Source organism: Ostrinia furnacalis, unplaced genomic scaffold, assembly GCF_004193835.3.
Source record: "Ostrinia furnacalis isolate ACB-3 unplaced genomic scaffold, ASM419383v2 OfSCF7680, whole genome shotgun sequence".
In the NCBI taxonomy this organism is placed as follows: domain Eukaryota; kingdom Metazoa; phylum Arthropoda; class Insecta; order Lepidoptera; family Crambidae; genus Ostrinia; species Ostrinia furnacalis.
Genome location: NW_021137919.1, coordinates 811469 through 883557, shown reverse-complemented (window position 1 = coordinate 883557; position 72089 = coordinate 811469). Strand labels below are relative to the sequence as shown.

General features: G+C 40.5%; 2 protein-coding genes across 2 annotated transcripts; both read right to left on the bottom strand.

Annotated features, from left to right (window-relative positions):
• Positions 1–14249: 14249 nt before the first annotated feature.
• Positions 14250–30388, bottom strand: LOC114365906 (fez family zinc finger protein erm). Its single transcript, XM_028322616.1, has 2 exons — positions 30215–30388; positions 14250–15637 (listed from the first exon to the last, which is right to left on the bottom strand). The coding sequence occupies exon 2, from the start codon at positions 15616–15618 to the stop codon at positions 14500–14502; it is 1119 nt and encodes a 372-aa protein (XP_028178417.1). The 5' UTR covers positions 15619–15637; positions 30215–30388; the 3' UTR covers positions 14250–14499.
• Positions 30389–33259: 2871 nt separating this feature from the next.
• Positions 33260–65178, bottom strand: Cals (calsyntenin 1). Its single transcript, XM_028322596.1, has 20 exons — positions 65098–65178; positions 63872–64099; positions 57757–57878; positions 57092–57303; positions 55741–55887; positions 55161–55361; positions 54792–54872; positions 53947–54126; positions 50542–50669; positions 49835–50009; positions 48151–48288; positions 47431–47563; positions 46152–46345; positions 44389–44570; positions 43365–43481; positions 42719–42823; positions 41860–41998; positions 39637–39818; positions 37223–37337; positions 33260–36108 (listed from the first exon to the last, which is right to left on the bottom strand). The coding sequence occupies exons 1-20, from the start codon at positions 65176–65178 to the stop codon at positions 36041–36043; spliced, it is 2928 nt and encodes a 975-aa protein (XP_028178397.1). The 3' UTR covers positions 33260–36040.
• Positions 65179–72089: the final 6911 nt, after the last annotated feature.

The window sequence follows — 72089 nt, the reverse complement described above, 5'->3', positions numbered from 1 at the left end:
AAGTTCCAAATACCAATATTTAAAAAATAAAATTAAAAATCTTTACTCAATATAGTCCAAACTAAATTGAGTAAAGATTTTTAATTTTCAATCACTATCGCAAATTGTCAGAACCTGTGCTAGTAGAGGAAATATTTTGGTAGAATAACCTAAGAACTCGTTTGTAGAGTCCGATTTAGCACAAGTCCAACAAACGATTTTTTTAAAGCTCTACTTATATATACCTTGAATTTGTGAAATTAGGGCATGTAGAGTTAGGGCGAGTAGGGTTAGAAGCTTGGCTCTTCAAGAGACTGCAACATTTTATATGAATAGTTAGTTAGTTAGTTTTGCAGGGCAATCGAATACCGCACTTAGCCTTATGATTGGGCCATTGTACGCGATTTGTGGTTTATCTTCCTACTCCAACCACCCCAGATCCCCCCAGAAGGCGAGCAGCCCGTCTAGGCTGCTACAGGCCTCCCGTAGCGACGATGGTGATCGAAGAAATTGAGCCCGTTGTTCTTCCACGCTACTGCACTCCATGAGCACATGCTGCGGTGTTTCCTCTGCCTCCATGCACCCCCTGCACAGTGGGCTGTCTGTAACACCTATGTTGTGTAGGTGCTTGTTTAGCATACAGTGTCCGGTTATGACACTTAGGACCTTGCGGATGCTGTCCCTGTTTAGTCTGGTGAGGCTGCGGGAGAACTTTTTCGATACGTCCGGAACCGCATCTTTTGATTTTACATGAATATAATATGATTATCATTTACTTCTATTGTTGCAGTAGATTTATGTGAGTTGTCTTGGGGTCTGAGCTGAGACGTCTAATCATAGGCCGTATGAACTATCTATCATCCATCCTGAATTTCATATTAATATAATTTTGTAATCTCTAAAGCCCACCATTACTCTGCTCAGCTCCATACAAAATGCGGCTGGCAAACGTCAGGCAAACACATCTCGCCGACTAACCTAATGAGAGCGAGCGAGACGCACTCACCTCCGCCCCGCGCGAGGGAGCGGGACGACCGTATGTGGCGGCCGAAAGCGCAACGCCCAGCAACTGCCTCGCTTGAGACAGAGTTATACAGAGGCATTGAGTTAGAGCGAGAGTGGTATGGGTGCTCAGTGCTTAGTGAATTATTTAGCAGCGACCGCCCTTTTGCGCGAACTCCTGAAGTTCGATACTGAAACAATGTTTGACCTTAGGTATCTCTGTGCAAGATTAATGGGAACTGGTTACGCAAAAATAGACCTTATTTTCAGGTGGTTGGGAATGAATGTACCTATGTATATTTTCGTTTTGTGTAAAGGTATAAGTGTGTATACGATATTTATTAAGTTGCTACGTTCCTGTCGCTTCCCGATTAAATGTAGAGAGGTATATTATAGGTAGGACTTTGTTGGGATTGAGAAGCTGTTCTATAATAAGACTTTTTCGAATTTCCGCCAGTTAAACAAGAGCTATCTTACTTATTATTTTCAAATCCAAGCATAGATGATGAATCCGGTAACTTGTAGGGCAGAAAAATGATTTTTAGGAGACGGTAGATAGAACGTACTTTCACATTCCTACTATACGTTGTTAGACCATGTAAACCACCATTAAGTTATTTTTGTCTATCAGACGATTTTTTTTTCGGAGTAAAGAAAAAGGACGAGAGTTTCCGCAACACCCTGACTAGGTAGGTGCCTATTACATGAATAAAGAGATAACATTTTTGCTTCACATTTCATAGGTACATACTTACCGTCTGTTTACTTAGTTTTATTTAGAATTCGCATAGTCTTTTGCCTGATAGGTTGGCAATATCTTTTCCTTTATCGGTAAAATTTCCTTTCCCAGTAAAAAATGCAACTAGATATAATTTAAGATATTTAGATACTTGCTTAAAAAAGGAGTATCTAAATTTTTCACAGCGTTACGTATAAGTACGCAATAGAATAATAGCAACCGGAAGCTCAAGCTGATAATTCTTTCCCTTAAACTTTAGTAAATCTTCACAATTCACACATCCGAATTGTATAAAATCGTTTAACAAGTATTAACCACCGGTAATACGCAATCCTTTGTGGCGTCCGCCCACAAAACATTCTTAGGAGTTAGGACGTCCTTAAAAAAAGTAAAACCATTTACAATCGAGCTGCGCCCGCGCCGGCCAGCGGGATGGGTGTGCGTTACAATGCGCCGGATACTATTCAGTTGTAATCAGCGAAAGTCCGTTTTCACTGACAAAATCATTTAAAGGGAAGGCTTCAGGTTTTTTGATGAATTTACTGGGCGTAATTATTATTTTAATGAAGGTAGTAATATTTTTACTAGACAAAAATTCGCAAAATATTTTAAAGTTACTGTTTAAACATTTAATTATAATAATTACAATTTTATAACGAATTTTGGTGCCCAACGTGGTGTAATTCTGTTCATTGCTTGACTTGAGTAATTATTCTAAAACGAAAAATAATTTGTCTTCTATTAAGAAGGTTTAGTTTCCATTCAAAATTGGTAAGTTTAGTATGAAATTTCATTTAACTACATAATAGTTACTTTCTTTAAAGTTTTGGTCTGCGCCTTAAATTAAAAAAAAAAATGTTGAAATCTCAACTAACACTTGTGGACAGACGCTAACGATTTGATTTGTGCCGACGCCCCCAAATATTGGCTTAATATGTCCCGACACTCCATACAATTGTAAATACGTCTTTATCACATAATAAAACATGCAATTATCAACCTTATTCCTTTAAAATTCGAACACTATTGTGTTGCGAGAAATTAAATTCCTGGCTCATGCAGGGTTCCAAACGAAATTCAATGAGCTTTATTTTTTTGAGACTTAGAGCTGGCAATTCTTTGCACAGTCATCTAGTCATGAGGATGTTAAGGCGCTCACAGACAGTGTGTCGCCTTCTTTAAGGTGACAATAGAACTCTATGAAGTAGGCTTACTCGGTACCTTTACAGAAAGATATACCATGGCTTGAATGGTATTTCTATTTCTATTTCTTGATGACAGTAGGTTAGAGCTATCTGCTATGTTCCATACAGCTCTTCAGGGGACAAAATATGCTGTTGAAAATATTGTAGAGTTCGACTGCCACAGGCTTGATATCATACATAAGGACCAGAACAGACGGTGAAACGCAACTGCAATGAAACTGCAACTTCTAGTTACTTTTGAGTTGCATCTAAGTTTCTGCCATAGCGTCCGTTGAGAACCACACATGACGCGACCAGTTTGAAAGTTTCAAACTGGTTTCAAACTGGTCGCGTTGCATTTGCGTTTCACCGTCTGTTCTAGGCCTAAGGCCACGCTTTCGGTACGAGTGAATGTTTTCCTTGACATTTTTATGGCCTTCCTTGGGATGGAAATCCTATATCTAACCATCAGTAAAAGTGCATAGGGATTGGTGCTACTGCCTATTTGCCCATTGTATTTCCAAGCAAGATTAAATCCGCATCATAAGCCGGTAATACAGTGCTGACTGCGAATAGTTCCGCGTCGGAACTGGCCATAGACACGATAGCTTCCGCCGCCATTGTCGACGAGGGCTTTGTGGAGCATGTGTTGGCGGCTTCATCATTGTCGACAAGGAATTCTTTGTTCACACTCACTGCAATCGAAAAATAGATATAATAGTAGATTACAAAAAATATGATAAAGCCTTGAACAGTAGGTACCTATCTACCTCATTTAAATCGTTGAGATCTCTTAACTCTACTTGGTGAAAAATGTTAGTTAATGAGCAATGTTTTGTTTTAAATTCTAACGTAAAATCCAATTAAATTAATGTGAGTATTCCTTGAAACCAAGGTTCCTTAAAATATTACGTTAGATACTTTACTTTTTAAACTTTGACGACGAATTTTGCAATTACTTTCACTAACATTTTTTACATTTATACGATACGAATAAGTGATACAATTCAAGCGTTAATGAGATCTAAATTTCCATTGCCACAAAAAGAAGATAATTTCAACACCATCATAATAAAAGCCGGCGACATCATAGAGTCGAGGCTGCCGAGGCAGGCCGCTAATCCGTTGTAAGCCGTCGCTTCCTACTTCCGAGATTCTTTGTGGAATTGCGTATGCCAAGCGCGGGTAATAAGAAGGTTTTTCTGGAGCAGTGAGTTCTTTCTATCAGAAGCTCAATACATGAAATGACTACGTAACTTATTTTTTCTGATTACTGATACTTTAACTAGCTTTCTGCCCGCGGCTTCGCCCGCGTGGAATTTTGTCTGTCACAGAAAAACTTTATCACGCGCTTCCCTGTTTCAAAAACCGGGATAAAAACTACCTATCCTATTTCCTTTCCCGGGACTCAAGCTAACTCTATGACAAATTTCATCAAAATCGGTTGAGTGGTTTAGGCGTGAAAGCAAGACCTTATTATTATTCTGTGGCAAGACAAATAGAGTTACTTTCACGTTTATATAGGTCTGTCTTTGTCTCTACATTTACATTTCATTCAAACCTCCTTTTCTTATTGTAATACTGTAACACCACTGGCCATTTTCCTCATTTTGCTTTTCCTTAGGACATGAACCTGAGCCTTTCTAAAAACTCCCAATTCTCTATCCACCAGACCTCATTTCAATTATTATATTAAGTAACTGGTTCCGTGATAAAAGTGCTTTAAGCTCGATTCCCACGCATAGCATTCGTGATCAGAGACAATACAATTTCCGCGCGCGCGCCGCTGATTGCCTCGTTATCAAGCAAGTGCCTTCCTGATAGTTTTGTTGCCATAAACGATTCCAATTTGAAGGGTACAATCGGTTACCTCCTCTTTTAATAATAGGCTATTTTAATGTAAAAAAGAATTACTGATTTCCACTAAGGCCCAGAACAGACGGTGAAACGCAACTGCAACGAAACTGCAACTGCTAGTTACTTTTGAGTTGCATCTAAGTTTCTGCCATAGCGTCCGTTGAGAGACCACACATGACGCGACCAGTTTGAAACTTTCAGTTTCAGTTTCATTCATCAGAATCATCAGAAAGTTGCAGTTTTGTTGCAGTAGCGTTTCACCGTCTGTTCTGGGCCTTAGGATACGAATCTATCTTACGTACCTACCTAGTTCATCATAGTGGGTGTGAAAAGGAATGTAACAATAACATAATTTATGTAAGTACATACCTAGTTACTTTTCCATTAAATACTTGTATTACATTAAGTAGTTACTTACTCATTATTTAAATACTGTCGTGATACTTAAAAGAGTTGGAAAGCTTTATCTAATAATCGCTCTGTCAAGTTTAAATGATAAATAAAAGCTTTTTGTAGCGTGTCATCGCGTGTCCTAGGCTTTAGATAACCTACATTTTTAGTTTCCTGTGGTGACGTTTATCGCTCAAAGCTTTCCTGTAAATAGCAGAGCGCTCGTTATGCAAGCTTTTGACCTTAATCACTGTGTGGGTAAGGAAGATATAATGTGCTAGGTACGGCGCTTCCAAGCATTATGGTATGACATCTTTTAATTTATTGTTGTTATGTATCTATGCAACAGACTGTGAAAACAAACTCAAATGAGTGAAAAATGTAATATTGTTACCATCCACGACCACCATCGAATCTTCTAAGGATTTACATTGCAGTTTTGATTGTGTTCCTTGCGGATGTTTTGTTTGTACAGAAAGAAAAGAAGTTGGTAGATCAGAGAGTAGATCATTATTCCGTAAAAGGAACTTTGATTGAAAGATTCTTAATAAGTATTCTTGCTACCGTTAATAAAATAGTAAACCAGCTCTACCTACCTCTCTCTAAGTTCTCAGACGTGTTGTGATCGTCAGCAATTTTCCGGCAATTGTAATTGTCCGGCAGAGGGCGTTGTCGGCCACGCGCGCGGCACGTGCGGCGCGATATAAACTAATTACGAGGGTAGTCGCCACTCGTTTGGCGGGTGCTTCGGTAGTTAGCGGCAAAATTAAGTTGTGAACGGTTTATTATCTCTGTCAGAACTAAGGCAGTGTTTTAACACTTTGATTTGATTTGGTCTGTGGCCACACCGGTGAAATTATCTTTCCAATTTGATTTGGGAATTAAAATCAGTGACAAATAGAAATTATGAAAGTTATTAATACTTTTCTATTATCTAAAACAATATTAACACCGTATTTTCTTATTAACGCTTCCAAAATCATTCAAAGGGTTACTTTTTTATGTCCTAAAATCCATTCATCTCCACAATTATGATGTAAATTAAGCACAAATGATATTTATGATTTATTTCCCAAAATCACAATCTGACCGTACCTAAAGTTATTCTGACTGATGTAGTAGGATATTTACTCTGATTTATTCGGCATTTGGCCGAATGAACCCTTAACCCTTAGATAGATTATGATCATCGTTTACCAAGCAAACAGCCCCGCGACAACTTATTAACACGGTGTAAACAGTGCAGCGTCAGGGGACGGGAGCGCCGCCGCCGCGGGGCGCGCCTACCTCGCTGTTTGTCCCTCAATCACTCGGGGAACTGCGATTTAGATACATTATATTACAATAAATATTATGTTGTTGTGTCTGTATCCCTAAATATTATAAAACAAAGTCGCTTTCCTGTCTGTCTGTCCCTATGTATGCTTAGATCTTCAAAACTATGCAACTGATTTTGATGCGTTTTTTTTATTATTAGTGTGATTTAATAGGAATATTTTATCTTAAATACTTAAATAAAACTTCTTCAGTAGAGCAGTTTGTAGTTGGGCAGTGGAGAATATAAACAGTTGAGCAGTCTAGTTGAGCAGTGGGAAAAAAAGGTTATAGAAAAGAAAAGCCGAGAAATTCCATTGCAACCGTGCGAAGCCGGGGCGGGTCACTAGTGTAAAAATAGGTCCCAAAAGCCTTTTTCTTCCGTATCGTTGCTAATTTTGCTTTCTCTTCTCTGGCATAAGCCTTCTCCATCTGTCTACTAAGCTTTATCCTCCGCTTCTCTGGTCCAGCTTGGTCCCAAGGTTAAGCGGATATTTCTTTCTATTTTGATGTTGGACGCCCCATTCTTCTACAGTCCCCTCTTTTTACCCGACTGTGCCAGAAGGAGGGTTATTACTCAATCATTTTAAGGTATTACTCAATCAGCGTTTAAAAAGGAAATGGCAATGGTGACTGTGTTTCTTGCACTGCTTCTTTTTCAGTACTAATATTATACCCTCGAAGTAGTGACATAGGTTAGGTGTAGGTTAATGGCTATTTGGATGTGCTAAAAGCTTTTGAAAAATAAAAATAAACGACTTTTACCCTATAGCTAGTGTCAGTTTATACATTGACCGAATTAGTTATTTAAATAAATCCTCGTATCCCTAAGGAGCTCGCAATTATAAAGGGAGAAATGTAACGCTGAAGGATGTAGAGCCATATGCTTGTGTTTGCTATCGTGATTTTTGCAAATATTTGCTTGCATACAATATTGAAGTGATTTCTTTGTTCAACGGAACATGAAGTAGATAGTGTTCTTCATTGGAAACGATTTCACGGAAGATTAAATACATCTACATACATAGGACGTACTTAAAAAATCGAAAGCATAAAGGTTTTCTTTTTTTATTGTTCTAGTCATTTCGTTTTAATACAAAGTAATATTATTTTAACGGTGTAAAATTGAATGACGATTTACGCTGTTCAAATCCGCATTAACAATGGAATAAACTTGCAGTAAGATAAACTTAGATTCAATAACTCATCAGACTGTCCCGTTCCAGTAAAAAGTATTTTGAACAAAACAAAACATTTCCGTATAAACAAAGATTTTGGGCTTTATTGCATGATCAAATGTCAGAATTTTCCATTTAAGCTTTCTTTTATAAACCGTTCTAATAACTCCCGAGGGCCGTCCGTCCACCAACCGTAAACAAACACGTCGAACCAAACAACGTGGAAATCGTTAATAGGCTTAAGGCAACCTCTCCCGGTGCCCGGATTAGCCTTTGTGCTACATTTTGGGCCAAAACCCGGGTTTTGTACAATTTCTGGGTTGCGAGGGCGTATTCTGTATAGATGCCTTTTAATCCAATAACATTGTTTTTTCTTGTTTTATGAACTGGCGTACAAGATTTCTGTAAAATTGTTAACTACATCATATTTTTTAATATAATATTATAGATCTTTTTATTAGATTACGTTTTTTTCAAATGTGATCATTTAGTACCAAATAAATATTTTCTTTCTTTCTTTCTTTCAAATGTAACCTGTCATTGGAGTACGAATTTTCATTTAATTAAGTAACTTTGTTTGTTCATAGTATATTCTTCAACTTTATTTATCTAGAAGGTAATAATTGAAAGATGTATGTAGATTTCACTATGGACTATATCCCTACTGACTCTTTTATTTGTAGTCAGAGTTTTTGGAACGTTTTCATCCAAATTCATATGGATTTGAGTTTTACTGTTTCTACGTATAAAATACTAAATCACTTTTTATGAAAATATGTAGAAGGTAGTCTTGGACAGTCAGCCAAAGCCAAATAATCTGCAAAAAGAAACTTACCATTCATATTATTGCCTTTATCCTTCGCTATAAATCTCATCAGAATATTCCCGCCAACTCCCAGGTGTGCAGCCTCTCACGATACTCATTGATGGGAAATGCACGAGCCTTCTCGACCGTACTATGTACTCATAGTATGTGCCTAGTCTATGTATTTATATGGTATATTATGTACCTTACACACGGCTCTAACTCTGAAACTTCTCGGCAAAGTTCGACGGCGCGGAGCAAGTTGTTTGCGTTCACAAGATGGACTGCGGAATATGTAGAGACGTAGAGTGATCGATATTACGGTGCTATAGTCTTAGGGTTGATAGAGTGAATGAGGTTTTATCACAGAATAATAATAAGTACTACGTACAGAAGTTTTACTTCGCGAAGATATTTAAAAAAAAAATATGCTCAATGTCATTAACAATATGGTGTAATTTAGCTTGTCTCAAGAGTTAAGCACCATTTTGTTGACAAACGTCAGTGATCGGTACTGCGCCGAAGCTATAGGGCTGACTTTGGTAAAATGATGTGACGTGAGATGCCAAAATGCAGAAAATGGCGGAGGAAATACATGATTTAGCATGAGTTATCATGAATAATATTAACTACTTATTTACCTCTCAGTGTCTTCAGGCAACTTAAAAAAGTACATTCTGTGTTTTTTATTATTATTTAGGCAGTTAAATACTGCACAGTATTTAGTACACCATTTTCTTTATTTTTTCCATCATACACAAGAATACGCGTGCGTGAGTCAATGTTCGCTCGTATGTGAGGCCTTGTCGAATAGTAATCCTGTAGGGGGCCATCGTGCGTGTTTTGTTTTCGATGTAAACTCGCGGAGATGAACAGGCCTGGTTTTATCAAATGGCGTAGAGCGATAGTAGTTCCAGGTATGTTTTCTACTACACTTTTCATTTCCTTTCCAAACCTTTGTTTCATTTTCCAAGCCTTCATGTCTTCATCATCATCATCTCAGCCATAGGACGTCCACTGCTGAACATAGGCCTCCCCTTTCATGTGACCTACTTCATTACCTACTTGTGATCTGACTCAATTCTATTGATCAACAATGTCAAATAGCCCAAAGTTGGGCAATAAGTCTGTGACAGATCAAGAATAAAATTCTTAAAGATCAGATACGCTCATTCTTATTATGCAAAGATCATTTGAATTTCATTTGTTTAACTGCGAACTGTGTAGGTATTGTAATTAATTTCGTTAAGGATAAATACTTTTATTGTACTGCTTAGTTACTTGCCTAACGAAATCTGTAGACATAATTAACATTGCTTTACATAATATTGCTTTCAATACTATAACACAAAACAAATTATTGAAATAATAAAATAAAACTTTTGTATGTACTCTGAACGTAACCATAAAACAAATTGAAAATAATTGTACCAAAAAAATAAATTAATAATGATACTTGTTTCAACAACCTCGTCCCCCAAATGAAGTGTAGGTACGCTCTATGATTATTAAAGCTCACGTCAAAAACAATCACCCTCGGCCGGTTAAGTAATAAACAGCAACGGTTAACTGTAGCGGGCAATAAACATTATGTTAACTGCACTCCAATGAGCAAATCGTATAAAACGCGACCCAAGGAAATGTTCATAATCACACACATAGACTAACAGTGAATATGAGGGCAGAGTTTCTACCTACGATGTGGATTATTTGAGAGACATGTCAGTATTTTTAATGATTTATAGAGGTATGTCTAAAAGGTCTTTACTAAACGTATGCACTTATCGGACACACGCACATAACAAATTCAAAACCAACCAGAATTCTATTTTTAGTAGGTAATGATTGAAATAGAGTTCTAAAATATATGAAGATTTTGTTAATAACTAAGAAACTAACATGGTTATTTTATAGCCGGAACCCTATTCATCTCGCCTATCTATAATAATTTGTTGAGTACGCGCGTTTCCAACTTTAGAAACACAAAGTTTGTAGTTAGTAGTTTATTGAGTAAATGTAGTGTTTTATTAATAAACTACAACTCTTCGAAGTTTCGTGGGCGGAAGCAGCACCTCAATATGTTGCGGTCGATAGATAACTGCTTTTCTTATTCTTCTTCGTCGCTACCCTCTTGTCGTCAACCAACTGCTTTACCTTGATGATTCCCACTTTTTAGGCATTATTCAGTACTCTTTCTGTACACTTACTCTTTGCCGGCCCGGGGCCGCGTCAAGCGTTCGCAGAATTATTTTATTGTGTCCTCCCCTCGCCAGGCGGAGTGAAAAAACTCGCGCAATATGCTCCGAGTGGCCCTCAGCTCTCGTCGCTCACGGGCTGATTGATATTTTATTGTTTAGGGATGTTATGATTGAGTGGTGAGCGAGTTTAGGTTTCAAAGGATTGGCGCGTCTGTTTAGATGCTTTATCGTTTTGATTTTGACAAAGTTGTCGTCATTTCTTTTTGTTGTGAAACTATCTATAAAAATCTCGAAATACTGGGTATCTAGGACTCGAACCCGATCACCATAGATGATCAGCCGATTGAGTGGTTACTTAATTGGATTGAGTTTAACGTCATCAATAAGAACGGATTTTCTTTATTATTACATCTCAATATGTTAATTGCGCAATAAATAGTACTGTACACAATCCCCCTTATTAATAAAAAGTTACACCCGGGATGAACACTGGAATAAAATGACATTTTTATACTAAATGACAATTTAAACCAGAGTTCAACTAGGATGCAACTTTTAAGGAGAAATATGTACATAATACATATATCAGTTCATATAACATCTCGTTGACTCCCAATCTGCATACATACCTAATTGTCGTCTTGTCACCCGTCGCGAGGGCGGCTGCCATGGTATGTCACGCACAGCCTCCTGTCAAGCCTGATCCCTAATGTCTGACGTGTAGTGCACCAATTTGAGGAGATATAGGTAGTTCAACAGTGGACGATGAAAAATATTCTTAGTCGAGATTTCTTACTGAACGAGAATTTGGTTTTTAGTTTCCGTACCTTTGTTTAAAAAATAAAACCCTATCAAATTATCTACTTGTCACAAACAATCTTCGTAAAAACCATTGGTAATGGAAGTGTAGAGTCTTTTGTTTCAAAGATTTAATACCAGTTTTTAGATTGAGGTTAGCGGAAAACGGAGCTAGAGGCAACAGAAATGGGAATTTTCTTTATTAATACAAAAAAGAAAAGTTTATTTTGTAGTATTAAAATTTGATTAGGTTTGTATAAATGCTTTGCTCATAATAAAGTGTACTGGTGTGCAATTCACATTATCAATTTAATAACTACTTAGCTGGAGTCGATATGTAAATTAACCAAAAAAGTCTCACACCCACACGACAAAAGGCAGGTCTAACGGTCGCCATTTGAACCGTTTAATTAAGCCATTCGAATCTCGGCCGCCATTGTCGTCGGAAACAATATGGCCGACTTCCGGCCGTGAATGCGCGTGCGGCTCAAAAGCGCAGCGCGATATTTTCGCTATTATTTAGTATAAATAGCGGCCGATAATTATCGGGGCTCGGGTTACTGGCGTTTTGGCAGTTGCTGCTGTTACCAAGTGGTTCTCAACATGTACACAAGAATCCTAGAGTCGAATATAATCAGATGCTCTAATCTCTCTCTCGTCTTTTAAAATTACATAACCTCTTCAAATACGTATATATCTCATTTTAAGCTTTTTTTTCAAATTCAAATTCAAATTGTTTTTATTGTGAAATCACTGGTAAATACATAAGTCAGGTCATAAAATGTTTGTAATAGATCAGCTGTGTTCCGCCGCATGGGCATTACAATAATTGAAAGATACAGAATATTAATTGATGAAATGATAGTTAGTACAATTTTTATAATACAATATTAATGATACAATTGTTAATTGTTTCATTTAAAAAGTATAACTATTTCAATACTCTTTATAGGTAATCGTCTGAAACTCTACATAAGTGTGCATTTAGGCCCAGAACAGACAGTGAAACGCAACTGCAACGAAACTGCAACTGCTAGCTATTTTTGAGTTGTATCTAAGTTTCTGCCATAGCGTCCGTTGAGAGACCACACATGACGCGACCAGTGTGAAACTTTCAGTTTCAGTTTCATTCATAAGAATCATCAGAAAGTTGCAGTTTCGTTGCAGTTGCGTTTCACCGTCTGTTCTGGGCCTTACTCGTAATTTAACTAACCCATTGAAGGTTTTTCATCAATTTTTTACAAAAAGTTTTTGTTTCTCACCCGGAAATCGAACCCGGAAGATAAATTGATAATGAGACAAAAAATAACAATATGTAATTACCTACAACTAGTGCTTAATATTCTGTTGTCTCTACCGTCTGTTTAAAGCGACCACTGTAGGTAAATTGTAACTTAAGATATTTTTATAATATCTATAAGTTTACGAATTTGTTCGTAAACTTTGAGAACCATCGTGTCAAAGTGCAGGGCGGGTCAAGGTTATAATTTGACGTCACAAAACGCGCGCACAATGGCACTCTTGCGCAGCGCCGCGGAGTCAACGGAACAAAGCTGCGACTCCGATTGTAATTGGAGGTTCAAAATACTCCGCTTTTGAGAAGCGATGCATTTTTTTGCGGAAGAAATTATTTTTAGTTTTATTAAGTAACTTATGTGCCACTTTTCATTCGTGGTCGAGTGTAGACTGTAGTCCACACCACACAATAAAGTTTTTATGATGTACCGCATTTTCATTAATTCTAGAGTTTTGAGTGGTTGCTAATTTAGTTTAGATTTGACCTGGAATAGTCTTTACAGTTAGTTTGTTAAGAATCGCTTCTACAGCTCTACATAATGCGGGACGCCAGGTCTTTTGTTGCTTCTTGGCGTTCATCTGACTTAGTCGTGTTTGTACTGACCCACAACGCTAGTTTAATGCTTAAATCCCTCTAGGAAGTTACACGTATACCTACGTTTGGAAATTAGTTACCAAATAATTAGAGATCTACTGTTGAGGATCTGTTCCAAAGATCATACAGGAACTCTACCATATTCCGAATCGAATAGACCTAAAATCAGGTAAATGAAGGTCAACAAATAGGATAGTAAGTATATTCAATTACACTCAATATTGCGTTTGAAATAATAACATCTTATTTACATCTAAAATATCACAAATCCACGACACATTACCGACTCTATCGATATTATTTGTGTGTTTAAATTATATTATACACTATATCCATGGAACACTTAACATTATTCTTTATCGTTTACAGACATTTAAATTACTGAAACTGATCATTACAATATTTATTTGAGGAATGAGAACATTATTGGATCAAAATACCTAGTTACATATTAGGTAAGTTGCCAAAACTATATTTTCACGAAAATAGCAATTGGAATAAATAGTTTCGTATTTTTTACCTTTTTTACTAGTTATTTCCGTTTGAACATGAAGTCATGCATAGAGCACAAATAAACTATGTAAACAAAGTCTGATTATAATATGTACATTATTTACATTGTTAAATATTCTTAAATCTACAGTATTCGAATGACTACTTATTTCGTTTCCTAAATCTTAAAATATACTATCTATTGACATGATTTAAACCCTTACACCCCAGTCAATCTATCGGCAAATCACTATTATTCAATTACATCATAAACATTTACTTATTTGGAGATCATTTTAACATACCAATAGCAGAATAATACAGGCAAGATAAGTACAAGCAAAATGACATCCATATAACACAATTATTTTTGTATCCCATAGCTGGTCAAGCTTTAATTCTATTCATTAGATAATCTTCGCAATAACAATTGGGTATACTGTTGTTTATATTCTAAAATTAGTATAATGACCAAATTTACCTAACTCAATCGTATACGTAATCGCATCAAAATGCGGACGGCTCATATCAACATCCAACGGCAAATTCACTACTTAACATGACGTATTTACAAAGTCATTAGCTATAAGTTACCACGAGTATCTTTCAACTGTCAAATCCTTCAGCAATTCACTCATTTGAGTCTCCAAAGTTATTGAAGTATCCGTTGGGTCACAACAGTTTGGAGAAGAAGGTGTTGGGAGCGGTCATCCTCGCGGGGTCTAGGATCCTGGGGTACGCAGCCCCAAGGAACGGCCTGAAAGCTGCTCTGCTGGCCTCCTCTGAGGGACTGGTGGTCGCCTCTTGAGTAGATTCGTCTTGCGTGTCCAAAGAGGAATCATTGTTAGACCCTCCAGCTCCTAAATGGAGTTTTCTTGTATGCTTCTTTAAATCGAAGTTCCTACAAAAACCTTTAGCACAGATGCTGCATGTAAACGGCTTCCTTTCATTATGGGTGTGCATGTGGAACGTCAGATTGTAAATCTGGTGGAATGCTTTATTACAAATGTTGCACTTGTAAGCTTTTTCCCCGCTGTGGGTGAGCCGGTGGTTCTTGTAATTGCCCTTCTGGTGGAATCCTTTCCCGCAGAACTCGCAGACAAAGGGCTTGTAACCTGCGTGGATCCTCGCGTGGGTGTTCAAAGTGGAAGACCGATTGAAGGCTTTACCGCAAGTCAGGCATTTATGTGGTTTCTCAGATGTGTGTATAATTTTATGCCGGCACAAAGTCGAGGCTTGTCTGAAGCCCTTCCCGCAGATCTTGCACACGAAGGGTCTGGCTCCCGTGTGGACCGGCATGTGCCTCGTCAAGTTGTAATGCGCATTGAATACTTTCCCACAATCTCCGCAAGCGAAGCTCTTGTTCTTAGCAGGTGATGTGGTTGGACCGGTCGTTGACGAGACAGCGTGATCAGCGGCAGGAGCCCTAGGGCTCGGCGGCCGCTGCACTGGCGACGTCGGTGGCGGGGGCCGGGGCAAGTGGAGCTGGTGGGCATAAGTCAACGATACCAGATCTGGTCCGTAGTATAGTAAGGGATAATGAGAGACGAGCTGCCTTCTCGCAGCTGGGATGTACTGTTTGAATGCAGAATCTAGGAGATGAGCTCCGTAAGACAAGAATCCTGGAGGTGGGGGAGGTTCTGGAGAGACGGACTTCTTCCTGTCGGGTTCCATGAGACGGGCGATGGAGAAGTTGAGGACCGGGGCGGTGGGGGTGTCGGGGGACTTGGCCCGCTCGGGGGAGGACTCGCGGGGGCCATCGGGCCGCGTGGCTGACTGGAACGGCTGCATGATGACTCTCTTTTCACATCTGAAATGAAGAGAAGGTAGTTAGGAATATGGTCTATGTTCTTCTGATTAATTTCGTTGCGGGTTCAATGACAGTTTACTTTCCCCCGGGACAAACTTGACCTTCACTGGTTGGGTTGGCTGTCAAGCTGAAGTAGATGCTGGCTACACAAGACTTGCAGAGGTGGGTACGAGAGGTGGGAATAGTCCCGTAATATGGCCATGATTTCAACAAAAATTCTTTTGTGATATTTTATTGTGAACTTTAGGATCTTCAATTTTCAATTTTTTAAATGATTAATTTTCGGTATCGTGGTGCACTATTTTTATTTACAGCAGAATATTTATTGAAAATGACTGACACCTCAATACGTATAGGCGTTTCCCAACTTACCGAGCGTCTACCCGCAATATCTCGCGCATTGTGAGTCTCCACAAAGCGATTGCGTGTTTTAAGTAAATTGGTGCGTGGTGTTTGTGACGGTAGTCTGACAAACGCCATTGTGGAGGAGCTCCGCATTGTCCGCGGCTCCGCAGGGGTGTATTTAATGATGTCGGCGGGTAGTGTGGGATTATGCGTGTTAATTAAAAGGAGTAGTTTTGCCGCGAGTATTGACTTAAAGCGACCGTTTAGTGAATTGTAGTATTATTCGGTAAAAGTTTAGGTAAGTACACCAAGGACCGATTTGATTTTAGTCTTAGGAGTCTCTGAAACACTAATCATACTGAAAAACTTGAAACGATATGTTAAAATTGTCGGATAACTTGGACCATTTTGGCGATAAATCAAACGGACTTAAACTTTATCATCAACTTGCATACTCACTTAAGTATACTTTTTTTGCAATGCGTTTACTTTCACATGATCCCGCATTCCATTTAGAAAGAAATGCCTGCATTATGTTAAATTAAACAACAAATGAAATTGTTCGCCAACTTCAAGAGCTCTAACAATTAATAAGAACAATACACTCGCAAACAAAAGTTGTACTTATTGTGCGCGCGCACTGTTGGCACAACATCGCGTACACCTGGCGAGGGCCCGGGTTCGATTCCAGTCGGCACTTGTAATAATTTAAAGTTTTGATTCGAATCGGATCAAAGAATGGAAAGTATTTAAACAGGGTATGCTGATTGCCTGTTTTGAAAAGCTTCCATGTAATATTTTTGATAGAGTACCTACTTCGCTAGAGTATTCGTTTATTTCAAACGTTTGCTGTGTATCATAATAATTTCAAAATACTATCATTTCAAGTTTGACTTTTATGAACTGATTTTTATGACCTTTGATCTATCAATTTCATAATTTAGCATCTTAAATTGGTGCAGTATGTTCACCCTCTTAGAATTACTACTAAAAATGCCAAGGTTTTTATTTGCAAATTAATTCCTGTCTCTAAAAAGTGTCACCCGCAATACACAGTCCCATTTTTAATTGGAACAATATTTTCCCTTCAGCAATCACTCGAAGTCAACCCTAAACTACAGAGGCCCACTCGGCATTCAAAAAACAATAGGGTCCAAAACACCCGCCCAATTACAACTATTCGAGGCCACACGAGCATACGGCGGGTTAAAGTAAAACCGGGTGTGTGACTAGTGTTGTAGGGTCGAACGATGAAATGGTGATTGAGAGTGAAAATGGTCGGTGTTCTTTTGAAGCAAGTAATAATTTTGAAACAATACCTATGGATCTAACTAAAACGTAATCAACGAAAAAAACTAAATAGTGTTGTTCAATGTTCATTTAAAAAAAAAAAACCCTCGAAAAATTAAACCTCGAAAACAAATGTCACTTGTCACAGTTTATTTATTAGAGACCTCACAGAATAGCGACATTATGTCGGCGACTGCTTGCGACTTAAGTCGGCGTCGGTCATCTAATTTGAATATAAGTCTATCGTCGGTGATTATCGACGAAGTATCGATGTCGCAAGTAGTCGCCGATGTACTTTCGCTCGTCTGTGAGTTCCTAATTGTGTAAATAGGTCTCATCTGTAGATGCAATGTAATGTAAACTAGCTCGGTTCGTCCCGGACCCCATAGACGAGACTTTTCTCACAAACCGGGACATTCTACAACACTGCTCTGGGGCACATGCTGCGAGTGCATTGTGTCCCGTTAATTGCTGTGAGGAATGTCTGGAGGTAGTGGTTGAGGGAGCAGCGATGACAACCCTCTCGCCCTCTCACGCTTGCGGCGGCGTGTGGGATTTCTGATATATTGACGAGCGATTGATAATCGCCATAGGTATAGGTAGCCATAGGTGTGGCAATGAAGGAACGATTTATGTCAGTCAATATGTAATACACCTGGAGGAAACCTGTTTTTAAAGCTAGATAACCAGTTTATTACAATAATGTGGCTAACACAATTTTTTCTCTAGAATAAAGAAGATCATTAATATAAATCCTAGTTATAAATATTAAAAGGCAAATAAGAACTCTGTAATGAAAACTGAATCACGATCATTCCAAAAACATTTCTAGATAATATTAGCTACGTAACCTACTAATTTTTGTTGCTCTCAAAACCAGCTATCTAATTAAAAATACAATGTAGCTACGAATTGCTACGAAAAACAGTCTCACTACGAAGACGCTAGGAAACTTCAGTACAGACAATAGCTACGGGGGATGATCTCGCTACGAGAGTTGCTACGAAACTCTACGAAAGTTCAGTCTATTTGATATTTAATTAGGTTTTTTAATGCATCATCCTACTCCGCGCTTACTTGTATTGTAATGTTGAATGCTTTAGGGGAATTAATAACGAATTTTTTAGGGTTCCGTAGTCCTGACAAGGAATCCTTATAGTTTCGATATGTCTGTCTGTCTGTCTGTCTGTCCGTGGTTTTGCTTGGAAACTATTGGCACTAGGGAGTTGTCATTTTGTGGAGGTATGTATATTAATCAAGCCGACAAAACAGTAAAATAAAATTTCGAAAAAAATTTTTTTTAGGGTGGCTCCCCTACCTACTTTTAAAATGAGGATACTACTTTTCATGAACTTTCAAGGAAAACTATAACGGTTAAGATACATTAGTTTAAGAGTAATAGTCATTTAACTCATATAATATAAAATTTCTTAAGTAGTAAAAAATCCTTTAATGAAATATTCAATTAATTTACCGTTCATAATTTGTAGCACAGAAAAAGGTTAAATTAAATACTTTGAAATTACTAGAAGAAACTATGACGAATTACACTATTAACACTGTCCATTTTTGAGCTTTAACACTCTCCTACACAATAAAAGATCAAGTTTTTTATCTGATTTACATAGGAAGATTATTAACGTAATGCATTGACGTAAAGAAAAACCCATCAATCTAAAGCATCACGAGCTATCACTCCCATTACCATCTCTCGCCCCTTGAAGTGTCAAAGTGTTATCCCCCCGCCATCTTGGAACAATCGCCTATCGCCTATCTGTCATCTCAATATCGTAATTAGCGCCCATCGCACCGCATCGGATCCGGCTCAGCATTGATACACGAGATTGCGCACAGGACGCTGGACTGGACTACTATTGTACGCCATAGAGTTGTTACATCCTTTTTCGGAATCAAAAATACCTTATTGGTACAAAGTGCAATGTTGGCTCATGTAAGCTTTTACACAAAACTTATTGCCATGCCGCACAATAGTAAAACTTCTAATATTGTGCGGCGGGCATACATTTAGTATGGGTATGGAAGCTAGAAATATTGAATTTTCGGATAGATCCATTTTATTCTGTAACCTATTATTCATACCGTTTGAAAGAGCTCGTGAAGCATTATCAGGATCTGTACCCAGTTTTTCGATATTTTGTATGGTTTGGAAGTAATTGAGTGAAATTACTTATCGTTTCCACCCTGTTTTTTTTTTAAGAAAGCATTCGTTAGACAATAGAAATTATAGTGAAAAAGGGAAGCCGATATGAAGGGAAGAGAGGTAGAAAATTAGAATTAATATGTCAAGAAATGACACTGAATAGTGCGCGAGTAGAACTTTTTTTCTTTATTGGCTATACTGGTCACGGATTCGAAGTGAATAAACACAGAGCAATATCAACAAACCCGGATACCTAGTGGTGTATCCTGTATCATTATAATCCAATACTAATCCCTTCGCTTTTTAATAAAATACCGTTTACTCTAAATCAATCAGGAAGTCTAAACTTTGTGGCGGCTACCCCTATTGTAATCCGTTATCGTTTCCCAGCTAAATTCCACCTTATGCCAATATTCTTAAAGTCTAAAATTGACTGCAGACTAATTTAAAACAATTCACGAGTCCACTCCTCCGTAAGCAACTGGAGCACCATTGAACTTATTTACAAAGGAAATTCAGCGCTGTTATTATAAGAATAAAAATCATTTTCTCATAAGGCGGAATTTCTTTTCTCCTTTCAAAGTTGAATTATTTTGTAGCTTGTTGGGAAGAGATTAAGGTTTATTTTGGGATGTAGAGTGTATGATGGAGTCGAGGATCTCTACATCTGATGGGATTAATGATATTAGACATGTTGGGTTAAGTTATTAGATGCACTTTGCATGTTTAATCTCGTGCATTTTCATACTTGGCTGCCCCTGAGACCGTTGTAATTAATTATGAATCAAAAACTGACATCAGTGTTTGCGAAAAGCATTTTCATTTCATTATGGTCTAACAACTTGCTTAATCTAGCTAATATCAAAAGACTCCATAGAATCTTACGTACCTACATCTTTTATGCATAATAATTGTTTAAATACAAAAATAATGATTTCCCTGTTGATAAAAGTTGTATTTTGCTGGTGCTTAGGTATTCGCGATATAGACATTGTTTTTTAGGTAAAATATGGTCTAAAATATACTTTAATCACTCTTTTTATTGTGTATTTTATTATTTTTTGTGTACAATCATACCTATTCAACCAGAATGACATTTAAAAGACATCATCTCATCTAGACAGTCGACTTAAAATCGTCTCTCAAATCTCAATGGCCAATTTATTCGTCAAAACCATTTAACCATAAAAATCGTACTTTACGTACCAAAAGACACTTATCGAAGGTTTTTTCGTACAGTTTTTCTGCGGTTATCATTCAAAATCATAGGGCGCGAAGTATTCGGCAACCGGCAGTCGAGGCGGCGCGAGCCGGTGACATCTGTCATCCCAAGACCCCATTACAGGACTATTTAAGGGATCAACGATAGGGCTGGCCCATGGGGATGAGGGTAAACATGAGAGTCACAAAAAAGTTTTACAAAATATGATTTCAAAATAAGTGACTTTGATGAGAAGTACATTACTTATTTGTTAGTTAATAATGAACTAGAAGAACTAGAAAACTTTTCAAAATATTATAGTTTTTGCGTCTCGATTCTAGATCGGCGGAAATTAGGCAAAGTTCAAAGAAGAAAAGAAAAGTAGTTTCAGTAAGGCTACGAAATAAGTAATGTGTGTTTATAGTAAAAGTAAATAAATCTTTAAATAAGAAAATATGTAGCTATACTAATATAGTAACACGACCTTTAATTTACCGTGCGACCAATTCTGTTCACTGGTTCTAAATAAGATACACCGATTGTTTAAATTTCCGTCAGATTTTCCCCTTGTTGTTCTTGTTTGATACAGATACAAATACATAGTTATAACGTCAAGTTCACCATTTCTTTTAATACTTAGTGATGTTTGCAAACTAAAGTGTCAACCCTAAGCGCAAATCCGATCATTAGAGCGCGCGACCTGTCATAGACTGCCGTCAACAGGCCTCTCCTGTCCCTCTCCGACGCGCCGCGCCAATCTTCCCTCTCTCTCCCAATCCTATAAACCGCGTGTTGGTTTGACAGGAGTCATTACTACCCCCCACTGTATCTTGAACTTCCCTTAACTAAGCTTGCTGATACACATAAGTTGTAGGAAACGACAGTGAGCGACGTCGAGCTAAAAGAAGTTAAAGCCTGTCTATTTTCAAGCAAATCTATGTATTTTAAAACTAGCGACCCGCCATCCAAGAGGAAGCATCTTACGGATGCCATAAACCTTCCTCTTGGATTTCTCTATCTATTGCTGAAAACTGCATTATAAAATCAGTTACGTAGTCTTAAAGATCTAAGCGAACAGACAGCAGAGAGCAACTTTGTTTTCTATGTAAAGAAAGGACAGTTTCCAAACTCAGCTATGACCTCGCTATCCGCATTTTAGTTGAGTATCCGAAGGGCGGTTTTCCACAAAAACATAGACCAAACATGATTTACAACCAATAGAATAATTTCGTTAGTTAACATGTCATTGTCTCGTCTCCACTTAGCTTCAGTGGAAACAAGCAGAGTTCCACTCCGTTTTAGTGATAATAACCTGCTCGCTATATCGCCTCGTCTCTTTGGTGGAAAGCGCCCCTAAAGCTGTCCTTATTTCAAGGCAGTTGTAGAGGCCAGCTTACGCTGGTTCTCCCAAATAGAAATAATAAGGACCGCATAGGAAATGGCGCGTTCGGCCGCGGCGGTAATTGAAATATTATTGTGGTAGAGATTGTTTATTACGGATTTTCGTCATGGGGTGCGCCGTTTATGAATGACATTTGTAACGCTTAGCGAAATGCACGATAAATATTTACAAGCAGGAAATTGTTCCCTCTTAGTTAAAATGTATTAAGTAGGTACGTCTCATGCATTTATTTTTCGATTTAGTTTTCTGATTTAGCATTTTAATTAAGCGACTTTATAGATGTGGATCATGTTTAACTGTATGTAACGAGGTACTTGTCTTAGAGAATTTATTTTGTCAAGGATCAAAACTCAAGATAACTAAAGACAGAGTGTAGAGCAAGGTGGAGCTCCGCTATTATTGTAAAAAGCTGTTTATAAATAAGTTAGTCCATATTCAAATCCTATTAACAGTACAGTTTAATAATCACATTCTACGATTACATTCTACAGAATACTAGAACATTTCAGTAGAACGGACAACTTTTTATTACGATAATCTTTATCATTAGACTATTTATTTATTTATGAATAGAACGGTGTACCATATACATATTTGAGGAGTTTGTAATTTTTACCAAAATTGAATTGGTATATTTTCCTGTAAATGCACTTATTATGTGCTTACCCATCGATTAAAGCAATTCTAATCAACACATACATACTTACACCCTGTTAATCCCGATAATCGCTTTGAACCTAAATATTGGATGCTTGTAATTCCCGAGCGAGCACACGCAATCTGTCGCGAGTCAACCGCGGGAGTCGAACCCGCGCCAATTACGCGCCGCAAATATTTGCAACCACCGCGCTGGGGGGAGCGCGAGCGCGTGTTTGACTTGCTATGGGCCAGAAATCGGAGGATTTAGATTAAGAAACGGTAAATATTTACAATTATGGTGGGTTGTCGAGGGACAATTCTAATTTGAATTGATGAATATCTTTTGTAAGTACCTAGGTACTTAGCTCGCGTGTGCTTACTTTCATTTTGAAACGCTCCTTATAAAAGGTCGGTAGTTATCTTATTATGGTCGATTTTTATCGTCAGCTAACTTTTATCTGTAAAACTTAAACAATAGGATAGGATTTAGTTTGTCTAATGGGTGGTCGAATATCATTCCAGCACTTCGTAGCTAGCTAAAGCTTTCTAAAAGTTGCGGTTTTATGCTGTGGTATGGAGAGCTTCCAAGATCAACCTCTAGAGTGTAAACAGAGTCCGAGTTTTTTCAATTAAGCTTCCTAAAAAGATATTTAGGAGTTTCATTGTTTACAACTCCAAAGATCAAGCAAGCAAAGTGCTAAAAGGATTGGATTTCTGTCTTTTTCCATCGTGTGTTCAAATTGACGTCCTAATCAATCCTGATATCAGGCTTTAAAGCCGCCTTATTAACGGTTTAGCGAGTACTACCTTCCGAATCAAGAAATAATTTTCAGATGATCATGTTCTAACCAAACTGGGAATCGATACACAACGTGGCTTCACTTTATCATTTTGTATTTTTTTCTCATATAAGATTCTTTCTATCCCAGTTTCCTATCTCTTGAAACCCAGAAGTGTTTCCCAACATAACAGATCTACTTAAGTTCAGTTCATTTCACGAGATATCATTCTTTAAATATGTAGTTACTCAGGGGAGATTTATGTCACAACTTGCTAACAATCCAAGGATTACACCTTATAATCCTCGAGGCAACTCACTCTCCGTCTTCAGCTAAGTCTATCTACGTATTTTCCTTGACAATGACATTAGTTCCGCTCAATAACCAGAGGGCGTGTGTCCCTCCAGTGACGTCCCCTCCGAGGATAATGCGGAGGCAGAGGTGACGACGGCTAATTTCATAACTAATACCTACTAAGTAGTGTCGTAACATGTGTAACAAGCCTTTGTCGATGTAGTGTCAAAAGTGGTGGTGGTTTGATCTGTCTATAGCAGCCTTTGGGTTCGCCTTCGAACATAGGCTTCCTCTTCAACAGTTTGATGAGGAAATAAATTTTCGTCAGGTTGTCATTTTCAAACTTTCGATCTAACGCCGGTTCACACATGTCCCCGTTTTACTGTTCCGTTTTATCCTGTACGTTTTTTGTCGTCGATGGCGTATGTACACTCGCGAGCAAAACTATGGAATCACTTACATAAAGTTGTTTCCACGCGATCTTGTGTACTAACGAATTTGTAAGTAACAAAAAAAGTGGCACCATTTTAAAGATTAAACTTTTACCTTTAAATTGATATCAAATTCATTTAAATCACACCGGTATTTAAAAAGATATCCCGGCTGATGTGAAGAAGTAAGGAAAAAGACATGTATCAACTGTTTTATACGTCGCGAGTTGCGGCCTACTTACCCCCTACAAAAACACGAGTTTTCGGATTTTTGCTTTCACACGTTGATCCATACACATCTCCGCTTTTTTGACACTTTACCTGGGATTCTACACCTTCAGAAGCAGCACAAATCGTTGCACTATTGCAAGAAGGGCTCAGCCAGCGGGCTGTCGCACGTCAGCTCCACATAAGCCAGTCCTGGGTTTCGAAAGTTTTAAGACGCTTTCGGGAGACTGGTGGCTTTATCCCGAGACCAAGTTCTGAACAGCGCCGGTGCATATCGCAGAGGGATGACCGTTTTTTCATGTCAACCTCTCTATGAAATCATCATTTGAGTGGTATCGACGTCCAGCAAGAGCTCAGAAATGTTCGTAGGATAGCTGTTAGCGTGTGGACAGCTCGTCTAAGATATAAGCGAACATTTCTGAGCTCTTGCTAGACGTCGATACCAGTTAAATTACGATTTCATAGAGAGGTTGACATGAAAAAACGGTCATCCTTCTGCGATGTGCACTGGCACTGTTCAGAACTTGGTCTCGGGATAAAGCCACTAGTCTCCTGAAAGCTTCTTAAAACTTTCGAAACCCAGGACTGGCTTATGTGGAGCTGACATGCGACAGCCCGCTGGCTGAGCCCTTCTTGCATAGTGCAAGGATTTGTGCTGCTTCTGAAGGTGTAGAATCCCAGCTAAAGTGTCAAAAGAAGCTGAGATGTGTATGGATCAACGTGTGAAAGCAAAAATCTGAAAACACGTGCTTTTATAGGGGGTAAATGGGCCGCAACTCGCGACGTATCAAACAGTTGATACATGTCTTTTTCCTTACTTCTTCACATCAGCCGCGATATCTTTTTAAATAGAGGTGTGATTTAAATGAATTTGGTATCAATTTAAAGGTAAAAGTTTATTCTTTAAAATGGTGCCACTTTTTTTGTTACTTACAAATTCGTTAGTACACAAGATCGCGTGGAAACAACTTCATGTAAGTGATTCCATAGTTTTGCTCGCGAGTGTAGTTGTATGAGCGACTTCACACATGACACTGTATACAGAATATTGTGTAAAACGGAATGTAACAGTAAAACGGAGACATGTGTGAACCGGCCGTAAGATGGAGAAGTAAAAATTGTGTCGACACTTTTAGCACAAACCATTTTCAGAGCAGTGAAGTGTCAAGTCAATAATGGGTAAGTTGATCTCTAGAATGTTGTATGTTTTCTCTACGGAATAATTTATTTAGGCACCTCTTTTCTTGTGATTTATAGATATTTCATAGGTTCAGGCAGGAATATCTCAAGACAGACAGGAAGAAATTTGCAGTGCATTGTGTTGTGGTACAATATTTAATTTCTAGCAAACATGCTTCGTACGGAGATGTCCTTTGTGATGGATGAGGTAGAGTTCTAGTAATAGTAGTAGGCGTTTTGTTTTCTGTTAGACGTAAGTAGTTTCGCGGTCATAATAGAGTAAACATATACATACATACTTAATAGTCACTTAAGTATTTTCATGTAGAGTAGGTAAGTATTTGTGTGCAAGAATTAAGGATGTTTCAATAATGGTTTAATAGCTCTTTTTATCGATTGTCGACTGCCCCATCCCTCCTGCCCTCTAAGAGGGTGTCGGAGGACAAGAGACACCTGGGGTCAGGTGTTCATTACCCGGGAGGGGATTGTTCGTCGCTCCTTTATGCTTGCTAAATCGCCGCGATTCTCTAGGCATTTGTATTTGTCTGCTTTCTGATAGGTGTTAATAATTTGATTGTCGGGGGCGTTAAAATTTTATAATGTTACACTGAGGGGTCACCCCTTTTCCATTCGGTTCGCTGGTCAGATTTAATTTGATGTTAGTGTGGTTATTTTGCAATGGGATAAACTTGATACAGTTCGTTTTTTGATTGCCTTTTTAGACACTAGCTTTTGCCCGCGACTTCACCCGCGTGAAATTTAGTTTGTCACATAAAATCATAATTTATAGCCTATATCAAGATATACTGTAAAGTTTCATCAAAATTCTTTCAGTAGTTTTTGCGTGCAAGAGTAACAAATATGTTAACATCCAGACATCCAGACATATAATATTCTTATTAGTATTATATTAGTTAGAAGAGCCCAGTAGCTTGCAAAAACACTTCAATTTGGATAAAAAGTATTTTTAACACTTCTTCACATAGAGAGGTTTATTTTTATACCTCATCAAAAATCTACTAAAGTTTATGAGCATTAGAAACGCTTTGCCATTAAAATAACAAATAAAATGCGATATATGCTATTTAAAAACGTATTAGTGCGTAAACTACATCATGATCGTTTCCTGAGAATGGCCGCTGCCTTTGATCATTACAAAACCGGAACATTCTCCGCAAATCTCAGATTATCTCACTTTCTTCGTCACAAGCTTCGCTCGCCGCCCGGCTTTGTCCGGCTTCCGGTAGCCGTGCCCCATAATAGGATGGTAGCCAGGAGCTGTTTGCAAATATATCGCCTTTTCATAAAAGCTCTGCTTGCGGAAGTACTTAGTAGTTAATACTTTTAAGCCGAACGCTTGCGAAAGTGTTAAGATTTTGCGCTGTTAGTGAGATCGGAATTCAATGATCCGTGTTGCAATTATTTGTTATTGGCGTATAATGTTGCTTTTCAATAATAGTGAGTAGTAATTTCGTGCGGAAGTGTTAACAATGTTAATTTGACGGGTGGTAAAAGTGTTTCTCCTATCACAAATAATAAAACGGTTGAAAATTGGTTTTAGACCTAACGAAATGGTAATGCCATATTTTGACTATTAAAGTGTAGAGTTAGGGTGTGTAAATCTGACAACTTTTTCACAGCCATACGGTTCGTCTTGGCAATCTATATAAATAAAAATGAATCGTTGTTCGTTAGTCTGATTAAAACTCGAGAACGGCTGGGTCAATTGAGCTGATTTTGGTTTTAAAATGTTTGTCATAGTTCAGGGTAGGTCTAAACGGTGAGCAAATAAGTAAAAATTGCGATGGCTTAGTATTGCCTTTAAAGCGGAACAGAGTTCGCCGGGTCAGCTAGTATCTATATAAATAAAAATGAATTGATGTTCGTTAGTCTGATTAAAACTCGAGTACGGCTGGGCCAATTGAGCTGATTTTGGTTTTAAAATGTTTGTCGTAGTCCAGGGTAGGTCTAAACGGTGAGCAAATACGCGCGCAATATTGTTTTTCTGTGACAGACAAAATTCCACGCGGGCGAAGCCGCGGGCGGAAAGCTAGTTTTAAATGAAAATGTTTTTGGTGGGATTGCTTTTGTTTTTAAGAATCTCGATTAATTTTAATCGTACGTAATCGTACCGTATTCGAAGTACTCATTAAGACATATTTTTTTATTTATTTAATGCTAATATTGTTATAATAATGTATGACTGTATTCCTACTATTCCCTACGTTTTCTTTGCAGAGTTTTTTTCATATTTAAGATCGTCGATACGGGCTTCAATGAGCACTTTTAACGCTTTTGAATCGAATCGAAATAGGGGGCTTTCTAAAACAATTCAGTCAAGAGTTCATTTATTTATATTTATCCAACATTGCTTAGAAGTCTGTTTTTCGTTGTTTTTCCTCTGTTATTATTTATTTATTTTGTTGTTAGTAAGCTCGTATTTATTTATATTTATAATTTATATAGGTATCCTTATTGAATAAAATAGTTGCGTGGGTCTTATTATGCTTACGATTTTAACTGAAAGAGTTCTAAGTGATGATATTTACAGTTGTAATGCGTTGAAGTCTTTTCTTTGGAAAGACAAAAACTAGGTTTTTCTAATAAAATGTAAAAGTTATATATTTTATTGTGTTATTATGTAGTGGTAGCGGTAGTGGTGCCCTTCCGTGGGCTAATGGTTAAAACGTTAGAATCTCTGAGATCCTAGTTGGAAAGGTACCTAACGACACTTAGGTTTCTTTGTATTATTTAACTAGAAAATCATCGTGACTGTTTGAAGAGCTGTTAAATGCAATTAAAACTCAGGCTGTATTTGAATGAGTCATAATGGACATCAACAACCCACTCCAAAAGTAGAGAAAGGCACTCAATGATAAATTAACGGCAACGATACAAAACTTATGAACAAGTTTACTTTTTTGCTGAAAACAGCTTTTGAAATGTTGAGAGAATGGTTATATGTTTAGATAATTAAAAAACTTTAATAATTGAAGCTTTTCCTAAATTGGTTACTGTTTTTTTATTAGTTTTTTTTTGTACTAATTATGACACATTATTGATTAGTATGTTTTGGTAGGTAATAGAACTAAAAAAACCTTGCTTATACTTAGTTGCAGTGATTGATTTTTTTTATAATAACGTTTAAAATAGTAACGAATTACTCGTAATAAGGTAAGTGCCCCCTACTTCGGTATATTAAGGCACTTACGACTTTAACATTTTATTTAAAAATAACCAAGCATGATATCAGTATGAAAGCTTTTGTATGCTAAACTTTGGTCTTTTGACAGTAAGTTAATACATAAATTATAGTTATATAGTTTGAACTTTTTTTAATATTAATTGTTCTGTGGACCTCTTGTTTGGATCCTGTTTCGTGATAAAATTTTGCTCTGATTCTAAGTTCGTGAACTCATGTCCCCTATTTCGGGATAAGGTTTTATGGATTGAGTTAGGATATTTTAATAATGATTAAGGGTTTAATAAATTTAAAAACGAAAATATACATTTAGAATAAATGAATTGTGTGAAATTGACGATATTACTTACCCGAAATATTTATGAGAAATAATGAGTCTAGCTAGGTACGTACCTACGTATAAAATTTTGATTTGTTAATTCTAACAATATGTGAAATTTTGATTTGTTATTTCTGACGATAAGTATGTGAAAATATTTATACAAGCCATTAGAAATGTGGAAGGGGGGGGGGGGGGGGGGGACCAGGCCTGGCTCACTCCGCGCGGTATATCCGATAATTACCTACAGCGAAGCGCCCCGCCGGCGGGTATTATATCAGTCGAGTGTCAGCGCGCGCCCGTCAGGACGCTGGCGTGCGTTGTAGTATGTACCTAATTCTATGATCGAAATATTATTTAAAAATGGACATAAAGAGAAAGAAATATTGTGCGGCGTTCGGGTGTTTAAATTCGAAAAGAAATCTACCGGATTTATCTTTTTTTTCGCTTCCCAAAGAATGATGATGAAAGGTATGTTGGCCATGTCTTTAATCAATAATTCTTAGGATAGTATAGGATTCTTCTTTTTTTTCTGTAATAGTATGTTTAATTTATTGGTCTTGTGTTAAAATAGGTATCAATGAAGACATTGTAATAAAATAAGTTTTTTTTAATCCTAAGTAGGTATATTTGAAATGTTATTTTTACAAAGGTAAAATAACAGTAATACTTACCTACGTACGTACCTCATTACAAATAAGATTAATTATTTTTTCACTAGACAGCAACCCTAACAGCGTAAGAAAAGTTCAGAGGCACGCGATAGAAAGAGACAAAACTTGTAGGTGAATAAAATTGTAGGTACGTAATGCTGTGCGAGCTGAATTCCACTGTATCGCGTCGTAGCAAGACTTGCATTTATTTAAATCGTCTTGCGGAGTAATCCTTCTGTACCTGTACTATTACTTATTCTGTGGCTTTACTTCCTTAATCATTAAACATGAAGTACCTACCTTCATATAACCTAGGCTAAATCGGTAGGACGGTAATAGATTTAGGTTTTAAAATATTTTTTTATTATTAGGTATAAAATTATAGGTAGAGTCAAGTTTGTACCATAAAAATGAAAAGAGATCTCTCTAAAAAATATCCAAATTCACAACCAACCTGCCAATCACACGCTTCTCCAATCAGCGAAGTTTCTAATCCATCACTGAACTTTTGAAACTTTGTTTATGGTCAAAAACTGAACGTCACTACGGTGTCTTTGGTCACTTCGAAAAGAGCATCCTTCACTCCGCGGTCATTGCACTCGGCGCGAAAAACCGAAAACGGTCTAAGATGGCCGTTCGAAATTCGAAATTGGTGTGACGTCGGAAAGGCTCACAAGTGGCCGGCAAACACCCCCCCGCGCCCCGCGCCTTTCGCAGCCCAAAGGGCGTGCGGCTTCAATAATGCACCAATACGACCGGCGGAGCAGTCTCGCCCCTCCCTCTCTTCGCTTAACACCCAAAATCGCGCTGTCCCTCTCTGCTGTGATGCGCATTTGCACCCAACATCTGCCGGCTCACTCTAGCGTGCACACTGGGCGTGTTGCGGTCTCGTTTCCACTCATTAGGTAGATGTACCGCGTGTATTATGCAGCATGTTTGCGAGGATTTCATGAGGTTTGCGCAGTCGGCCAGAGTAGGGTGGGACAGAGACTGCCAATAAATAGCGTTTTTATGTCATAGATGCATAAAAAACTAGTCTTTAACCATTGCTTGGCTCATTTTTGTCATAAATAGATATATTTTTTCTATAATTTTCCCGTAAACTAACTTACTTTCTTGTAATTTACATAAAGGGTTTCAAGATTGTGATAAGTAGTAGTAGATAGTTGAAGGCCTTGTCCGGATTGCCATAATACTCGTACATAAATGAAGTTCCTCCCACATATAGCGAGTGACGGAGCACTGAGGTTATTATAATGGCCTTCTGTGAGGTGCCTTAATTTCTTACTTTTTCTTAACATTTTCAGACAGAAAACGGTTGATAACTCCACCAAGGTTCATACGTATTAGATCGCACTCACCCTTTTTTTTCTTGTTAGATTGACTTACTTATTCGGTGGATAGATTAAGTATAAAGATACAGTCGAATGGAGAATCTCCTCCTTTTTTGAAGTCTGTTAAAAATAGATCAAAAACTATAAGTAGGTTATGTGTAGGTTTTGTATGTAGGTAATTACTAATTATGTAGTTAATGTTGTGTATGTTAATGTATTGTCTTCACTGTCGCAATGGGATCTCCTGTAANCGAAAAGATATCCAACGAACCCAAACTAAGATGCGATTCCGCCGTTTCGTTTAGAAGTTCCTATGGCCACCTCCAGACTCCATCCAGCTCAATGATACCATAATATTGCAATGTCATCGTACTAACATAAGTATACCAAATTTCAGCTCAATTGGTTGAGGATATACAGGGTGTTTGGCGCATCGTGTGCCAAAATGATTTGGCAGATAGAATGGGTCATTTCCTATATTTTCAGCCCCCATAACACGTTCCATGCCAGGCGGCTACATTTATATTAATTTTTTTAGTAATTTCACCAAAATACCCAAATCGCATCATTTAATTTCGATTTTAAAAAAAACTAGTAGGCGTAGCCTCAAAGTAAATATTTTGTTTTGACGTGCATTGATGTAGGGTTGCATCAAATCTAAATTTACTGCGTTGTGGTCACAGTTCTAACCTAACCTAAACCAATAATTATGAATAGGACCGATTCGTTTCTGGAACTTGACTGAATGACTGGAGCGGGACTCTGGCTTCGCTCGCTCGGCTGGTGTGTTGTGGTCACAGTTCTAACCTAACCTAAACCAATAATTATGAATAGGACCGATTCATTTCTGGAACTTGACTGAATGAATGGAACGGGACTCAAGTATACGTGCTAATGCCAACTTGAACTTTAACATATTGTTAAAGAAAGAAATCTAAACAAAAAAGATATGACTTTGAATAATAGTGTAAAATATGGTTATGTTTAGAAAATCTAGGAGAACAAATAAAAGTGTAATAGATGTTTATTGCTTATGACATTATGAAGTTGAATGATTCGAAATTATGAACATTAGAGACAGAGTAGTTAGGAATTGTGATTGTTAGGATGAAAAATTTTAGGAAGAACATTTTCGGACTTCCAATTTTCGGAGTTGAAAATTTAGGTGAACTTTGGCGCACCCCCTGTAATGACAGTGAACCATTCAAACCTTTCCTGGACTACCTTAAACACTTCAACAACAACTACGACAAAACCAAATGCCCAGCCGTTCTCTAGTTTTAGCAAGACGAATTTCAATTTTGAAGATTTAGCACCATCTCCCTCAGCGTAGCGATAACTAGGTAGGCTACATTTTGGACACGGTTATGCTTTCTTTCAAAGTAATTTACTTTCCTGCAATTGATACAGATGGCGCTGATTTGTAATATCTTTCATGGATAGGTTCTGTAGATCCTAAACAGTTGTAATAAGGGCGATTTTGCAACAAAATGTATCATCTGATATGCAGTCGAGTCGCATAACCGCTAGTTCACATCGAAATAAATCTGTCTTTAGATATAAAGCAGCTGAGGCCAAAGACAATATGCCTTTCTTTATATGAAGGTTCTTGTGTAAGAATAAAAACATTTTTTACTGAGTTTATAATGACCAAAAGTAGTTGTAATGTTGTCTTAAAATAAGGGTTGTACCATAATTTGTAACTATGAACAGATCGAAATAAAACACCACCATTTTTATTTTTAAACCAACTTTATTTTTAGCTAAAATATAATAATCCATACATGAAAGAAGTTCCCTAAGTATACTGTAATAATACCGCGATAATACAAAAGAAAGTAAAAACAAAAAATACAAGTACAAAAATGAAATACAAAAAAATAGCTACCACATTATACTTGGTAAAGTTTAACTGACAAAGTAAATGGCTGTCTTTGTGCGGGGTTTGAGCCAAGTCCGAAGATAAAACAACATGTTACGGTCAGATCTTAAAATATTAAAATGTAATGGGAAATGGGCATTGGACGGTTGTCGAGTGAAATCAAAAACAACGACTCAATTAAACAGTACATACAAACTTAATAGGAAGCAAGCTGCGTGTCTGCTGCTATAAACAACAAATCAACGAAGGAAACTCTAATGGCACTAAACAATTTGTTCTTTCATTTCATCAAAGGAACTAACACAGAAAAATATACGCACAAACACGCAACTCGCTGTATGCTACTTGAACGATATTGATACTTTTGACAGCTGCCATAATTTTCACAACATCAACCACAGATAACTTCCGCGCCATAAATACATTTACTAAATATCCTATTCATTTAGTCATACAATAAAATCCTACACCCTTGACAGCTGTCACAAATGCCAGTCTGACAAGTGGGAAACGTCAAAATAGGTAAGAAGTTGGGAACAAACAACATTTTATACGCCGACTAATGACACCAATGATTATGTTCACGAAGATTGCTTAATTGTTTTACAGTCAGTGTTCCTTACACCTACGCTAATATGGCAAACGGACCATGATATGCAACTCGTCGGTGACATACCACACAAGCGGAAGAGTGAAACGGAAACCTAACTAACTTTAACTACAGCTCCAATCGAATTTGTCAGAAGTGTAAATAATCTTGATACTTTATCAAAGTTTACACGCGCTGTGAATGCACGCAATGCTTCGGTAAGCTGGACAGTGAAGGCCGAAAACCAGTCTTATCAACATGATATTAAGGTGTAGACAAATTTATATGCATTTCTAACAATTCCAATTGAAATATTTTCAGGGATTGACGTGTTCTCGTCCGCCCCACTTTTCTCCGTAGTGTCAAATACTAACATATAGCCACTTAGTACCTAATTGTTAGTAAAAATCCCTTAACGCATTCAAAATATATATATAATTATATAGTTTATAATAGCTGATCCTAAACAGATACCATCTGTATAATGTGTATATCGTAAAACTATGTTTTTTTTTTCAAATAACTCTGTGCCTAATATACATTTAAGCCGATTTAGTTGAGAAGCTCGTAAGGGGTAGAAAGTGTTTGGACATCCTTTATTTTCATTTGACAAAGAACAAAACGTAATGCTACTCGAGTGATGCGAGTTTGTACCACAAAAAATAAATGCACTTTTGAACGAAACGTTGGCTTTGTACTGAACTCAAACAGAATTCCAATATGGCGTCCGATTAACGTATTTATTTGGCGCGAAAAACATACCTATAAAGTTGAATTTCGCAATGGTTCCCAAATCGATACGCATCAAATCATATTTCTTTTTACGAAAATAAAAAGGGGACGGAAATAACGAAACGCGAGTACATCGCCGCCATATTGGATTTCGAAAGAAACAAAACAGAGCTGCATATTATTAGCGAGTTAGAATAGCCAGTGAAGCATACATTTCTTAGATATCAGTAATATACAATAGTAGTATCTGATGGCTTATCCTAAGTTATCCTTACCGACTCCATACGAAATTACAATGACTACTGGTTTTATTACATACAATATTCATCGTTTTTACCTCTTACACATAGAAATGAATAGAAAAGAGTTCAAGACCTCTAATACAAATGTGTACTACAAAGCAAGCAAAGACAAAATAATTGCTGATTTTTTACGTATAAAGTTTTTGATATGATCATTTTTGAGACCTTAGAAGTACACTATAAATAAAACGTGCTCACTCTTTCGACGGACATACTATTCCAATATTAAAACATGACATTTATAGAATCAAAAGTTTAAGTTCACTCTTGTGCGTCTATGACATTGTGCAAAGTTTAACTGAACCTCAAAATTGCCTCTAAATCTTACATGAAGGCTTCTAAGGATTAATTAAGTACTTGTTTTTATTTACAAATGCCTCCAATAAGACCTCCAGTGGTTCAAGATCGTGCATAAATAAATTCAAAATTTACATCAACGCTTTATAAGGCCATCCGCTGCGTTTAGTATGCATAAGACTTCCCTTGTCTTTCGTCCCGTTTTACGCAGCGGTCAGCCTAAGCATTCTTGAGTTTTATAGCCCTTTTATTAGTGTTAACTTTCCCCTCTGTAATCAATTTATATCTATAGTCAATGCATGTCAACGTACATTTATTAAATTTAGATCTTGGATATTATGGACTGACCTGTCAGTCTACCCTCGCATCGTTCAAACGTAGATAGCAAAATCGATCTAGTTTACTCATGTCAATGACCATAGATATAAATTGTTCTATGTCCGTCGACTCGAGAGCATAGTGTCACGTGGTTGCGCTGAAGCAATCTACCCAACTCACGATAACTGATATACAACAATATAAAATCAATTCCGTCGTCTGTGTACTGAAGAGACGCCGCGTTGCAATATACACTTCGTGTAGAAATTAAGTAGAAAACAAAGCTCTCAAAAATGTATAAAGGCCACCTCTTACGTGACGAATACAGAACGATTTAAAGAATAGAATTATAAATGACCAGCATTGTTACATTTATGGTTAAAGTTTCGACAAAATAACTTCATTTGAAAGCAGTTACAGTATTGAAAAGGAGGAGTTACATGAGAGGTGGCCTTTACACTTAAATATAAATACAATATTTTGCACGGGTGCCTAATTTTCTAGTAAGCAATCCTCGCATATAGCAGATTTGTTTCGTTACCCAAAAATAAAGTTTAATATTTCCAAATCACTTTTATAAGCTTACATATTTTGACTCAAATACGGTCTTAAATTCGAGACTATTTGGAATTAAAAAACGTTACTTTTCGCGTCGTTTATGACCACTTACAACTTCGTCGGAAGAAATCTTACACGTATGCTGTTTAAACTAAATAAAAATAGAAATAAAACCTTAGTAACCTTACGAACTAAGACTCAGTGATATTGCGACGCGGTGCGTGCGAGCGAGAGGCCCCGAGCGGGACGGAGCGAGCGTGCGACGGCATTACATCGTGCTGTTGTCCCACTCCAGCTGGCTGATGTTCCTGTACTTGTGCTGCTTGCCAGCCATGACTGGAAGTGAAGAAGCTTTGTTAAGCGGCTAGAGGTCAATGTCAGACGCTGTACTCACTAAAGGGTGCGCAAAAGTCGAGATTTTTCAAACAAATGACTTTCGTATGCCATGAGCATAAGGTTTTAATTTCACAATAACGCGGAATCGAAAAATTTAGGCAGAAATCATCGTTGATTCATGCCAATTAAATATGCACTTCATATTTTGATTATTTGCTTGTTATGTTATTGGTCTGTATCTCGTAGTTTCTTGAGCAACTTATGCGCACCTTTTAAGTCTGACACGAGTGTCGATTGTAATAACCCTGAGGTTTTTACAACTTACACGATAGAAGCTCCTAAAAGTTGTGTATTTACAATAATATTTAAAACTTTAGGTACTCTAAAATCTGTAATTAGAAATTAACCAAATTCTGATATGATTCTTAAACTGATTCTCTTTTATTTCTTAGTAAATACTCGTAGAAAGGCACACAATTTAGAGCTGTTAAACATATATTATACTAAAGTATTTGTAAATAGAAGTGTTATCAGTGTTAAATATGATTGAAATAATTTATTTAATTAAACGTCCTTGCGTTAGTAATTAGGTTTTACTTCACAGTGTGTCAGACTGTCTCTAAAATTTACAAGCAGATTTTAAACTCTACGCACTCACGAACAAGGTTCAAAATGTGTTTGTCTTACAATACTATTTGTAGTGCTGGGCTTATTTATATTTTTTCTGCAGAATGACACCAAATATAAACTCAACTTGCTCCAAATATAAACTAAACTTGCAATTTACGACCCTAAAAAGTTTTCAGGTCTATCTGCCTTAGGCTGTGCTTAGGCGGGTTTTAGAATCGCGCTGACCGCTCACTGATCGTCGGCGCTGACAGATCAATATGTATGTAATTGAAGGGAACGTTCTTGAGTGACGCTGATCGCTCGGCGCCGACGCTTCATACATTTTGGCTGTCAGCGCTGACGGTCTGCGTACGTCAGCGTGATTCTAAAACCAGCCTTACCGTGCCTGCATCTCCAAACAAAAACTGTAAAGCTCCTACCGCAGCATTGTAATTTCAACTCTACGCTTATCCCAACAGGGTTCAAAGTCGATAAGTGTAGTTACCGTGGTCGTCGTCGTCCTCGTCGGAGGAGGAGTGGTGCTCGGAGTCCGAGTCGGAGCACGACTCGCCGTCAGAGCTGTCGGCCACCGCCGGGTGCCGGGCGCACGAGCCGCCCGCCTGTGGATACGAGGATGAACTTTATTGGGGAGGGATAAGGTAAAGAATTGAATTAATCTTGATCATAATGTTTTTATTGTGTATTGTGTATGGGCCACCACGCCTGATGTCGCTGGCGCCAGGGTATATAGACTTCAGTATGCAATAGCATATGCTGACCACTACAGGCTATCGCCGTTGTGTACAGTGGTGATGGTATGTCATGGTGGAGAACTGTCAATCGTGGTACACTGCAAAAGAATCGTGGCGTAGCGTGGCATGTGGTGTTCATAGAGTGGCTTTAGCTGTTCAGTTCCTGACCAATCACTGGCCGGATTAATGCTCTCTCACATCCAGCGCGAGTGTTTCGGCAGGCAGCAATGAACCACACATTATTGTGTAAACGCCAAGTGAAAAGCATGTAGGTCATGCTTTACATACATCATTGTGTGCTGGACTTTTAAGACTTTGCAGGATCGGCAACAATGGTCAACGTCACTCACCTCATCCATAGGCTTGACGGTGATGGTCGTCACACGCTATCTCTCGGGGTGGGGCCACGCCAACGGCTGCAAGAGCCATAGTATAAAGGCTCGACCGCCTCGTGAACGTTCACCAAGGTCACTCACCTCATCCATAGGGTTGACGCGGAGTCGTCCCACGCCATCTCTGTGTCAGGGTGGGGTCACGCCCTCAGCCTCAAAAGCCACAGTATAAAGAGACTTTATTAAAGACTTGACTTAACTTATGGTCCTATGTCCCCTAGATGGGGCAGAGGGCGTCCACAACAGTCCTCCATCTCGTTCGGTCTTGAGCTTCTCGCTTGATCTCGCTCCAGGTCTTGCCGATCTTCTTGAGGATAACTCTGCCCGACCGCCGTTAACGTTCACCAAGGTCACTCACCTCATCCATAGGGTTGACGGTGATGGTCAGCGCGGAGTCGTCCCACGCTATCTTTGTGTCGGGGCGGGGTCACGCTCACGGCCACAAAAGCCACAATATAAAGAGTCTTTATTAAAGACTTGACTTGACTTATGGTCCTATGTCCCCTAGATTAAAAAAACTCATTTATTTCTGTAAATAGGCTTAAAAAAAGCACTTTTACACGTCCCAGTATTAACCCTACCACTGCTTCAGGACAATAAATGGGCCAGTGCTGAGAAGAAGCAGCGCAAGAAACTCAGTCACTATTGTCAGCCTCTTTTTCAAAGGTTTACATGCTTTAAAATGTACAAAGTTATAAATATTTATGCGAGCTAGGCAGTAACGTATCCCAAACATTTTTATCTTTTAAATAATCATCGACTTTATAGTAGCCCTTTTTCATTAAGGTACTTTTAATATGTGCTTTGAATTTATGAATGGGTAGTTCTACAACAGTTTGTGGTAATTTATTAAAGAATTTAATACATTTTCCCATAAATGAATTACCAATCTTATGCAATCTGAAATTTGGAACGGCAAGTTTATTTTTGTTTCTTGTATTAAAGTTATGCAAATCGCTCTTTTTCGTGAATTGCTCTATATTTTTGCGGACATATAAAAGGTTTTCATAAATGAACTGTGAAGCTACTGTCAGTATGTTTATTTCCTTAAAAAAATCTTTCAAGGAAAATCGGGGTCCAAGGTTATAAATGGCCCGCACTGCTCTCTTCTGCAGAACAAACACAGTTTCAATGTCCGTGGCTGAGCCCCACAACAATATGCCGTATGACATTATACTATGAAAATAGCTAAAATATACTAGCCTTGCCGTTTCAATGTCAGTTAATTGCCTTATCTTTCTCACTGCAAAAGCAGCCGAACTGAGCCTTTTTGACAAAGTTTCAATATGAGGACCCCATTGAAGTTTAGCATCTAAAGTGATTCCCAGGAATGTTGTGGAATTTATGCTATTTAATGATTCATTCTTCACCATTAATTGCGTGGAAACCTGCCTCACATTAGGTAAGGTAAATTTAATGCACTTAGTTTTGTTTGCATTTAACAATAAGTTGTTAACAGTGAACCAATGTAGAACCTGTGAGAGTGTGTTATTAATATCGTCAAAATTTACTTTACCTCTATCAACTTTGACTATCAACAAGATGGGGCAGAGGGCGTCCACAACAGTCCTCCATCTCGTTCGGTCTTGAGCTTCTCGCTTGATCTTCTTGAGGATAACTCTGCCCGACCGCCGTTAACGTTCACCAAGGTCACTGACCTCATCCATAGGGTTGACGGTGATGGTCAGCGCGGAGTCGTCCCACGCCATCTCTGCGTCGGGGTGGGGCCACGCACACGGCCGCAAGAGCCACAGTATAAAGACAAGGTCACTCACCTCATCCATAGGGTTGACCGTGATGGTCAGCGCGGAGTCGTCCCACGCCATCTCTGCGTCGGGGCGGGTGGGACGGGCGGGGCGCGCGGGGCGGGGCGAGCGCGCCGCGCGGGCCACGCCCACCGCCGCCAGCGCCACCACCGCGCCGCACGCTACCACGCCGATCAGCAGCGCCACGTGGTCTGCGGGATACGTCACGTCAATATCCTACTAATATCATAAACTAGCTTTTGCCCGCGGCTTCATCCAGGCATCCAGACATTCACACAAACTTTCGCATTTATAATATTAGTAGGATGCGAAAGTTTGTATGGATGTCTAGATGTCTACATGTTTGTTACTCTTTCACGCAAAAACTACTGAACGGACTTTGTTGAAACTTTACAGTATTATTGTTTATAACTCAGATTAACATGTCTATACTAATATTATAAATGCGAAAGTAACTCTGTCTGTCTGTCTTGCTTTCACGCCTACTAAACCACTAAACCGATTTTGAATTTTGAAAGGCATAGTGATAGTTTGAGTCCCGGGAAAAGACATAGGATAGTTTTAATCCCGATTTTTGAAACGGGGACGCGCGCGATGAAGTTATTCTGTGACAGACAAAATTCCACGCGGGTGAAGCCGCGGGCAAAAGCTAGTTTATTATGAAATCTACCAAGATGTATAATAAACAATAATGGTGTTTATTGTATAAGATTCAAAATAAAATTTTCAAATGTATTTTCTTCTAAATTCCGGTCGCCGAGCAGATAGAATTTCGTCCAATAACCCCAAGCCACCCATCCTTATCGCTCGCGCGTAATTATATTGCTGTCGCGACTGTGCGACGGGCGCCCGCAGTCAGTGCAAGCGCGACAGCAATATAATTACACGCGAGCGATAAGGATGGGTAGCTTGGGTCATTGAACGAAATTCTCGCCCGTATTCACAAACATTACTATGAGGTCTCCCAGTGCGCGTGAACTAATCACAGAGCTCCATTCAACGTTGTGCGTTCGATTTGCTGATTCACTTATGCATCGTTTGTGAATACGAGCGTCTATGTACACACGGCCACACTGTTAACTATCCATTTCCGTTTTTGCTCTCGCTCTCATCAAATGGTGATTCTTTGCGATAGAACGAGACGACATGACAGGCAATGGATATTTAGCACTGTTGCCGATGGTACTCGGCGACCGGACTTAGGCTAAGAACTCATGGGCGCGATTTTCACCCGCGCCCGCGGCGGTTGCGGGCCCGTAGCTTCTGCAGATACTTATGTAAAAAATTAATGCACAACTCACGACGCGGTTTTCGGCCGTGGCGGGCGCGGTTGTAATCGGGTCTCGCTCGACGGTTTTCGACTGCGCGAAAACCACCCGATCAGCGGGCGACCATTTTGTACCAGTGACTTAGCACTTCTTAGAATAACCGCGCAAATAACCGCTCCCGTGAGTTTTGAAATAAAACCGCAATTTCACAACCGCCGCGGGCGCGGGTGAAAATCGCGTCGTGAGTTCTAAAGGCGGGTACAGACTGCTGCAACGCAACATGCAATGCAACACGAAACGAGCATTGCATCAGTGTAGACGCGGGGCGCGCACAACGTGCGCACGAACCGCGCATGTACCTACTCACATCTGTTTCCGAGATGCGCGCGAACGGTAGGATGATAAAATACTAATCATTTTACTGTAACATTTTTTCTTGTGTTGTTTCCATCAAATTAGCAATTTCCATCCATACATCCTCTTTAAAATGTTTTTTATAAAAATTCTCATGTTGTGGATTCCACAAAATTTCCTTTGATCTGTACACTTCAATTAATTGAAGCACTTTTTCTTCACTCCACGTAAATGTAACCGCCTCCTCCGCCGCAGTAGCGTCGTCTTGTTCCATGTTCGCGCGCGTCTAGCCGTACACACCACACAACCTGTCCACACTGACGCTCCGCGCATACTGCGCGCCTCTTTGTGTTCGGGGAAAAAACCGACAAATTTCGGGTCGCTACGCGCAAGAGTTGCAACAATCTGTTCGTGCGCGTAGTAGACGCGGTTCGTGCGCGCAAGGCGTCTACACTATGGGAATTCTGTTACTTTACATGATACATTGCAGCAATGTGGACGTCAAATTCTTGCATTGCATGTTGCATTACATGTTACATTGCACCAATGTGTACCCGGCTTTAGCCTTAAACTGCAAATGTCTGTGCAACAGTTAAACAACAGCACTGACTGTTAGGCTCGTGCTCGGGGTGCAGGTCGATGAGGCGCGGCGCGGGCACGTCGGCGGCGTGCGCGTCGCGCTGCGCGTGCGCGGCGTACGCGCGCGGGGCCAACGCGTGCCCGTCGTGCGCGTGCGCGTGGTGCCCGTCCTGGAACGAGACCACGTGCGTGAGTTACACTACAACTAAGGCCCAGAACAGACGGTGAAACGCAACTGCAACGAAACTGCAACTTTGTGATGATTCTGATGCATGAAACTGAAAGTTTCAAACTGGTCGCGTCATGTGTGGTCTCTCAACGGACGCTATGGCAGAAACTTAGATGCAACTCAAAAGTAAATAGCAGTTGCAGTTTCGTTGCAGTTGCGTTTCACCGTCTGTTCTGGGCCTAAGGTTGCCAACTTTTTAACTTTTAACCAAAATTAACAGTTTAGCTCTACATCGCGATATAAATGTAGTGTTGGGCATTTACTTTTAAAAATATTTTTGTTGATTCTAAATCAGTATAAAAAATAACAACTTCACGTTTTCGCTATGCTACAATGGGGAAGCAATCAAAAATACGTTTTGAAATATTATAGTTTTGCTGTCATGGTTTTACGGTGGAGGAATGCTACCGATGTAAATGTTACTGTTAAGAAAACCACTTACCAACCTAACCAGCTGTTAAGCCGCCCTCATATTAGGGCGTAAAAAGCGCGACAGCAGCGCGGCTGCGGTAATTTTATAATGTGAAGGCAGGTATCCGTTGTCATATAGTATGAAATTATCGGCAGCGCATCTGTCGCGCTGCTAAAGTAAAGTCGCCTAAATGTGAAAGCACTCTTAATTTCCTAAAACCTCAGATCACAATGTCTCGGTGCCTGTTACCTGTTTGTCGCGTGCAACGTTGTCCAGTTTGTCGGCGACGCCACTCGGATGCAACTCGCGGGACAAGCCTTCACCGCCAGACATGTGTGGGTGAACTACCGTTAGCTGTAATAAAATTATAACATTAGGGTACGGTTATATCTTTAGGAAGTGTTTATCCGGCTCGAAGGACTATGTAGTGTAAATAAAGTTATAAATGTGACAGTTAAAGTAGTAAATACATACAAAAAATTATGGAAATCTTTGAATGCAGTTCTTTTTCTTTTCAAAAATGAAGCAATGTTTTCTTTGAGTAAAATTTTCTGTCTACAGTATAACTAAGAGTAGTTTCCCTCCAGGTGGCATTACAAAATTCCACCTTGTATACAGGGTGTTAAGTAAATGGGTATATGAGCCGACACTAGCCCATGTTAACATGGGCATATAAATGGTATTGTGAAGTCAGAAAATTGATATCTTCGTTTTAATTATTTTAATTTTCATACAAATCGGATTTTATGAAATTTATTTTGTTTATACTTCGATTGCTTCGAGCCGGATGTAGGTACTGTTTTTGCTCACATGTTTTAAGTTCTGTGTTGTTAGTACATACATCACAATGCAAACTTGTCCCTTAACGTAAGGACATAAGGTTCAATATACGCACCGTCTGCACATACTCGTTGCTGGTAAAGCGTCCGTTCAGTTCCGAGCAGGTGAGCTTGAACACGCGGTTGAGGTAGTACGCCGGCTTCTTGTTGCTGTACTCGATCTCCAGCAGAACCTGACGTATTTTAAGAGCGTTAGGGTTGCAATTCGCTTGGGGAATTGGGCGCAAATACATGGAAAATGTCTTTATTTACACACTGTTTTCAAAGTTTATATTGTTTTATCATAAATATTGAACACGTAAATTTTTATTCGTCACTGAAAAAAGTTATATGGTGTTGAAATTCCGTGTGACGTCATAAAATGCTACATTTTAACCACGCCTTGACGTCGTGGTCCTTTTCTTTCGAACTTTGGCGCACTTTGTCTCTTTTAATTTTCATTAGTTTGAGTAAGTAAAAAATACGTGTCGAGTATTTTTTGATAAGTTAACTGACGGACTAGTTCAAACTCCTCTTAGGGCGGGTTGCACCATCTTACTTTAACTTTGACAAACGTCAAAAATCTGTCAAATTCCATACAAAAAACACCGGTTATCGTCACAGTTACCGTCAAAGTTAGGTGGTGCAACTCAGCCTTAGAAGCTAGTTCCTAGTTTACCCTGGAAATCTCCCTGATAGGGATCACTCTTAGAAACTCACACACTAACATATGGAAAAATTAGCTAACTCTGCGGTTTTTTTGTGGGACACGTGTGCTAATCCCCTTAACAACAGTTTCACTACTATTTTGATGTCTCACAAACCCTTTCTTGTACACTGTGAAATGCAATAAAGATTTGAGTATTGAGTACTGAGGGCAGAAATTGAAATGATGAATTTTAATCTGTGACGGGTCTGGGTGTGACTATGTATAATATTTATGTATTTAAAAAAAAAGTATATAAGTAGTATATCCGTTAAGCTAGCACCCATAACACAAGCATTAAGTTGCTTACTTTGGGGCTAGCTGGCGCTGTGTGAAATTGTCCAAAGATTTATTTATTATTATTTATTTATTTATTATTTCATATCACAAATTACCTTTTCGTAGTTAGCGACGGTGTCGGCGCCGGTGAGGATGACGCCGTCCCTTGTGACGGCGGCGCGGATGTCGTAGCGGCTCGGCAGCGAGGCCGCGTCCCGCAGCGACAGCGCCTCGTGGTCCGGGTTCAGTGCCGGGTAGACCGATACTACGCAGGAGTCCAGCTTCTGGCTCTCGGCTTCTGTGGAAGGTTCGTGTTAGATGTTAGAGAATATTCAGCGATCACGTCACTTTTCAAGACAAACATTTCTCAGCATTAAAATACCTTTAGGCGATTTGTGTCCTTTTTAGCGTAATTTTTTAGCACTAAAAATAATTGACCAGCTATTGAAATCAGCCAATTATCCACACTTGTGCAAATTAACTCGCACCCAGCGCCATCTCTGGTAACAACAAGGCACTGCTATCTATGCGAGTTGATGTATTCAATCACCCTATTCCACTAGTTCCTATCAATATTTCTCCTCTTGGTGGGTAAGATTAATTTTTTTTCCTTTAAATCCGTTTATACCTTTAGCGCCATCTCTCGACAGTTTACACCACTGATTTCTACGCACGACGTGGTCTCAAACCATCACGTGAAATCTTGTGACCAAGTCCAATCGTCCGCTCATCTTTAAGCACGTGTTGGTCTCGAACCCGCACGTGTAATCTTGTGACCATCCTTCATCTGACATTCATGTGAAAATTCCCACCAGTCCACTGACCTCTGAGCACGTCGTGGTCGCGCGCGAGCACGTACACGCGCAGGTCGGGGAAGACGCGCAAGCCGGCGCGGAAATGCGCGTAGTCGCGCGCCGCGTCCGCCGTCCCGTTCAGCAGGATGCTCGGCGTCTGCGGCTGGAGTGCCATGACACCAGCTGTGGTCTACAACCAGCCTTGTAATCCACTTACCAGCCTTGCAACATTGATACATCTAGCGCCATCTCTTAGCAGTTGCCGCCATTGACCATTGAATGAGTCGTCGTCTTAAACTAACGCGACTGTGCGACGGGCGCCCACAGTGAGTGTGCGAGCGCGACAGCAACATAATTAAGCGCGAGCGATAAGGATGGGTAGCATGGGGTCATTGGACAAAATTCTACGTGCTCACGGACCAGGCTTTAGTACCTACAGGCCACTTGCCACACTTCACACCAGATCAAAGATCATACAGCTCCATCTCCCAGCAGTTACCGCCACTTCAAAGCACGTCGTGGTCTCGAACCAGAACGAATAATCTTGCGACCACCTTTGCCGCAGCCATCTTTAGCGCTATCAAATAGATGTAAACTATCCTCGTAACAGATCATACTAGCGCCATCTTCTAACAGTCCACTGATCTCTGAGCACGTTTTCGTCTCAAACTAGCCCCTGTAAACTACAAACTACCCTCGCTCCACATCATACGTTTACTACAATCCGATCGCGCTAACTAAAGCCTGGTCCGTGAGCACGTAGAATCCCGTCCAATGACCCCAAGCTGCCCATCCTTGTCGCTCGCACGTAATTATGTTGCTGTCGCGCTCGCACACTCACTGCGGGCGCGCGTCGCACAGTCGCGACAGCAATATAATTACGCGCGAGCGATAAGGATGGGTAGCTTGGGGTCATTGGACAAAATTCTATGTGCTCACGGACCAGGCTTTAGTGCGACTCTCCTCTGAGTTACCCGCAGACTTCCCCGCGTTCGCCCCGTCCATACCAAAGCGTCGACGTGACGTCACGGTTGCCAGGCGCAAATACAACTCGAGTTGAAGCATCTTCCCACCAGGCCACTGACCTCTGAGCACGTCGTGGTCGCGCGCGAGCACGTGCACGCGCAGATCCGGGAAGACGCGCAAGCCGGCGCGGAAATGCGCGTAGTCTCGCGCCGCGTCCGCCGTCCCGTTCAGCAGGATGCTCGGCGTCTGCGGCTGCAGGACCATGATGTAGGCTTCGGCGGGACGCGCCTTGATGATGCGCCCGTTGTCGCAGCTGGGAGAAGATGAGGTCAGTCAATGAGGGCTATCGTTTTAGCGCTCACCAGTTAGCGCCACTGTAGAGTAAGATCCTGTCACTTGCTAGTAGCGAAGACAGTGGCACCAACTGGTGAGCGCTAAAGTGGTAGGAGGACTATCGCATTTGCACTCATCAAGATGGCGCCACTGTAGAGTAAGGTCTTGTCAATCGCCAGGGGTGCCAACTGTTAAGTATTATTAGCGGCCGGTAGATCTATTCTCATAAATAAAACACTGGATACTCATCTTTCACATTATATTGCCTTATTTTAGATACAATTCATCACTTAGCACAAAAGCGCGCGGAGTCGTCTCCGCGCGTCCCTCTATTCTGACGTTTGATTCTCGTGTGACATTGACAATACGTCAATGTCACTATGACAACAGCTCATTGGCTATAACGATACCGCTATTTTAACGTTTTATATTTTTCACAATTAACAGTATAAAAACGATAGCCCTCATTGGGCATTTATAAATCACTTTTTTTCTGCAGATAGCCTTTCAATTATATTTTTATTCGACAGTAAAAAATGTAGAGCAACCGCTTTTATAACGTCGATAGTCAACATATTATTGGCAATAAATGACATTCAGGGGGAACATAGCTCGTTCATTAGGGCAGAAAAGTTCTCGTGGCGTATCTGGAATTCAGCTGGATGCAGGCAAAACGCAGGGCCAACTGTTGTGGAGGGAGGCATCTGTACGGCTAGCACGAAAAACTTTCGAGTTCAATCGTTTGTGTATTCGAATCGCCATCAAAAGATTTAGTACGAAAACTACAACAGCGCCCTTGTGAACGTGTCGTAAAGTGAACTTAGTGTGAGAAATGGTTGCACGAAACTTATTTTGAGAATCAAAATTGTCACGTTATCGTTTAATTCGAAGGTTGAGTATCGAATTTTGTCGAATACGCAAACGATTCGAAGACGAAAGTTGTGTTGTTCATGCTAGAGGTACTGGATGCAGGCAGTGAAGCGTATATCCTCAGGGAGAGACCTTTCTCCAACAGACTCTGGATAAAGCGAACCATTTGGGTTCTCTCTCAAACGTTCAACTCACGTGATGGTGGTATCCAAATGCACGTTGCGGCGGCCGGGCGTGGGGAATGGCCGCGCGTCCCCGTAGGCCACTCGTCGCAGCAGCGTCTCTACGTCAGCCACGCCGTCACCCTCCACCGACACAGAACGCAGGTCTGCAGAAATAATCGTAGTTTAGTTTGGTTACGCTGTAGTTATACATAGTACTTTGAATAAATGTGTTCTCCAAGATGTCTAATAATGAAACCAAGTACAAAGAACTGTAGCGCATACGCTGCTTCACGAGTGTCTTCGACTTATCTGCGCATACGCTGCGTCGCGAGTGTCGACTTATCTGCGCTACGCATAAGTTCATCAAACGCCTACGCTGGACAAATGCTAGTGTGAAGAGGCCCTAAAGCAAGACACGAGTGAAGAGGCCCTAAAACCCTTAAAGCACGAGTGAACAAGCATCTTCTGTGTAAGTTTGCTCCATTGTCGGCCTCTGCGTACCCCCTTAACTTGGTTTCACAATACAGGCCAGTCTTGTTTCTTCATTGAGTTGGTGCATCTTCTTTGGAATACCTTCGTGCGTGAGCACCGTTGAGACCACACATGACGCTACCAGTTTGAAAGTGTGGTCTCTCAACGGACGCTATGGCAGAAACTTGCAACTCAAAAGTAACTAGGTAGCAGTTGCAGTTGCGTTTCATCGTCTGTTCTGGGCCTTAGTGGAAGCTATCATTGATGTACAAGTACTCACATAGATCAGGCGCCAGACTCAGTCCCTCGCGGCACTTGGCGAGGCAGGCGAGCGCGCGAGCAGGTTGCACCGCGCCGCGTAGGAGTCCGAGACCAGCTAACCAACCACGGAGTCCGTGGCGCATCTCGCTCTCAGTGCCTGCGGAGAAAAGGTCAGTTATTCAATACAAATACAAATACAAATACAAAATCATTTATTGTGAATCATAGGTAAAATGGTGACATGTTACATTAGGTAGTATCACTATGTTCCGCTCAAAGAGCATACAATTTGTCAGACAACAATAAAATTTGGCAGTTACATAAACTAATTAGATTTATCGTCAAAGAATTCAGATATATTATAATAACATTTATTAATTAAATAAGTCAGTAAAGTTTTTTTAAATGAATTTAGATGTTCAATTAATCTAATGTCTTTTGGTAATTTATTTATAATCTTGGGTGCCATGCCTACAATATTCTTAGCAAAAAAAGTTGTCTTATAAGGATCCTTACATATTAAATTCTTGTCGCGTGATCTGTGATGACTTCTGAATAATGTTGGGTTTTGTCTGACGAAGACCGCAACTTCATAAATATACATAGATGGCAAAGTTAGAAGGTTCAACCGTATAAAGTGAGGTTTACATGTATCTGTGGGTTTTAGCTGGCAGATTGCACGTACGCATCTCTTCTGTGCTCTGAACACTAGCTCATTTGTTATAGATCTTCATTTGTTAAAGCTTTTGTTAAGTCTTTGATAGTATATAGCCGCCGAGGAAACAACTAGTTTCGACCAAGGCGGAACAAAGCTAAGCGTATTTTAAACACCCAATCAGATTTCATTATTTCCACTTCTCGTCTCCGCTCCGCGAAACTCCGCTATGCGCCGCGTCGCCGCCGCTGTCAGTCTATAGAAAAATTCGACGACCCGACATTTCTCCGCCCTGTTCCGCTCTACTCCGCTTTGGTGGAAACCGGGCCTTAAAAGGACCTTGTCAGGACGAGTGTTATCTTCAAGCCGCATCATCTCGTGCTGTTTTCGAAGAGGTGATAAAACATTGAAGAGTAAGTAGTTCTCGAAGGCCTGTAACCTTGCCCGCAGGCGTCCACGACCAGCGCCTTAATTATCCTGCTCCAAGGGGTACTGATAGTGACTAGTGTATCGGGACTATTCCCACTTCTTGTTCCCACCGCTGCGACTCCTGTGTAGCTAGGATCTACCTACAACTTGAGCTTACTTTGAGCAGTAAGTAAAAGTTGTCGAAAGCCAGCCTACCTTGCCAACAGGCTCCCACGACGAGGGTGGTGTTGATGCCGTGCGCAGGGTGAAGCAGCCAGTCGTCGATGACCTCGGGCGCGCGCAGTGACCGTTGTATGTCCCTGTATGACTCTATATGACCCGTTTAATAATCCTTCTCCAAGGGGTGCTGATAGTGACGAGAGTAGGTTTTCTTCTTCATCATTATCGTTACACTCTAGCCAGAGTGATCGTGGTCGTTACACCTGGTTTGGTGGCAAGCTCCACAATCCGTCGCCATTCTTCCCGTATTGCAACCTTTCTGCAGGGGACAGAACAGAGGGTTGAGAGCACGAGAGCGCGTGACAGGTCATCCTTGCGCTGGACTGATCAGGTCAAAACCGCACTCAATGGACTCCACGAGTGCAAGAGAGTAGCTAAAAGTTGTCGAAAGCCAGCCTACCTTGCCAACAGGCTCCTACAACCAGCGTGGTGTTGATGCCGTGTGCAGGGTGCAGCGGCCAGTCGTCGATGACTTCGGGCGCGCGCTCGGGCCGCAGCGCCGCGCCGTCCACCAGCAGTTCGACGGACGGGAAGCGCACGTTCACCGTGTAGTGGTGCCACTCGTTGTCGCACACCTGGGGAATATACATTACGTCAACCGTTGACTGACATTTGACCTCATCACATAAGCCAGCCAGGCTTCTTCATCTAGCCAGTGTGTTACCGTAGGGATTGATGGTGAAAATGGGCATAAATCTTTCACTTTTGACTATGGAAAATTAGAAAGGGTCGTGTTCCTGCACCGTATGAGTCGTCGACTTTTTTGTCGGTGACTTAACATTTCGTTGATATATGTAGAACAATTTTGTCGGCGGCACGACATCAGCAATTATTTTGGTACACTCACTCGAATGTCGGCGAGCAAATGAGTGCGTGCGCAAGTCGCAGGTATGCCGCCGGCATATTTTCTGTGAAACACGCGCGGATACAAGTCGGTGACTTGTATCTTGTATGATGTTTTTTAAACGAGACGTCGATATATGCTGGCGAGTTTGGTAGACTGATATGATACGTAGACTGCTTTAAAGACTTGATAAAAATGCGATAATAAATACGATTTACAATCTACGTATGTAACATGCAAGCTAGATCGTCCAAGGGTCTCACCTCGGGTATCTTCCAGCGCCACTCGGCGGGGCGGAAGATGTTGAGGTCGCCCTCGCCGAAGTCGCGGCGCAGCAGCAGGATCAGGCGGCAGTTGCGCACGAACAGCGCGTAGTGGTGCCGGTTCATTTCTGGAAAGAGACAAGACGGTTATAACTGGTAATTAAATAAACTAAGTCATTTGCGTTCATTAGTTGGCGCCACTGGAGAGTGCACTTTACAGTGGCGCCATCGTGGTGACTGCAAATGCAGTAGGCTTCAGCGTCCATCAGTTGGTGCCACTGTTTATTTATTTATTTATTTATTAGGTCTACCAACATTGTTACATTACAACATGTACACTTAAAAATAACAATTATGAACAAAGTTACAATGCAACAACAATTATAGGCTGACACAACATGCAATATAGATTCAATGCAGTTTGTTCCGAACCGTTCCATGCACACAAAAAAACATTTAATCATATCAATAATAGTAGAATTTTTATTTAAACATATCTTATCTTATAAGTAGGTACCTACTTACTTACTACAAATGCAAAATAAGTTTCATTTACTAAAAAAATAACGGTTACCATAGCTCAATCTGACACAAACTGTTGACAGTATTTTACTTTACAAAGCTGCAAAGGCACAAACTGGCTAGCGCAAATACGGTAGCCGTCATTGTCATGCATATTGCTTGCGGGAGGGGGAGGATTTCTAAAGCACGCCGCTTGGAGAAGGGGAAGACTGGTGAGCCACGAGGGGAGAGGGAGGACTGCTGGCAAGCCACGTCAATGTGGGAAAAGAGATTGGTAGCTCGCCAGTTCTCCCCCTCCTTAATGTGGTATCACGGAGGGGAAGAACTGGCAGGCCTGTTCATCTCCGCGAGTTTACATCGAAAACAAAACACGCACGATGGCCCACCTACAGGATACTATTCGACAAGGCCTCACATACGAGCGAACATTGACTCACGCACGCGTATTCTTTTGTAGGTATGATGGAAGAAAATAAAGAAATGTGCAGTATTTAACTGCCTAAATAATAATAAAAACACAGAATGTATTTTTTTAAGTTGCCTCAAGACACTGAGAGGTAAATAAGTAGTTAATATTATTCATGATAATTCATGCTAAATCATGTATTTCCTCCGCCATTTTCCGCAGTTTGGCACCTCATGTAACATAATTTTACCTGTGAAGTCTGAAGTCAGCCCTATAGCTTCGGCGCAGTGCCGATCACTGACATTTGTCAACAAAATGGTGCTTGACTCTTGAGACAGGCTAAATTACACCATATTGTTGATGAAATTGAGCATACATTTTTTTAAATACCTTCGCGAAGTAAAACTTCTGTACGTAGTACTTATTATTATTCTGTGGAACTGGCAAGTTACGTCCCCTGGGGGAAGGGGGACTAACGAGCTCAAATCACACTGGCGAGCCACATCACGTAGGGGAGTAGGAGGACTGGTGAAACGAGCTGCCTGACGAAGGGGAAGGACTGACGAGCCACACTGCCAGAGGGAGGGGGTGGCTGATGAGCCATATCATGTGCGGTAAGGGGCGGACTAACAAGACACGCCGTCTGAAGAGCGGAGGAGTACTCACTGTGGTCGTCGGCGAGGCACAGCACGTTGGGGAGGGGGAGATCTAACAAGGCACGCCCCCTGAGAAGAGAGAGGACTGACTAGGCACACCGTTTGGGAGAGTGGGAGGACTCACAAGCCACACTGCTAGGAGGAGCGAGTGGACTGGTGAGTCACGTGTCACGTCAAGCGAGGGAGGGGCAAGACTGGCGAGCCACATCTCCTGTGGGAGGAAGGACTAGCGAGCTATCACGTGGGAGAGAGGGAGGACTGGAGAAGCCCGTCTCTTGGGGTAGGGAGAGAACTGGCGAGCAACGCTGCATGGGGCAAGGGGAGGACTAACAAGCCACGCCCCCTGAGAAGGAGAGGACTGACGAGCCATATCACATGGGGCAGGGGGCAGAATGGCGAGCCACATCACGTGGGGTAAAGGGAGGTTTGAAGAGGCATACTGTCTTAGACTAAGAGCTGGTGAACGCCAGACCTACGTCATTTTATAAAAGCTGAAAGTTTGTCAGCGTATGCTCCCAATATAGGCCACCTAAGGGATAGGCAAGACTGACGAGTCATGTCTCAAGAGAGAGGACTGACGAGACATGCGGTCTGAAGAGCGGAGGAGTACTCACTGTGGTCATCGGCGAGGCACAGCACGTGCGGTAAAGGGAGGTTTGAAGAGGCACACTGTCTGGGCTGGGGAAGAGGAAAGACTGGCGAGCTACGCCACCTAAGGGAGAGAGAAGACTGACGAAGCATGCCTCGAGGGTGAGGACTAACAAGTCTGAAGAGCTGAGGAGTATACTCACTGTGGTCATCGGCGAGGCACAGCACGTGGGGTAAAGGGAGGTTTGAAGAGGCACACTGTCTGGGCTGGGGAAGAGGAAAGACTGGCGAGCTACGCCACCTAAGGGAAAGAGAAGACTGACGAAGCATGCCTCGATGGGGAGGACTGTTGAGACATGCCGTCTGGAGAGCCCACCACCACCCATAGTTCTTCCTGCCTCACGGCGTACGAACCGAATCTCGGGAGAGCGCGCGGGTACTTGCTCTGGGCTCTTTTCCCCGGGCGCTTTCCTTGACACCCTACAAATTTCTCTGATCCATGTCCCTTCTCATAGTCAATTCTCCCCTTCAGGGGCTTGACACCACAAATACGGTACTTCGCGTCGGGCTGTCAGATAAATGTCATCACTTCTTCTCATAACTTCGCCTGATTGTGTGCCAGGAGTGTGCGAACCCGCGCAGCGCGATCCAGTTACTGCTCCGTCTGGAGAGCCGAGGAGTACTCACTGTGGTCATCGGCGAGGCACAGCACGTGGGGTAAAAGGAGGTTTGAAGAGGCACGCCGTTTGGACTGAGGAAGAGGAAAGACTGGCGAGCTTCACCACCTAAGGGATAGGGAAGACTAACGAAGCATGCCTCGAGGAGGAGGACTGGCGAGACACGCCGTCTGAAGAGCGGAGGAGTACTCACTGTGGTCATCGGCGAGGCACAGCACGTGGGGTAAAGGGAGGTTTGAAGAGGCACACTGTCTGGGCTGGGGAAGAGGAAAGACTGGCGAGCGACGCCACCTAATGCCTTGATCACACATACCGAGCAAACAGTCGAGACAGTGCTCTTGGCCGAGTACTCGGTGTGTATGAACATTACGCCTAGTGCTCGGCCGAGCGAATATGTGACTCGCTCACCCAACTGTCTCGACCGAGTAAACATTTTACTGTCTCGCCCGTTTACTCGGTACGTGTGATCAAGGCTTTATAGATAGGCAAGACTGACGAGCCATGCCTCGAGGGGGAGGACTGATGAGACACGCCGTCTGAGTCGAGGAGTACTCACTGTGGTCGTCGGCGAGGCACAGCACGTGCTCCTTGCGGTGCTTGTCGTGGTCGGGCGCGGGCGCGTGCCGCAGCCAGGCGGACAGGCTGAAGGTGCCGGGCAGAGAGTGCGGTGCCAGCGCCTCCGGCACCGTGGCCGACGTCTCGCCGTCGAACTCGAACATCTGCTCGCCGTCGCGACCTGGTAAGGAGAAACATATTCATCGTCATCATTTCAGCCACAGGACGTCCACTGCTGAACATAGTCCTCCCCCAATGATTTCCACATTGTACGGTTGGTAGCGGCCTGCATCCAGCGCCTTCGTGCTACCCTTATGGTCCGTGACCCTCACTCGGCATGGGGCACACTGAAAACCAGCGCCGTGGCCTTCGTCACCGTGGGTCATGGCATATGCTGAGTGGGGTCCCGTTGCAGTGGGCATCTTGTTGGTGAATGGGTGGCACTGCTCAGTTTACTCTTGTTTTTTTTTTCTTTTATTATTATGTGCCACTGTCATGTCTATGTAATTGCCTGTATTTGTGTGATGTCCATTGTAATAAATGTATCTTTCTTTCCTTATGAGTTTGTGGGTCCACCTTGTGGGTCCTTCACTCCAGTCTCCAGAACCTTGCTGCCCCAGAAACACGTTAGGAAATGGGAAATATTGTACAGCCGGATCTCCACCAGAGGCAGCCTCGGGTCGAGCGGCTGCCTCGACCCGCGGCGGCAATTGGAGACACTGCCACATTGTAAGCCACGACTCGTTGCGAGGTAAATATCGTCGCCGTGGACCGAGGATACGTGACTTACAGTTAGCACACACCTTTGAGGCGAAATGGTTTCAATAAAAACCAAAAGAAACTCACCCGTATCAGGTTTTAGGGACTTGACCCATTCGTTGCCAGCGCCGGGACTCGGGAGAAGGTCGATCGTTTTCGGGTCCAAACCTGTAAAAAACATAATCATGACCTTTCATTAAAGCCAATAATAGGCAACTATTTATTAGGTTAGTTCACACCACCATTACCAGTCAACTGATTCTAACAAAATAGTTCGCAAACTTCACCTTACCTAATCGTCTTCGTTTGGCATGTGCCTAAATAAAGTTGCCTCTGGTGAAATAGAAGGAATAGCACGAGAGGCGCGCTACGTCACGGCCGCCTGGATGCGTGTCACGCCCGGGCCTCCAGCGAGACATAAACCACTGTCTAACTATAGGATACTAAAGAACTTACCGCAAATAGTCTTCTGGGAGTGCAGCGAGTAGGTATCCCGATCGCAGCCGCTGCCAGCGCGAGAGGCGCGCAACGTCACAGCAGCCTGGATACGCGTCACGCCCGGACAGCGCTCGTCGGAAGAACAGGCCTCCAGCCGAGCAGCTGGGAACAGGGCCAGAGGACCGCTGCCGGGGGCGTAGTCCACGCGTTCTGCCACTCCTGGATGGGGAAAGAATCTTGTGAAACCGCTTGAAATCTTAATATACACAGAATCTTTTGAAGCTAGAATTTTTAGTTCAAGCTAAATATTTTGGTAGTGTTGTGATTTTTGCAGAAAATCGTTGTTGGGGGCTTAGTTCACCCGTTCTGCCACTCCTGGGTTGAAGAATCTTGTGGAGATTCTTGCTATACAGATGACGGGACTTCATGTTAATATTAATAATATGACGTAAGGTGCACAGCAGGTTTGCCTGATGTGCTGTCAACTGTACAATGCAATTCTAAGTTCGAGAGAAATCCACTGCTGAAATAAGAGTCAACTGAATCTTCTGCCCTAGAGTACTACCTACTTGTCTAGATAAGTATTGGCAAAGTTTACCTTTCCATCCAGCTCGGCAGGGCTTGTTGACCTTGATGGTGACCATCACGGGCGCTGACTGCAGCATGCCGCAGTCGTATGCCACCACGGACAAAATGTGGTTGTGCGACTTCTCGTAGTCCAGTGGTTCGGTGTTGCGGATCACGCCTGGTAGGAAAAGAACATATGAAAATGGAAATGTTTTATTTTATAAATAAAGTTCTTTACAAAGTATTTTGGGAACAAATTACCTATATTTTGTATTTCTGTTGTGTATTTCTGAATACACGTAATATAGGTCCTAAAATAGAGCCCTGGGGAACTCCCAACACTCATACTTATTTAAATAACGAAAGATATTTGGGTTTCACTTTTTGGGATCAGTAATTATGTGAGTAATAATAACAGTAGATTTACAAATAGCATTTAATTCGAGCAATCAATTCCCTTGTGTAAAGAAAATGAAACTTCAATGTGATCACAAGCTTTTGTTTAGTATTTTACATCAATCTTTTCTTCAATATCAATAAAAATTTACTTCGAATCATTAATTACCCGTAATTTATACTACGATAGCACGAGTCAGCAACAATTAAAAGAGCATTGACCCTTTGTTTAATGTGAACAGTTAACGTTGCGATTTATTTGTAGTTCAACGTACACGAAGCCATTTATTTGATTAGGCTCGAGTTGACCCGACGCGGTACGAACTGAAGGGGTCATTGGTTTTATTTAACGGCACGAGATGGGAAGTTTACGGATTCACAAAAAATGCCTCACTTTAATCAACAATGAGAATCACTAGTAAAGTAAGTACTTTGCCGCGAAATAAAATAAGCACTCCATTGGACGTGTTTTCTATTTTACATGGTTTAGCTTTTGAGATCAATCAACAACTCTCCCAACACAAGAATCTATTATGCTCAACTGAATAAATGTCCAAACACAAAGGATTTCGATAGCAAAAGCCTAATTTTTACAAAAACGAGACTCGTCAACCTTTATCAGACCACTGCTGAACAAAGGCCTCAAGATATCTATAGCAGCATCTTACTATCGTTTGTTCATTTCAACCAGATGACGTCCACTGCTGGACAAAGGTCTCCCCCAATTATTTCGTTAAACCAGTCATGCGCCTCATCCAGGTTCTTCCCTCGACCTTCACCAGATCGTCGGTCCACCTAGTGGGGGGCCAACTCGTGGTAGCCACTCGAGAACTTTTCTGCCCCAATGGCCATCAGCTCTACAAGCTACAAGCACGTCCACAATAGCGTTATCATATTTTATTTTGATTCTTCTGCGTAAAGTTTGAATTGACCTACGCCATTCCTATTCACATACCTTCCTACAGTTTAATATACATCTCACTTACCCTCGTTATCGATGGTGAAGGGCTGGCTTCGGTCAGTGAGGATCTCGTACTTGCAGACGTCTCCGTAGCGCGGCGTGCAGTCGCGGTCGGTGGCCTCCACGCGGACGATCTCGTCGTAGATCCGACCCTCGTCAACTGCCTTCACGTAGGAGGACTGCGTGAACACCGGCTCGAACTCGTTCACGTCCGTCACCGTGATGTGGACCGGGACGCTGGAGACAAGGATGCAAATAGTACGTTCAAAAAAAATGTGGCTGTAGTAAATTGGACAGGGTCGTTTTCCTGCAGTAGAGACAGTAGAAACTCCTCTTGATAAGCTAAATATAAGATTGTTTTACAAATGGGTTCACAGCAATATTAAGTCCAGCCGTTCCTCGAATCTCGAGTCAGCCAATCGGACACCGTTTTGATATTGTTGCCTTAAAATAAACTGATAATGATGATGGTGATGTCCAGGTTTATAAAACCAGAGATTCGAATCTCCTTGACTCAAAAGAAAGTTAATATACAATACTGTGCTACGTCAGATAGCTATCCCCGAACTGGAACTATTCAAGAGAAGATTCTAGCCAAGGCTACAGTATTTGCAGAGTTAGAAACAAAAGGCATAGAGCAGCTTAATTTATTTTTTTTTGGAGAAGAAAGAAGAAGGAGTGAGTACTCACGTGTTGGAGTAAGAGCCATCGCAGCCGACGGCGGCGATGTCGAACTTGTAGTTGCGGCGCTTCTCGCAGTTGAGCGGGAATCGCACGCGTAGCCGCGCCTCGTTCTCGTCGATCACCATTATCTGGAAGGAGACGAAACATACATGAAGACTATTCGGAAGTTCTTTCAAGGTAGGGTCGAAATTATAATTATTGGGAAGTTTAAAAGCTTTTTTAAGAGGCTAAGGGCCTCGTTCGTCATCTCTGAGTAGTGTCAAGTGGGATATTGTTGCCTAAAGTCACAGCTAGCAACGAAACCATGACACTAACAAAATCCTTTTACTTTTACTTGCTAAATAGTGATAATCGGGAAGTAATTACTTATAACATTGCTTGAAAGTGGTCCTAAATCTTGTAAACACATATTAGTGCAAGATTCCTACTCTTATTTTCCAAGCCAGTTCCACGTATGTATAGAGAAAGCAGACTACTTGCAGCAAGTCATGAGATTTGAACATACTCGTACTCGACGAAGAAAAAGGACAAACAATCGCAACAATTCCCAAACTTATCGTTCTCGACAACTGCATAAAATACCCATGGTTGTTATTTTCGAAGCGGCTTGCAGGTTGTGCCATTATTCGGTCGTCACAACAATAACAAGTGCACCGGCTAGACACCGGACGGAACCGGTAAAAATAAACCGGGGCAATTTAGACCGCCTCGGGCTAGGAGACTGGGGGACGTCTTCAGCAGGGCTGCCACATTAGATGTCTTCTCTGTCTCTTAGTTATTTGATGACACCCGCCGCCTAGCATATGGGATGAGGGATCTAAAATCGCTTCCGCTAAACTCACGAGCATGTTATTTACATCACATGTAGGCAGGTCTCTAAAATTCTATGAATTTTCATTTGCATTTTTTGAGTGGTAGACATTAATTTTAAAGCTTGATTTAAAATGGGAAATATTAGGATACTTTTAAAGGAATATCCATATAAAATAGTTATCTTATAACCTGTTCCAAGATACACATTAATTTCAACGTTAAATGAATTAGTAAATAACATATTATTATGTTGGCAACCCTAAAGCGTTTATTCTTGAATTGCGATCGATGCACGGATTGTGCAGTTTCGCACACGTTTGCACATCTGCTGCTGCCTGTCCTAGCTCAGACAGAAAACTTAGCTTACAAGAAAAGGCTCCTTATTTTTATTATAGGTATCTCTATACTAACATTATAAGCGGCCTAGAATGAAGTCCGTTTGTTTTCTAAACGTCCTAAGCTAAACGAAAAATATTTTTTGTAGAGTAAGCCTCGTTTTCACCATTAATCCCTAATTTTTAAGTGACCCTTAAGGTAACAAATAACAGGAATTTTGTGTTCATATGGGTCACTTAAAAATTAGGGATTGATGGTGAAAACGGGCATAAGACGTTTCGTCGCAAAAAAACTTGATAAAAAAGATTGCTATTTTTTCTTGTATGGGTAGGTAAATGCTTAGTTCTCATGATGAAAGCAGACAAAATTATACCGTATTGATCACCCGTCAACATTGTAATACCATAAAGATACATAATACCATAAGTAATTTTAAAGTATCGAGTTTAAAATGGCAACACTTAAAAAGTCTCAGCGAGCGAGAATGCCGGTATCAGTAAAATGTTGGAGTTGGCGCGAAGTTGCGAGTTATTGGCACCGACGGCGCCGGAGTTGCCAACTTACAAGTTTGGAGCAGGGCCGGACTCGGCGCAAAACAATACAGATATATTGCTTAGGAACGTGCTACAAAATCTTTTCTTATTGCTTTGAGAATTACGTCCGTATTCACAAACGATGCTTGCTTAAGTGAATCAGCAAATCGAACGCACAGCGTTGAATAGAGCTCTGTGATTGGTTCATGTGTCACCCTGTGCTTCCACGCGCACTGTGAGACCTCATAGTAATGTTGTGAATACTGGCGTTAGTCTACATGTCTCGATCGTCGCTTGAAACTGCTGAAAACACGAACAAAGCAGTAAAACATAATGTCGACGTGTGAATAATCCGTTTCAAGAGATAGAGATCGGTAATGGATTTAAATAAGTGTCAGCAGCTTTGTACCTATTTTTATTCTAGTTCTGTAGCCAAATAAAATATATTCTTGTTTCAATTCATACCGCCGTGTTAACAGTATAAAACGAACGAGTGCAATGGTTATTTGTTTTTCCGTTGCTTTTCTATTATACCGCCAAACTATTTTTTCTGCATAACCCGAAGGTAAACGGGATAAGAATGCCTTATGGCATTATGTTCGCCTAATGTAAAAATTTTGACATTAAAGTATAAATAAATAAATAAATAAATAAACAAATGGTTTTCTTATTGTTTTGCCCTATTTGTTTTTCAGTATAAAGTGTTAGTCCCGTAAAGACGATTTATACTAACGAAACTACTTATGCATTTTAATATTGTCGTGGCACGTGCCCCATTAAAACGGGTCCCACTGCACCCTGACTGCGTCCCTGTTAAATGCCCGCTACTAAAGCGCTAACACGGGCAGAATATTAAAAAAGCCCCGATGTTAAGGCGCTCAATAAAGAACTACAGCGAAGTCGAACTACCAGCAACTTGCTGAACGCCCACCAGCTGGGATTTGTCGACAAAGCCAGTAGCTTGATGTTGAGTTATTTACAAAGGGTAGCATGAAATATCGTGTGTATTTTTACCTTTATAGTTCGCTAATGGAATCTGAATCTTACGAGAGAAACCTCAATAATACACAAAAGGGTTTTTGTTGGAGCAAAACTGTCCTAGATTTCTCTTCTGTCCTATTTACAGAGAGATTAAAACAGATGAAACATATTCTTTCGAAAAAACACAAATCCTTTATCATCAAACAAAAAACAAACGATATTTATGTAGCAAGAACTATAGGAAAAGGCATTATGCCCACAAGTGCAAAACGAGCTAACTGCTAAGTGCAACACCTGGTAAAACTTAAAATCCATTAAGAAGATAGAAAATAGTTAAAAGAAAATAAATATCTTGCTTAGACAATAATTCACGTGAAATAGAAGCTTTTATTTTGCTTTACAACGTGGAGCTTTCGCGATGAAAAATGCTGCTTTAAAGCTAGATTATGGCTTTACAACAGTGTAGGGAAAGGTGAAATTTATTTCAGCACGATACGGTTTATTTACGTAGTAACTTTAACCTCAACCATATTTTACTGTAAGACCTCGCCTGGGGTCAAAAATTGTAGAGAGATACCTACCTACCTATTCGTGTTTTATGAACAGTGATTTAAATTAAACATCCTCAAAATATGTGTCATATTCATCATCATCATCATTTCAGCCACAGGACGTCTACTGCTGACCAGGGGCATAATTATTATTTTCATAATTTTACTGTCGTATTTTCGTCTTCGCTTAGTACGAGTACGTAATGTGTTTCAGCCTGAAATAAATTCGGCCGTAAATAAAAATTCAATAAATGCCGTATTCTGTTCGTGTTACGGTCGCGCTGTAAATCTAGACGACACCTGCACCCTGAACATGGTAAGGCTGTGGCTTGAAGTTAGCGGCGAGGACAACAAATAGGAGCCATTAGTGAGAGTGCCATTCTCTTTCAAGGAGCATAAGTAATGTTAAGGCAAAACTAACATAAACAAACACTAATAAAGATTTAAAATCACACGAGTATTTCTGATTCTCACACTAGCACAAGATGCATCATGCATAATATTTATAAAAGAAATAAAGACAAAATAATGGATAATATTTTGAGTCAAAAAAGTATCTGCATAAATGCGTATGCAGGCTTATATTTTTACCAGTGTGTTACCAGTCAACATTTTTAATCAGTCGAGCCCACTATTTCCCACTGCGAACACTTGATATAGTGAGAGAGACGCCGAAAATGGAGTGAACAAGTGAAATACAGCGACAGAAGCACATAAAGCGCACACGGCAGAGCCTGCACGGGCTTCTGCATTTCAAAATGTCACGTAATGCTGCGCTGTAAATCTAGATGACCCACGCACCCTGAAATAGTTGGGCGACCTAGAGCTGCGGCTATGGGATTAGCGTGGTGGTTACAAAGTAAATAGGTCTAATAGATCAAATAATAAATAGCAAATAGCCCAAATCTAATACCCCACTATAATGCCTCTTGATAAACTTTATGGTGAGAAAATTAGGATTTATCTGACGCCCATCAGAAATCCAAGACTCTGCCTAAAAATAATAATTTTAATTTGTATTTAGTGACTAAGAAAATTCGCAACTTAACTGATTTGAAAGACAAGCATCGATAGGCACGTCAAGCCGTTTCTCGAATGTCATTTTAGAATAAAGGTACAAAAAGCACGCTATGATAAGACCACAGCCTTACCACACCGGCACGACAATATGCATGCAATGCAACTAGATATTTATTGCTGAAGTCGTAAAGTTTGTTTTCCGACGGCCTAACTGGGCCAGTTCGCAACATGCAAATTGCGCAGGTCCGTACGAAATCGTGATTTATGGTGGAGCTGCTGGGAGCGGCTTAAAGAACGCAACTAAGTTGCCTGCAACAATGTAAACTAAGTGATTTCTCACTTAAAAATCGCTATCGTTTGGTAATGTTTAGCACGATTTGTTGGAGGCACGATTTTTCCCTTTTTGAGACGTTTTACTACAATGCACACAGTTCGGTTCTGTGCTTTGTGAAACAAAGAATGTAACTCATTTCAATAATAAGGTTTTGATTTTAAAACACGCAATGATGACGTTATAAAACTTTTCACGTGGCCGGAGCCGCGAGCAGAAACTAGTGTGCAACGTTATACCTCTTTATAGGTGTTTTCTGCAGCGTTATATCCTGCTACTGTTTTCCACTATTGAAAATATACGACACAGATTTTTTCGGCTGTAGTTATATTTTTTCAAGCCGATCCTGTTATTACTTTTAAATACTTTTCATTGCCCAGTATTCATATTTTTTTTAAATGTATTTGAATACTAGGGATCGAATGGGATTTCGCCGGCGGGTACAGAGCCCGTCGAAGCCAATTTTAGAATCACTTATCAAGCGAGCTCGTGAAAAAAACGCTTTGAAATATCAATCCATATTTCGTCGAATTTTTCCCAAAATAAAATTATTTATCGTTGTTGGTCGACTCGCGGCACGAGTGGAAAATTCCTAAACTCCACAAATATACCGAATATACTTTGTAAAGAGGGAGCTAGGATCGTCCTGGGGTTCCCTTTCCCTGGGGGACAGGTGGTCAAAGTTGAAAATACTTTAATTGGAGTACGCCGCTGAAAGGCCTTTGATAACAGCCGGGCTGCGGGGACGGCAAAAAGTTAGTCAAAAGAAGAGTCGACTCAAACATATAAGAGGTATCCGCAGAATAAAAAACAAATACGCAATGATTTCAAGTTAGATTGGTTGGGAAAATGTGGACTTCATTTGTTTGATAACATACTGCCCTGTAGAAAGTATATTTTGTAGTTATGGTCGGTACTTAAAGTCGTTAAAAATAAATGACGTGTGACTTTAGGGAACGCGTAAGAGGTGCAGCGTCAGATCAGAAATACGCTGGTTGGTGCAGTACCTAAGTACTTGCTTGCAACGAGGAGCCGAGGATCAACCTAATTTTAGTGATTTGGATTCTTAACTAGCTGTACGTGGCTTCCACTCCAGAACCTTCGGTCCGCCTTGTGGGTGGAACGACGGCCTCATAAAGGTAGCAGGAAGGCGCTGGATGCAGGCCGCTACCACCCGGGCGATGTGGAAATTATTGGAGGAGGCCTATGTTCAGCAGTGGACATAATGAGGCTGAAATGATGATGTGGCCTACTAGATCAGTCTTTCCCAAAGTGGGCGATAACGCCCCCTTGTGGGCGCTGCAGGCTTTAAAGGGGGCGGTAAGAGACCCAGAAAAAATCGGGACGTTGTGTAGAGGCTTGGAAGGCGTCATCTACTAGGAGGACTTGAGCTCGACTCTTGACTACAAAAATGGGGGGCGCTAAAAATAATTTATTCTCAAAGTGGGCAGTAGACTAAATAAGTTTGGGAACCACTGCTGTCGATCCTGGCTACACAGGAGTTGCAGCGGTGGGAAAGAGTGGTAACAGTTCCGTTACTGATGATGCTGACGTACCTCGAAGGGCGCCTCGCCATGGTGCTTGTTGTTGAGGATGAGGAAGGAGCAGAGAGGTCCTCGCGCGCGGATGGCTGGTGTCACCTCAACCAGGGTCTCGTTCTCTCTGATCAACCCGTGGTAGCCCTCCTCCGGCTCCGCCAGCTCCAAGTATGGAATGTCTGGAAAGAAGAAAAAGTACGTGAGATAATGAAGTAAACAATTGTACTTTGTCGGTAGTTTGTAACGCTTTTATACGAAGTTCAGAACAGGGCAACGCGAAGCATTCGGGTAAGATTTTTAGAAGGGATTGCGAGCAGAAGGTATAGAATTATCTGCAGAAGTAAAATAAAATCTTAAGTCAGATTACTACTCTACCTACCGCTGTTTTCAAAAATTTTGTGGGACAGTGATAAGACTTGAGACGAACAATATTTACCTCATGAACATAGGTGTTACATTTTATAATACATGTTACAAGGTAAGTACATGTGGTAGATACCATTGGGCTGAGAAGCGTTCCTAAGATACGTTCTACGTTATAAAGTTTGTCATAATACAATATCGTTGTTAAATACTAGACAGGAAAATAAGATAGACCTAGACCTTAGCTAAAGATTATTTGTATTCCATTAGATTCTGATTGGATTCTTATACCTATTATTGTAATTTACCTGTCCTATGAATAATCCTCTCGACTAGAATATAAAATTAAGCACGCGCCTAATGAATCGCCTATGCGCTCTAATCGCCGTCTAAATATTAAACGGGGAATTTAATCACTTGCCCAGGGACAGCAACTCCTAAATAGGCCCATAACCATGGCCATTAGCGGAACCCGGGACAAGACGCGGCCTCGGAGAGAACGGCCAGCTTATATCGGAATAGGTAGACATTTATCATGGCACGATGACAACTCTATGAACGATCCAAGAACAAATTCCTTGTAACATAAACACAGCCGTATAGTGCATTTCGGCTGAATCTAAAGTAAACGGTACTTGGCAAAGTTTTGTAAGAATATTGAAAGTATCGTCATTCACATTGTTCAATAAAAATATTTTCACGATTTCAGCAAACGACCAAACTAGAAGGTAAAGAAAATATTTTCGTGTATTTTACGTCATATTACTGGCTGTATTTATTTAGCTGTGGTTTGAGGACCGCATCGCCATTTTAATGAAATAGCTCGTTCTGACCATCCCATCAAAATGTTCTAAAACACAAACGAAATTACACCTTATTACGTCCATAGAGAGCACACTCGAGTAGAACACGCCAGAATATTTGAGAGCAATTTTTCTCAGTACGTTGTCTTTGGGACTCATTAGGATCTTAATGAACTTCGTAATAGCTTCCTGAACGCGATCATCAAATGATAAAGGTACTCCAAATAGAAAATGAAGAGAATTTATTCGGAATCAAACAGATTAATAAGATAGATAAGATTGGCCAAATTAAACGACTAGTGTCAATAAAGCAACCCTTTTGGGTATAAAAACTCCGTCGCCGACTAAAAACGAAAGAGTCGTAAAGCTGTGTATCCGTCCCTTACTCCTTTTGTATTCGAGTCGCAAGGCGCAGTCATTCGCTATTCATTGCGGGTTTTAGTGCGCCTATAAAGTTTCAGCCAAACCGACGCGAGCAGACGCGTGCGTGCATAGGCCGATGACAGGACGCGCGACCAATGAGATGACAGTACGCGTTGATGTGGGTGGACTCATTGCTACAAATTCACATGACATCTGATCGCCATCGCGCGCGGGCTGCACGCGTTGGTTTGGTCGAACCTTAGACTTAGAACCTTGGCAGTTAAAGGTAAGATAGCCAGTTCCTCTGTGGTTGAGGATTCCGGGTGAAGCTCGCTTCGGGTTTACTATGTAATTTATTGATGCATGAACTATTAAATCAGTCCAAACTTAATTCAGGTAGTTTTACACGATAATATTGGTAATGTTTCACGAGCCTCCCTGTAGAGAAGCACAAAATATAGAAAAGTAGTTAATGCACAACATTAATTACTATCTACTAATATTTTTTCGTCTAATTTAATTTTGTTACAAGAGCTGCTAAACAATGAATAGAAGTCCCTTGTATCAATGAAAACTGTAAATAAATAAAATAAACTTTGTTGAGTCGTATTGGGCAACATCGGCTAAAAAAAACGATAGCAACACACGTGCCCGTCAAAAGCGCAGTCATCACAGTAGCTTTTTCCTTTTTTTTGTGCGTAGGGGATTGGGATTTGCAGTTTTATCCGTGGCTTGTTATTTGGACATCCCACGCTTTTTGCCATAGAATGTAGAGTTGTGAAAATAATAAGAATAGGCAAAATAATAACTTTCCCCCAAAAAACAATTTGGAACATAATTGTTCAAAGGAATATAAAATAACCCCATAATTAAAACTGCGAATTTTAATTAAAAATTCGTTAGTAATGACTCGCTGTAATATTCTAAAATTATATCCTTCATTATCAAAATATCATGACAAACCTATCACTTGCAAATTAATTTGTGGACTAATTAAGGGAATCGTTGCAAAATTAATTGCTTAATTAATTATATCTTAAGAAGTGGGTGGAGGACTCGTCATGGTAACAAGTAATAAAACAACCCTCTCCAACAGTTGGTAATAAACTATAAATACATAAATACCATGAAATTCGGTAAGATGACCTCTGACATTCCTGGAAAGTTCCGATTTCAACTATACTAATTATAAATGCGAAAGTAACTCTGTCTGTCTGTCACGCCTAAACCACTGAACCGATTTTGATGAAATTTGGCATAGAGATAGTTTGAGTCCCGGGAAAGGACATAGGATAGTTTTTATCCCGGTTTTTGAAACAGGGACGCACGCGATAATGTTTTTCTGTGACAGACAAAAATCCAAGCGGGCGAAGCCGCGGGTGGAAAGCTAAGTAGAATATAACTCTTACACATAGGCACCTACCTATATTGTTTACTTGTTATAATGTATGAAAATCGAGTATACAATATACATACATAGGTAAGTAAATCTTACGGCAGTCCATTGCAGAATTTGCGGAACGTAAGTCTCCCCTAAGGAGCTTTGTTATGACTCCATTAGATATGCTCATAAGATAATCTCCAGTCTTTAATTTGTTTGTAACATTTCTAAGATTGCACCGCGAAAATAAGGGGAATTACATTCATGGTGTGTATAATGTATACCCATGGAGATTCGTAGTAGCAGGTTTAGAACATAATACAGATCAGCGAGTTAGGAGGCCTGGTTTCCACCAAAGCGGAGCGAAGAAGAGAAGTTTTTTTAGGCATGACAAGGCAGGTATTTGACCGCAATCGCACCTGGTGTTAATGAGTGTTTTGAATAACAACCAATCAGATTACATTATTTGCACATGTCCGCTCCGCTTCGGTGGAAATGGATCGAGCGGAGAAGCTTCGGGCGCACTTTTTTTTCTATAGAATTTAACAGCGGCAGCGGCGTGAGGATTGTATATAGCAATAGATTAACAGATGACAGCTACGCACAGCTCACGTATCTTACCGCTCCGCTATTCTCCGCTCCGCCTTGGTGAAAACCTGGCCTTAGAGACATAAATCTCGCGCCACGTGATACAGCTGCCCAAAACGTGGCCGGAATGTTAATATGGGACGTACAGCACTTCAAGCTACTCACTGGCTTCTAATGCCGTTGTAATAAGTACTATATTGCAACAAAAATGAGTATGTGCTGGTGACTGTACCTTCATTCGCGTTCACGTATGCGTGGAGCGACGGGACTTTAATAAACTACGGTAATTAAGATTAACGAAAAATTAAGGGAAACGGTATTAGGTAAGGTGAGCTTTTATCTCTATACTTACTAAAAAAAATAAAAAAAAGGAATTTTAGAGGGACATAAAGAAACATTTGAGCAAATAAAAACAGATACAAAAAAAAACATATAACATCAGTTCAGCACAGTAAAACACGAATAAAGAGAAAATAGTGATCTGAGCAGGACCACAGTAATCATTTTAGATGTTCAGTATCAATTTTCGGAAAGTATATTTTCCATTATCGAGGTCCTCTCTGACTGTCCATTTCATTTACTTCACATCCCTTTTTAGTAGTATCCATCTCAAGCATATCATAATATTATACAGGCTGTCCCAAAAAATAGTGTCAACTGTGAAGCTGAAGCCCAGTGGTAGAGCATCACTAGGGCTATCCAAATCACCCCCATGTATGTTCCGCGATATTTGATAGTTTTCGAGAGGTTTGTTTTAAATTTCTGTGCTTAGGCACTTTTTTGGTCACTGTGGCGCGAATAGTCAAGTTACATGCCTGATTTTTTTATTATTATTAGATGAATATTAGGTCCAGCTGATTCAGAAGTATTTACATCCATAACACGAATGTAAACTAAAATCCTGTATGTTGTAAAAAAATCATAACTCGAAAACTATGAAAAGTCACGGTGATTTGGGTAGCCCTAGTGATGGTCTACATCTGGGCTTCGGCTTGACACTACTTTTTGGGACACCCTGTATAAGACACATCAAAATTGTTTTGTCTTTGAGCCGATCCAAACGGAGGCCACTACGCAGAGCTGTCATCCGCACAAATGTACAAATAACGCAAAAACGTTAAGCGGCAGCGCAGGCGAAGGGCTCACGGCTGACAGACAGTTACTTGTTACGGTCCGACTGTTCCTTGTTACGGACATATTTCTTAACACGCGTTCCCTTTTAGCTACAGGGATTTTGAGATTTGCGAGTGCGTTAAAGACTGCTTTAGTAATTTGTTCCGAAAGAGAAATGAAAGGTTTTTCTGCTAGCTGTTAAAAAGATTCGTTTTAAACATATTTTTCAATTAGCCCAAATAATTATCAAGGTAGGTATTGGATAAATGTCCTATAAAACCTCTCCTCACATATATTTTAGTATTGAAAATAGTAGCAATAATAAATTTTAGGACACATCCAGTTTAATGGGGCACGCAGAAAAAGTTGATAGTTCCTACCCCAAAAATCTCCTGTCATGCATATCCACCCCATACTATTTTAATAATACGAATTCACATATTTTGCAAGTCTACCATCCATGCTAAATATACGCCACAAATACAAAGTCCATCGCCCGTAAAGTATTTGAATGACAAGAGCCCAGCAGTGGGCATGAACGCAGACAAGCGGCCACAAAGGCCCGCGGCCCGGAATGGCCAATTATTTGGGCCCGCGTGATTTTTGAGGCGATTCCTCCACGAGCCACGACTTTTTTGCGGTCACGCTGAAGTGTTTGCGGAAACTCGCAACTTTGGACTTAGGAGTTTTTGGAACGCAATGCGTCTTTTCAAGAAACATTATGAATGAAAAAAAATGAAAAATGAAAATGAAAAAACTTTTATTCAGTATCTTTTAAGTTAACATAATTGTTGCAAGTGGCTGGGGTCTCCTTTTAAGTATAATACCTGTGTTAGGAGGCCCCGCTCTTTCTTAAAGTTACAAAGATACATAATTATGTTAAACAAGCCACAAAAACTCACAAGTACGTATTACTAGAACTAGAACAACGCTAGATATCTTTATAGTTTTGGTTACATTCACTAGTTTTATAAACAAACAGCTACTTATTTCATAATAAAATATTATTTTGGTACAACATATTTCTGTAAAACACGTCAGCCATTCCCAACTAAATTATTTTATTATCATCTAATTAATCATCTGGTTATACCCCATTCGAATGCGATGGGCGCGCCAATATCCAACGAATTACCTAAACAGACCCTTCCACTGAAGCGTGGACCCATTTGCAGGTATGCCTGGAATTCAATCCTAAAATTAAATGAAACCATTGGAAATGAAACGCCTGTTATGACTGAAGCGAATGGATAAATATACAAAGTTTTTTACTCTGGTGATTTTGAAATATGGCAGGTTGAAGATGATTTTAACATTATTTAATCATCATCAGTGTAGATAGGCACTATAATCACTATAATGCTGAACGTAGGCCTCTACTAAGCAACGCCCTTCCACTTTTAACCGACTTCAACAAAAGGTTTATTCAACTTTGATCTCCTGGATTTGATCACCCAGGTTCACCATTCGGATGGTTTTTGATATGTTTTTCATCCTAACTGACCATCGTGTATGGCGTCTTACATATCGATTTAGTCATTTTATTTATCAAAACGAATGTAGCAAGTAGTATAGTTAAAGTCGAGGCCAAGAGAGATAAATATAAACACTTCCATTTGCTACATTTACAAAGTAACGATGACCGCAAATTAATTGTTCAGAAATGAATAGTAGTTTGTTTGTAAAAAAAAATACCCAAAACCCAATATGACCACAAATATGATACGAAGTCAATAATGAGGACAAACGAACAAACACAATGGCATTACGAGTGCACTCGCCGCTCCGATAAACAAAGGGTTCCCAAATAACGTGAGCGAACTCATCCAAATCCAATATCCATATAACAGAACACAATTAATTCCCAAATTATGGCTGAACAGAATGAAATCAATTTGGATTCTATTTGTGAAACCAGATGGGGACCTAATACCTATACATTCACCCTTGCTTACGAGTTTTTTGTTACACATTTATTTCACTTATCAAGACACCCTAAGGCCTCAGCCTCGAACTTAGCGGGCAGCGGGGCGGGAGCGGCGGCGGCGCGGGAGCGGGGCGGGCAACGCAGACCCGTTCTCGAAACAAGCGGGCAGCTCGCGCGGCGCTTTAGCGGCGAAGTGTTGTGTTCGGGGTTGTGTTGTCGAGATATTTGTTTTTATTCGCAAACGAAATGTCTGAACAACGGCGACAATTTTATTTCGATTCAAATTTATTCCTAACGCTCGATTTATTGTGGGCAAAAGAAGGAGTGCGCTGCCCGCTCGTTGCCCGCTCCCTCGCCGCTGCCCGCTCGTTGCCCGCTGCCGCGCCGCTGTTTTCGAGAACCGGTCTATTTGATTTTACGCATAAGATCCTGCCGCTCCCGCGCCGCCGCCGCCCCGCTGCCCGCTAAGTTCGAGGCTGAGGCCTAATTGTAAAAAGCTTGTCAAATTGACTCTTGTTGATGAAATAAAATTATAAAAAAAAGTTTTATAAAAAACGTAGTTTTCTAGTTTGGTGGATCAATTTTAGCGTCGATTTGTCAGGAAACTTATAATTATGATCTGTTTCTTTTAACTTTTATACAGGGCTCTTCATCATCATCATCATTTCAGCCACAGGACATCCACTGCTGAACATAGGCATCCCCCAATGACTTATACAGGGCCCTTGGCAAAGTAAAATTACTACAAGTCATGTCAAAGTACTATGAAGGATAAAAGACTGAAAAAACTAACAATCGATTTTCAAAGTCCAATGACCTCATAAAACAATATGGCCGAAACTAAACTCAGATTCCAGATTGCTCCAAACTCATACACGTCGGGAGTTGCTCTAACAGCCGAAGTTCGCCTGTTCGTACATATTCAAACGACGACTGTCGCTAAACACGGCAACTTTCTTGATAAAAAGCTAATGTGCCTGCGAGGGAACACGGTTTCGAATGGCTTTATTTTGCAGTTCCGTGATGTTTTACATTGGTTTTATTTGTAGCAAGATGTAATGTTAGAGAAAGTATACCTATGCATCAGTGTTGGAAAAACCTTTTTGAATTAAAAAGGATCAAAGTAATGATGATGATCAGGGGCGTTCTTCAGTGCGACAGGCAGGGCTAAACATGACGTAGCGAAATGTAAGTATTTGTTATTTTTGTAAATGTACCTAACAAAAATATCCTGGAGTGGCATTATGAAAGAAAAGTACTCAAATGAAGTAGCTATTCTACATTTTCAATTAATTAACTTCTTCCATGTGACGCGGCGAAAATGTACGGAACCATCTTCAAAATGTAACAGGCACGCGGCTGTTTTTTCTCGCACTTCCCACGTTTAAGGGACTTTACAATGGAACGTCTTCTCCATATTATATTCTGGCGTATCTCATCGCGCTAATGGCGGGCAAATACGGCAAATAAGTTGGCAACTCCAACTTTTGATGAATGTCGCTTGTTGCGGCCGCGGGCGCGTGCTTACAACAAGTTACAACTTACGCGGCGCCGATAAATAACGGATAACAGGAACGTTTATGTCGCCTTTATACGGGCTGGAATACAGTTAGAGGCAGGATCGTATCCCGCAAGGGACATGGGACCAAAATGTTAGTGTCAAAATTTCGCAATAGTTTTACAAGTTTAGTTTTTGGG

What these genes read in the sequence shown, in the direction of transcription:
- Cals (XM_028322596.1), bottom strand. Translation starts at nt 65,178, where the DNA reads ATGAGTCCCAAAGACAACGTACTGAGAAAAATTGCTCTCAAATATTCT. An exon ending in ATGGCGAGGCGCCCTTCGAG is followed by an intron (nt 57,879 to 63,871) that starts GTACGTCAGCAT and finishes GTCTCCTTCCAG; the next exon opens with ATAATGGTGATCGACGAGAA. An exon ending in GTGCCTCGCCGACGACCACA is followed by an intron (nt 50,670 to 53,946) that starts GTGAGTACTCCT and finishes GTCTCTTTCCAG; the next exon opens with AAATGAACCGGCACCACTAC.
- LOC114365906 (XM_028322616.1), bottom strand. Translation starts at nt 15,618, where the DNA reads ATGCAGCCGTTCCAGTCAGCCACGCGGCCCGATGGCCCCCGCGAGTCC.